The 60,467-nt window shown below is 39.8% G+C and overlaps 4 protein-coding genes across 5 annotated transcripts; 2 read left to right on the top strand and 2 right to left on the bottom strand.

The window, feature by feature from the left end:
* Nucleotides 1–1,321: 1,321 nt before the first annotated feature.
* LOC111339965 (ras guanyl-releasing protein 3) lies at nucleotides 1,322–15,648 on the bottom strand. 2 transcript variants are annotated; one of them, XM_022946710.2, is made up of 18 exons: nucleotides 15,442–15,648; nucleotides 14,973–15,144; nucleotides 12,765–12,861; nucleotides 11,779–11,850; nucleotides 11,159–11,281; nucleotides 10,603–10,753; nucleotides 9,697–9,870; nucleotides 7,966–8,082; nucleotides 7,724–7,821; nucleotides 6,915–7,092; nucleotides 6,290–6,370; nucleotides 5,887–6,018; nucleotides 5,044–5,159; nucleotides 4,172–4,310; nucleotides 3,524–3,560; nucleotides 3,302–3,382; nucleotides 2,698–2,864; nucleotides 1,322–2,372 (listed from the first exon to the last, which is right to left on the bottom strand). In XM_022946710.2, exons 2-18 carry the CDS (start codon nucleotides 15,103–15,105, stop codon nucleotides 2,202–2,204), a joined length of 2,067 nt encoding a protein of 688 aa, XP_022802445.1. In that variant the 5' UTR covers nucleotides 15,106–15,144; nucleotides 15,442–15,648; the 3' UTR covers nucleotides 1,322–2,201. The 2 variants fall into 2 exon arrangements, with proteins under 2 accessions (XP_022802445.1, XP_022802446.1); XM_022946711.2 differs by lacking the exon at nucleotides 15,442–15,648 and adding an exon at nucleotides 14,015–14,098 and having other exon boundaries at nucleotides 14,973–15,112.
* Nucleotides 15,649–22,575: 6,927 nt separating this feature from the next.
* LOC111339963 (uncharacterized) lies at nucleotides 22,576–24,541 on the top strand. The gene is made up of 4 exons (XM_022946708.2): nucleotides 22,576–23,170; nucleotides 23,596–23,749; nucleotides 23,850–23,903; nucleotides 24,476–24,541. Exons 1-4 carry the CDS (start codon nucleotides 22,740–22,742, stop codon nucleotides 24,539–24,541), a joined length of 705 nt encoding a protein of 234 aa, XP_022802443.2. The 5' UTR covers nucleotides 22,576–22,739.
* LOC111339959 (uncharacterized) lies at nucleotides 24,295–31,500 on the top strand. Its single transcript, XM_022946702.2, has 3 exons — nucleotides 24,295–25,382; nucleotides 30,623–30,709; nucleotides 30,992–31,500. Exons 1-3 carry the CDS (start codon nucleotides 25,194–25,196, stop codon nucleotides 31,052–31,054), a joined length of 339 nt encoding a protein of 112 aa, XP_022802437.1. The 5' UTR covers nucleotides 24,295–25,193; the 3' UTR covers nucleotides 31,055–31,500.
* Nucleotides 31,501–58,258: 26,758 nt separating this feature from the next.
* LOC148716447 (uncharacterized) lies at nucleotides 58,259–60,230 on the bottom strand. Its single transcript, XM_088745209.1, has one exon. The coding sequence runs from the start codon at nucleotides 60,228–60,230 to the stop codon at nucleotides 58,881–58,883; it is 1,350 nt and encodes a 449-aa protein (XP_088601335.1). The 3' UTR covers nucleotides 58,259–58,880.
* Between the last annotated feature and the right edge of the window lie 237 nt (nucleotides 60,231–60,467).

The following is a 60,467-nucleotide window of genomic DNA, read 5'->3' as shown; positions in this document are numbered from 1 at the left end:
ACAATATCGACTACAACCTTCCCAAACAAGTGAAAATGTGTGAAATGCAGACTTTCGTGTTCTCGATTTGACGTCACATTACCCGCCAGAGCCACTCCTCTTTAAACTCGGTTGTGGGGCAAGATGGCGCCGATTTTTCCGTATTTTGACTGGGCACAGAAAATTGAAGACTTGAGAAAATAAAAAAATATTTGTACAGAAATACTCCAAAAAATACGCTTATTTCGTTGAGCGAAAAAAAAAATTGGGGTTTAGGTGCACTTTAATTCTTAATAGAGCGAAATCTTTTTGCCATGTAATAAATTTTCTATTGACCAAGCTTTTTCGGTGAGGATAGCTGGATTTCAGCCTCGAGAGGAAGACTAAAGTGGAGACGAAGGCGAGGCCCGTAAAAATGCCAAAATAGAACTCTGCCAATATCGAGCTATCTTGACCTCACGCTTGGTCGATAATGCATACATATTTGCACTCTACTTTGTGAAGTTGCGTAATAATAAACACTTGGACTGAATATACCTATACTGAAAGAACCAACAAAGCCTGCATACAGTTCCCCTACATTCCCTTACTGTAAGCAAGTGAAAATATTCTATTGTTCTAAAAAAAAAAACTCCATTCTGATCGGCCACCCTACTTACGACCTCTACTGCGATAGATAGTGGCATGTGGCGAGACCTTTGAATGTATTATTACTCAATAAAATCGCGCGCCTTCCTTGGAGGGTTTTCAACGATACTAAAACAATTATCTTGCCCACTCCCATTTCTTTGGGTGACATTTCAACTCACACGCGATAGAAATTTAAGTAGTATGTGGTAAAAAGTTTAAATTTTCCATTTTTACTGCTCTCTGGGCAGAAAAAGATGGAGTGCATGGAGATTTGATTAAGCGGGAAAATAGCGATCGGAGAACTCTCATGTGTTAACAAGCGTCTAAACGTCTAAAGCTAAAGTAGACATGGGTTTTGGGTAATCACGGAGGCGTGCGCTCTGATTGGCCATGGATCACGTCACTCCTTGCCGTAGTCAACCTGGGCATGGTTAGAACTAAATCGGCGCCAAAATTTGCAAAAAGGTCACCTCGCCTGAAAAGAACCGAGTGAAGACTGAAATGATCCTGTCTACAATGTTTTAAGAGTGAACGCTCCTTTCCTATTAGACACCTTGTCCAGCGCCACAGAGCAGTTGACCAGCTGAAGCTGGCTCCTTCTATTAACTGTATAAACGCTACTAAAATTACATTAAAAGGGTCCTCATTAGTTTCCACCTAAAACAGGATAATTTCATCGTAGCTTTGACAGGTTGTTTTGTAATTAAATAACTCAATGCTAATATCGATTTTATTAAATCAACAAATAATTTAGTTTAAATTACAAACTAATATAACTTAATGTTTCCATGTCTAGAAATAATCTAATCGATCTTATACACCTTTTAAATATAATTGGAAACTAAAAAAGCCTAGACTCTCTGAAGATTTAATGGTTTATAAATGTCATTGTAATTTAAGATTTATTTGTATTCCGAAAAAATTACTTTTTAAAAAATAACAATTATAATAAACAACGGAAACAAGAGGCTATTTTCGGCTGTAAATTACTTTATATCTTCCTTTAAGTAGTTTTATGAGGAAGAGCTAAATGAAAGTGGGAAATGATCTGGACGAGAAATATTAGTGATAGTACGATACAATATGCACACAATCAAAACCTCTCGAGCATCGTCCGTACTGTTTCATTTCAGTAACCACTGAATAAATTCGTTGTTGCTTTGCGCAGGTAGTTTGTAAGATGGAGATGATAACCATTTTCAGTTTAAAGGTCACGTGTACGATAAGTCCTATTGATGCTAAACGCCCACAGGTAATGTTTAAAGTATGTTTAAGAGGATAATATGAAATATGTTTAAGAGGGCCCATATGTCACCTTTGAATTAAGTTTGGACTTACGAGTGTGCTAATAATTAACTTGGATGGTGCGACAAAGCCTTAGCCCCTCAGAGAACTTTGCTTACTTTATAGAAATCGTTGATATCCTTTGATTGAGACGGATTTTTCCTATCCACAGAAAACCGTCGTTTTGAAAAAATGTAAGTACTGTACAATGTAAGTACTGTACTGCACAACTTAAGTAAAGGAATTGTACCAAACAACGGATCGATGTGTCGGTAAATTGCTGTTGATATTTAGGTATAATTCCTGCGCTACACCTCTGTGTCCTTCTGCATCTGTAGAGCGTCCATTTGATCTAAAATAAATGTAACAGTATTTTGCCTCAGAGAGTTCAGATGATTTTGTAACAAGTTTAACTTGTGAGTAGTGGCCTCTAAGTCCTTTTGAAGTCGGTCATTCTCCGCTACGAGTGCTTCATTTTCCTGAAATATCAAAAGAAAAACGTTAATTCGACAAACTTTTCGCCACAAATAACACGCTATGAGAATAAGTCAGTGATGACGGGGTCTTGGGTAGATCAGCATATCTGTGGATGCTCAATAAAATAAACCTGTTTCGGAACAACAAAAGATCCCTGAACATATTTCGAGAAAAAAAAAACACAAGAGAGAAGAGAGAACCAACTCTGTAGAGTAAGCCCACTAACTTCTAAGTAACCATTCTGAATTCTCCCAAACTATCAAGTGTTTCGACGAGATCACAAACACAGAAAAAAAAAATTCCTCCACTGCTTAACAATCTACTAACCTGTTGGACATGAAGAAGCTTTTTGTACTGATCCACTGGGACATTAACAAACTCGCCGTTAACAGACTTCAGTGAATCTTCAGATAAATGTTTCTGAAGCTTCATTTTGTTTTTCCATTTAGTTATTCGCAAGGGTTCAGGCTTCTGTAGAGATTTACCATCGATTCCTGAAAAAGTTGGCAACAAAGCAATGTAAAAAAAAAAAAGAATAAAAAGCAGATTAAAAGACCACCTGAATACTTAGTACAAAATTAACAGAAGCCTTTCAAATTAAATTAATTATCTTTGGCGTCTAGGCAATTCAATTATTTTTCATTACAACCATAAACTATAAGCACAATCGGCCATTCACTTGAAGCAGTTCAAGTTTTAATCCACGATAATCACTCTCATAAAGGTCCGTTTGGGATCAAATAACTCACAAATCAACTAACAAATTGAGATTAATCGGATCTCAATCCAATGAAACACACCCCGTAACAGCGCACTCATAATTTCGTTGTCAAACAAAGCAAAAACCATTGGTCAGTGTACTAGTCATCATTTGGTAACGTTTCACATCCTAAAGATGTTTACTTAAAAATAAAGTTTAGTTGTGACCTACCATTCAATTGTGGCGAGGATTTTTGGCGACAACCTCTCACTATCTCTCCTTTACAATTTTTGTGGCAGTTGATGTGACAAACTGAAAAGAAACCAAAAGATTTTCAATTGCTTTGCGTTGGGGTTGCATCTGGCAGAATCTGTAAATCATTTTTTTTCGTAAAGTTTATTTTGTTTCACTTTCTAGACATCTTGCTAGGCAACATGCTGCATCGCCTCTTACCTTTGCATCTATATCCTTGCTTTATGACTCCCCACAGCTGGAAAATATTGAAGAAGACACAGTGTGAACCAGTGTTTAATTTAACACAAAGAAAAGAAAGAAAATGAACTTTAATAGCTAACACAATTACTGGTAACCTAGTAGTTTACATTGTGGGGTGTATTAAGAAGAAGTTTTAACTAATTGCTTAAAAATCCCCGCTGGCAGGAGGCGACCAGTGGGCTATTTACAGAGTGCAGCCAAGAAGTTGAACTAGGGGCAACCGAGAACAAATCCAGTGAGTGGCAGGGTGGAGGACTTGAACCCGGGACACCGGATTACAAGTACAGCGCCCTAACCACTCGGCCACGCCGCCTCCATTAAACATTAAACACAATGGACTATGCAACGAATTGTCCGAGGCTCAAACCTTGTAACAATACTCCCAGACGCTCCACGTAATCAGGACTGGGGTAGGGTTTGGAGGTTTGGGCCTTTTTCTCGTGAGCTTGCTTGCAAGGGTATACACTTGCAATGTTGGATGGTTGGATGAGGGGGGGAATCAATGACAAATGGACTTGAACGGACTTCTAACTTAGTAACAGTTTATATGGAAAAAATGAAGCAAAAATTTTGAGCTCCGTTATAATGCTGCACAAAATTCCTTACCATGCCAGCACAATGGTCACAAAAGGTTGGCGTGAAGTACGTCGTTTCTTGAAAGTTGTGTGAAAAGCCTTTGCTTAGTTCGTGACAGTTCGCTTTCATGAAGTAGTTCTTCATCTCGTCTCGACTAATAACACCATCACTAAAAAATAGAAGTTTGGAGAGTAATTTTTAAACATGATCCATTTGAAAATAACTATTAGGTATGATGAGTCTTAAAGCACCCGACAACAGACTAATTCGAATTTAGAAGGTCACGTACTACCTTTTAATTTGGGGCGAGCGGAGCAGGTGGTCGGCATTATATTCTTGTTTAACCCTCTGATTTGCACCAAGGGCGCTTATTTAAAATTCAGAAGAAAACGATAGCCGCTCTCCAAATTCTAACGTGACACGGCTACAGAAGAGTGATATTGTACTTTCCTTTTTGTCTCCATGAAAACGGGAGGTAGGAAAAGGACCTCATTCGAGATTGAGCTTTATTTGTCTAGTGAAGCTCACAAAGTTGAACTTTGCATGTTAGTGTACGGCTGGTTTTCACGTACACTACAAAAATAAAATCCTTAGCACCACGAGCCACACTCACAAACTGAGTTCAGAGTTACCATTGGTTCGTTTAGTCGATCTATCGTTCTAGTAGAAACACTGTTATTTGTGTACCATCATTCCTCGTTGTGGTTAAGGTTGCTTTATTCAGGTAACTATTTTTCGTGCGCAAGTGAAAGGTGCAGCCAAATTAGTAAAATAGTTTTACTGTAAGATATAAACCTTCATAATTAAGGAAAAAAATGGTAATCGTTCATGGTCTTAGTCTGCCTGTTCGTGTGTGCACACACTTGTATTTATATTACATGTTGGTTGTGTTAAATTCTTACCTGTTAATGTCCAGAACTCCGAATGAATCAATAAAAGGAAAATTGGTAGCTATGGCATCAAACTCTTCTACTGATATTGAACCATCTTTGTTCGTGTCATAAATTTTGAAGACAGCCTATAAATAACAAGTAAGAATGATGATGATATCCACCGACTATTCAATTCTCTCTAACAAATCGTCAGACCACTCCAAACTCATGGACATTTGAGATGGTCCAGGGCTACTGATATTGAACCACCTTTGTTCGTGTCGTAAATTTTGAAGACTGCCTATAAATAATTAAGAGTCAACAATGATGATGATATCCTCCGACTATTCTTTGACCCTACGTCAGACCACCCCAAACTTATTAGACATTTGAAGATAGTCCAAGGCTATGATCAAAGTGGACATTTAAAAGTGATATCCTCATAGAAGAATATATTCGGATCCTTAAAGGCATCTGGCAGGTACTTCTTATATTAGGAGGGAATAATATACAGGTGAGCATTAACGCTGCCGTTGCTAGAGAGAAAAATGAAAATTCTATGAAGGAAGCTCATTTGGGTTTCTTTTGTTTTGGGAGTTTCAGTAGACCAGGCTTACGTTTGTTTTATAAAGTGCACTTTACATGTAAACCTATGATATGTAATAACGCAACGTGTGGCAAAAATACAGCATATGTACATGTTTTTGAAAATTTAATTTTTAAGAATAATAGAAACCTTCAGTTTCGAGCAAAATTTAAGTCGGTAGATTTACCATGTTTTTAAGTTCTTAGCCTCTACAAACGGTGAATTCAGATTGTCTTATATGATTTACACGAAATGATTTGACTGTCGGAAAGTACAGTTGTACGTACCTCCACCATGGATGAGACATGCCTCTCATTTGTCTGAGGGTCAGGTGTTGTGTTCAACAATCCCGCTGCCCAATCAGCAAACATCACACCTTGTTCACCATTTGACTCTACACTGCCAAGACTGCCACAGCTCTTTAAGATAGACAAACCTCTTTGAATGAAATGTTCTCTGAAGGTTTTGATTATTACAGTTTGTCCTCCTGCTTTTCATTCTAGTATACTTACTACCTAGAATTCTCTCGTTAACAGTTGCAATGACGAGTTTGATCATCTAAGGTGAGTGAAACGTGTGTATCAATTTGTTCTTGAAGAAGATAGGTAACAGATGCTGGAAAAGAGAGAAACGGGAGAAACACGCCACACCACACCACCCCAACATAAATGTTGTCATAACTATACTTACAGAATGAGTATGGTTCTTTGGTTCCCTAGCAAGAGATAATTCATATAACTCTTCCTCAGTGACTCTGGGTTGCAATGACACCTAGAAACAAAGTGCAAAGTAATATAGTTTTTCCAGAAGAGCACAATATATAGGTACGACAACTTGTTGGACATTTGTTCTTGGATTTAAGACAATTTATCGTAAGACCTTAATGTCCAGAAAGCTGGCTTAAATGTTCCCCTGAACAGTCCATATTTGGCTCTCTTTAACTTATGAGGACGAGACATTGTGGGCAAATGGTACCTGTAAGTGCCCTGGATTCTTTATAGAAAGGTCCAGGTGGGGTTGTTAAGTCATAAGCCTCACTTCACTCAAGAATTTAAACGGTACTAAAGCATAGCCCTGTGATGGATAGCATCCAGTCAATACTCCTAGCCTCTTTCTGCTAAGGCAACTGAAACTGGAATAGGCTAAAGCAAGATTGGCCTCTTGGCTGGTACCATAACTCATCTTTTACATCTTTATTTCAATTTCCAACCCTGCTGACAAGTGATTGAGAACAGTTCCTTTCACTCGTGTCCAGCCACTAGGCACAGAGCAAATTATACACTATCAGTATTTTTATCATGAATGGCCAACATACCCGCAACATTTTAATCAGTTCTGAATTTGGTTGTACTGGTGGCACAGTGTTTTGAACCAGCAGCAAATGTGACATGATGTGCGATAAACGAACCATCTTTTGCAAATTAAGAAGGTGTCCATTGACACTGTCAGGTAAAACAACTTGCAGTGCAATGAGATCCTTCAACTGAATGCCTGCAGAAAGTGCAAAACATTGGTTCTGTCATTACAAAACAGTTTCTATATTTTTTTATCATGGAGCATTAAACTATGACTTGGGGTCTTTGGTATCATTACTTAATACTAACAACATTTCAGGCAAAAACTTTTTTCTTCCACTTCAAAAAGTACAAACTGAATGCAATAATAAAAGCCATGTTAGAAAAGTGTTAATATATCTAACATACAAGTACATAAGGTATGCACATTTCTTATCAACAGGTACTTTATCAGCAAGAAATGAAAAAGAACTGAACCACTGCTCAAACTCACCTCTGGATGATGTTGCATCAATGATGTGGATATGAGGATATAAGGATAAAAAAATAAAAGAAAAAAGTCTTTGTGTGAGCCACCTTACTATTAATACTAAAATACATATTATAATAGTTTTCAATAAAATATATCTTGTTAGTCTCATGGCTCAATTTTGCAATCATTTTAATGGTACATGACCCTATTTTCAATTTCATATATGTACACTAAGTTCAGTAATCTCAGTCAATCAATTCTATGTTCTAAGTTTTAGCTACATACTGAAAATGTTAACAGTGACCACCATCAACACACACACACACACAGCATACAAATTAGTGAACTAGCACTTACAAAATGGGGATGTGGAATCCAGTAGACATGTTTAAAGTTTTCCTATAGGATGCATAGTTTCCATCAGAAGACAATAACTCCATCAACATCTTAAGGTACTATAGAGAAGAAAGACAAAGATACTTTCTAAGAAAACACTAATACAGTCTTCAAAAATTCATGACCAGGTAAGAATTTAGTTATTTTACTTGACTGTTAAATTGTTTATTCAACACAGATTGAATGATTATTTTAAGGGGTACCTCTTTACAGTCTTGTGAGAGCAACTCTTGAGTTTGCCGTAAGCGATTCAATGCTGTGTTTGTTAATCCACCTGCCACTGCCATTAAGCCATTGAAATTCTGGAGCTCCTTTAAATGCTTCAAGTTTAGAGAAATAAAAGTTAACAGGCAAGAAATCACTTATTAATAATAAGTATTTCACCACACTATTAATAATAAGCAGGTTCATATTTTCATTAGGTACATGTACCTGACTGTACAATATCCTTGGAGGGAGGTGTGGAGATGTAATGGTTAAAGTGCACTGGACTCTGAGCAGGTTTGAGAACTGGCCGGGTCAATGAGTTGTGTTCTTTACTTTACTTTACTTTCACAAAGCCTCTCTCCACCCAGGAGTTTAAATGGGTATAATCCTCACATTTCCAGAGAAAACTGGTGAACTGCTGGGGGTAAGCCTGTAATGGACTAACTAGTATCCCACCCTGGGGGGGGGGGAGGGGTGGTGATACTCCTAGTTGCTTCATGCTCAAGAAACTGGTATATTAGCTTCCAGTTGGGTGGGCCACTTGGCATGTGAACAGACTTTACCTTGAGATACAATGAATATATGAAATTGATATATTTTGAACTGCGGTATTATGATGCACGATCCTCGCAGTAGATAGCACTATTTATGCAATAGTGAAAATCAGACCTGAAAAAAATCAGGCCTGTAAGGGACTCAAACCACTGACCTCTGCGATACTAGTGCAGTGCTCTACCAATTGAGCTAACAAGCCAACTGGGAGCAGGCTGTTAAGTTGATTCGTAATAAACCCGTGAAAGTGATAAATGAGATACAATGAATATATGAAGTTCATATATTTTGAACTGCGGTATTAGATACGTATGATGCACGATCCTTGCAGTAGATAGTGCTATTTATGCAATAGCGAAAATCTGACCTGAAAAAAATCAGGCCTGTACGGGACTCGAACCACTGACCTCTGCGATACTAGTGCTGCACTCTACCAATTGAGCTAACAAGCCGTATCTAATACCGCAGTTCAAAATATATGAACTTCATATATTCATTGTATCTCATTTATCACTTTCACGGGTTTATTACGAATCAACTTAACGGCCTGCTCCCAGTTGGCTTGTTAGCTCAATTGGTAAAGCACTGCACTAGTATTGCAGAGGTCAGTGGTTCGAGTCCTGTACAGGCCTGATTTTTTTCAGGTCTGATTTTTGCTATTGCATAAATAGCGCTATCTACTGCGAGGATCGTGCATCATACGTAGACTTTACCTTCTTTTAACAATATCCTTTTTTATCACTGTGTTGTACATTTTGGTCAGGTCATTTTAAGAAAAATTAGCATCAAATTAAAAAAAAAACTAACACCAAGATAAAGAATACATTATTTAGGGTTTTTTCTTGTTTGGATACATGTATCACTGAGAAAAAGAGAAAAATATGATGAATGATGATGAACTTCACTGTAAGAAGAAGGTAAGTAACTAATTTGTGGCTAAAAAACACTTGAGTGCATACTTCTATCTCCATATAATAATAATAATAATAATAATAATAATAATAATAAAAATAATAATAATAATAATAATAATAGGAGTAAAATTATAATAAACATTTCCAGAATGTTTTGTGTTCTTGATTTTCTGACTTTGACAGAAGTATTAGTGCAGTGCACACGTACCTTAACCATATAGTGACTTTGCATTGGCCAAACCATCTAAAAGTTTATCTCACCTTAGCTGTTTGTTGGAACTTTTCCATACATGTAGCCCTCTCCTGAGGTGTAACACAGTTCAAAACCATGGCCTGCACCCATCTTGATACACCATTGAATAGTGCCACATATCTCTCAAGGTAACTTGTATTTGTCAATTTTCCAGTGCAAACATAAGTCTTCCACTCTGAAAACTAATTACAAATAATTAAAATAACAATTAATTATTAAATGCAAATCACAACTGTTCTTCAAACAAAGCTTTAACAAAGCAAGTATAGTTTTAACTAAATATCTAAATATCAAACAGACTTTTAAAGCTACAGACTTAATGAGTCCTATGAAGGGTTCAAGAGGTACACTGTTTGTCCATTTAAGACTTCACCTAGACGTATATAACAACAACTGGCATAGTCCATGAATGAACACATTTAAAAAAAAAAAGAAAGTAAATGTCAATAGCCTTGTATTTGTCTCTTTTTGTCTGAAGTTGATGGGAAGTTGCATTTTTCTCTGGGTGTACGGATATCTTGGTTTATTTATTGTTTTTAATGAATCCATTTTTATCAAATTATCATCAAGCAAAGTATATAAGTTTTGTGGGGGAGGGTATTTTTGCTTGTGCGTGACTGGTCTAAATGCATCACTTGGCCAAATATTCCCCAGCTGAAACAAAGTAATATAATAAACATATTGGCCTCTAGTTGGTGCTAAAGTATGCTTGTATATTTGTCCCAACTTGAACATTATCAAAGCTCACACACTTTTCCTAATGCTCTGCTCTCCCACAACTGTTCATATCTTGGAACAAATAATGTCTGCGGACAAATATGTGTGCATATTATTGTGCCAAATGGAGGTTACTGTTAATATTATAGAAACAAAGAAATTTGCAACATCTAAATCTCAATATCAAAAATGCTTACTGGTATTCTGCGAAGCATTCTATATTCAAGATAAGTCAACTGCTCAGCAATAGTGTGGGCTGATAAGTCCTTGAATGCCAAAGAACTTTTTCGTTGATCCAATGGTGGATGTTCAGCACTCAAAGCACGATTTCTCAGCTCCTCCGCAGATCTATTAAATAAATGTAACAAATTTTAAATACATAACTCATGACTTTTACATTGATTTCTCGTCTGAAAAATGAAAAAGAGCAAAACTAAAAATACTGAAAGCAATGAACAAAACTTAGTAAATGAATTAATGGTCAAATAACACCTAACTTAGGTTTACCACAATTTGCATCAAAATGGCACCATCAAACTGTCTTCCAATTTGTTACAAAAGTTATATGTTATACAGAAAAATATTACATTACTGGTATGTGACAAATCAACAAGAGAAACTTAAAAAAACACCATAAATATTGTGACCTACCCCTGTAACACTGTTCATTTGTTAAAATGTGTCTATTTTATCAAAATGCCTACTTTTATTAACAGTAACTACACTCAGCTTTATAACACAATGAATATTTACATGTTGGACAGATGAATGATTTTCCTCTCCTCCTCACTTTCCAATTCTTCTATAAATTCTTTCACTAGCAAAGAAAGGTCTTCATCTTTTTTAAAGTCAGAGTCGTAATTTGATATCCAAAATCTATTTCAAGTAAATAAATATACAAGTATTTCGAAAATTGAATGTGATGCACCTGTACTAAAGTTACTGTTTGTGTCATGTTTAAGTTGGGCAAACAAACAAGTTTTCGCAAAAATTTATTGATCAAGGCTGACTTAACCCACACATACTTAATCTACCTATATTTTACAGGTCCAAGTCAGCTCTATAAAGTTACCACTCCTGACCTGTATCACAAAATAAAGGATGTATGTATATTAAAGAAATAATTTCTCACTGGTTTTTCCAATGCCCGATGCTCAAGACAAAATTTGACATTGTTTGGTCAGAACTCAACATTTTCAGAGGTAGGTTAAGAGAAGTTTCAAGGAGAAAGTTCAAGAAAATAAAAACCATAGCAGCCCTAGGTATGCAACCTCCTCAAATTACAACTAGACATCAAGTTCATAATCTCTCACACCTAAATGTACATGTGACTACACATCAAATATCTCTCGTGGAGAATGGTGTATATTTACCCAACAGCAGAGCAGATGCTTTTTTTAAATTTCCTGATGTGTTCACCATTCACAAGTGAATGATCTGAGTATCTGCATGTGACAGTGTAAATAAGAAAAATATACTTTTCAGTAATTAAAGTTACATGACATCTTCTGTGTACATCAGTGGCGGATCCAGGGGGAGGGTCCGGGGGGTCTGAACCCCCCCTATCAAACCTGATGCTTACAACTTTGAGACAGGATCGTATATCACTTTTAACTGGCTGATTTTTTTAATGAATCCAAATAAATGGTAAGTGGCCAAGGAATTATAATGTGCAACCGCGACTGGTGGGAGGGGGTGTGGGGGGGAAGTAATTTGCCTCAAATAGTCCAACAGTCCTTTCTGAACCAAAGTTTGGACCCCCCCAATCAAAAATTTCTGGATCTGCCTCTGGTACATGTAAATGAGATGGACATCCATTCAACTCCCCACATGTTACTCCCTGCTCCAGTTAATTCAAATCAATTTTCCCTAACTGATACTTTTCTAATTAGTTTTTTGCTTAAGTAAACAATTGTTTCATATTTTGGCAGGTGTTCATGCTGGTATGAAGTACATGGGAAGTTTAACAAGATTTACTTGAGGCATAACCAAGAGCAACTCCAGCTTCTTGAGTGCTCTCCAAACTTCCCAAGTATTTCATTCCTCAATGCCCACAGACTTTGCAGCAGTATTGTAGATTATCATTTGTAACTGTCAACAATGAAGTCAAATTTGAAAGACAGAATTTTATAGATATAACTCCACATAACAAATATAGCATAATAAACCCTTAGCGTCGAAACCATTACTGAGTAAAAACTTATAAAAAAACATTATGAAAAATAAAATCAGCATGTATATCAATTCGAAATCAAAAAATTTTCAAACCTATTACAGCCATCTGTAGAGAAGAAAAAACTACCAACTTCGTTATAACTATTAACGCTGAAAGAAAACAAAGAAAATGTAAAAACTATACCTTTGCATGAATTTTCTAAGTAGTTCCTCTGATGAAATAAACCATTTGTGTGTCATGAACACAGCATTTGAAAGGAAAGGCTCTGTTACATCTCCACCTAAAACACATCACAAAGATCTGTCATTGAAAAAGAAGTACTGGTACTTTTTGTCATCATCTCTTGCATGTAGGGAAGTTGAATAGTTCAAAACTGATTATCATGATACCTCCTGAAAACTACATGACAGATAGCTTCTGACTATACTGTAGCTTTTTACTTGGTTGCAAATCTTGTTAGAATTTGTTGAGCTTCAAGTGGCACATTGATTTTTTGTCATATACTTTCTGGCAACACAGGACAAAATTAATGAATACAGAATGTGGACCCCCACCCCCTGAAAAAATCCAGTTTGGTTTGAGACACATGCTCACACCAAACACTCTTTTTCTCACCTTTTTTTTTTTCACTCAACATGGAGGTCAGTTAAAAGAATTATACAATGTTTAATTACAGATACTTTATGCATCCACGAAAAAGTCCTCACATCAAATTAGAAATTTCAGTAATGCAAAAAGGCCAGCCTTTTCACCTTTCCATTAATTTTCAATTTCCAGAGGAAGTTAAAACACGTATAGCATCAAGAACAGAATGTAGTAAGAAACAATTGCTTGTCCAGACACAAAGAAGTTAGTTTTGGGTGGCTTGAGTAGTGACCTCAAAAACTTAATTAACCCATAACTCATTGATTATAGCAGCCAGTTGTCTGTTTGTTTTTCTGCAAGTATGACATTTATCTGATTACAGCTTACAGCTCCGCTTAAGTCCCCTTAGCATACACAAACCTGAACCACTACTTATCTCCTTTTTAGCAGAAGTAAGGGCAATGTTAGTTTCCCCTTGAGACCTCAAACAGTTTTTTCTGCCCCCTATATACATGTATCTCAAACCATCTATAGGCAAATCTTGTGACACAGCTGGCACAAACTATTTTCCTGTCACCAAAAAGATCATCACACCTTCTTAGAATGATTGCTTTCATCTCTGCACAATGGCCCCTCCTTCCATACATTCTACACATTCAAAAAAGTTGAACCCACAGTCACTTACATTTGATAGTAATGTCTCCTTGGAAATTCTCAATAATGCATGTTTACCAAATCTCTTTTTTTTCTTTTAATTGACCTTTTCACTCCTAAAATCTCATTAGTAATTCTCCCCACAGCCTATTAGTTCAGATAATTCAGTATTGGATCAAATAGCAATCAATCACCTAATTGTTGTTTTTCTTTATTCTCATCACTTGTCTGCTTGATATTCTGTTGATATTGTACAGGAAAATTCTGTCTAGGTCACTCTGTGGAATTAAACCAATTGGGTGTTCTGAGTTTTTCTCTTTGTAGATATCTCAAACCGCCCTTTCCTGTTTCCTTCGCATCCCAAACCAAATAAAGGCATCTGATGGTAGATGGGGCACAATTACTTCCTGTCACTTGCCTTTTTCATACCCCTTTTTTAAGCAGTATTTACTCCAACATATTCCTGAACTAATGAAATTATACTTCAAAGAAGTGATTTTGCCATGACAGGAAGGAAGACTTGTGATAAAACACCCATTAAGTCTTTAACAAGTTCCTTGACAATGATATCGTCTTTCTCTAGTAATTAACGTGGACTAACATCTTCCTGGATGAGGCTAGCTGTATAATCTGTCTCTTTTATTTACAGCTAATAAATTAATCTTCACCCCAAACACAACTTACATTCTTTTCAAAACAACAAAAATATATAATTAAACAAAACAATACAGAGCAAAAAGTTCCCATCCCGAGTTCAAAACAACCTTTAGGTACAACGACAATATCAAAACTCTATCAATAGCTGACTGCAACGCTTGAAAATACCTTATAAAATTAATAGAAAACCGTTCAGAGACATTGATGCACTGAAACTTCTTGAGAGCTTATAATTATTTGGTCTTAAATAACAAATTCCCGAGTATTTGTTGGGATAAATAAAAACTTTACGAAAAAAATAACAACTGTGTGCGTAATTATAAAATGACACACAGTAACACGCACGGTACAAGGACAAAAACAATAGATTACAAAGCCATGTGAAATACAGCATGAATGTCAACGGTTGTCTACGAGCCGGACTGCGACAACAAACATAAAATTTTCAGAAATAACGGGAAGGTTTCAAAACAACTTGCAGTAAAACTAACTTACTGAATTCCTCCGCACAGTAATCAACCAGTTTTTCCAAAGAAGACACTTGAACGCTTAGTTGATCCTGTTGGCTATTGTCTAATTCGTCACAACTGATAAGATCAGAGCTTTCCTCGTCATTCGTCGATTCCATATCTAACTGTTGTTTATTCACAACGTGGTTTCTGGAAGACTTAAAGGAAATTATTGCAATTATTATGTCATCGAATCGGATGCAGCCCAAAACAGCAAAAAAGATGCTAAGGAGTCGGACATCTAAGGATTTTTAAACCGGTGGAACACTGAACCGCAGGATATTAAATCTTAAACACTATAACTACCACATTTAACCTGTAAAATGTATTCTAACCAGTCACTAGGGCACAAACTCACCCTCCCCTTTCTTTTATAGAACCTCTTACCATTCGATTCGCCACCATTTAATATCAAAAATTTTATTTTCCTTCGATCTCACTCAAACGTCACTTACCTCTTTAAGAAACTAAAAATAGCTTCACATATACCAAGTTCATTCTGCAATCAACCCTTTTTTATCAGCACTGTCCATCGTCATAAATCCAACAACACACAGCCATTAAAGTTACGTTATAAAAATGCGTCACATTATATCTCACTAACGAATCCGTCTCTTCACTAAAAACACTCGTTACATGAACGACTACATCCGGTCACGTATTTAAAGAAAACTTCGTCCCCAGGGTCTTTCCGCACCCGTAAAAAAAACATTAGCCAGGTTGGCTGGTTGGAGGAAATGATAGACCCAACAAGCGAGATAGTTAACTTGGGTATCACAACCCATGATTATGATCCACAAAAACGTACACGATTCTTCCCAAGTGACATGCCTATCAAAGAAAGACTTCAAATAAAAGTCTGGTGATGGGGTTGGCACGAGGGATGCTCAAAAAAATAGGTACGCATGCGTACATGGTGCTATGAAGGCAGAGGTTGGTCTTGATATGATTGACACAAAGCCATATTTCCTGCGTTGTTTATAGATTGTATCAGAAATATCACTGAACCTGTTGTTCTACACCAGAGAAGGTAGACATCGATTACACACTGTCCTTAGTGCCGAATCGAACATGCACTTTTCAATCATTTGCTTCTCATTACATCATTAAGAGTTTTCATTTGCGATGCCTTATTCCCTATTCTTCCTTTTTTATTCCACATTCAAATTTTTCGCTTTTCAACTTCCCATTCTCCTTTCCGGTTTTCAGTTTTTCCGTTAACGAATCTCCATTTCCAATTCTCAATTCCCGATATTTCCGATTTCCCTTCTCGATTTTTTTCTGATTTTCCCTTCCCAATTCTGCCATTCTATTTTCCCGATTCTCCATTCGCTACTTCAGCTCCATTTCCAATGCGTCATTCCCTCTTCTCAATATCTTACTCTCTATTACTCTCTATTCCGATTCCGATCACCGTTTCATAATTTCCGAATCTCATTTCAGTCTTCCCTACTCGTTGAAATCAGAATTTTTTTTTATTTTTTCCAGTATTTTTTTTTTCAATTCTAGTCCGCCTATGATTAGTAGGTCTTTGTTTGTTATTATTATCCATCCATTTTGTGTTGAAGATTTTAGGTAGATCAAGGCAAAAATCATTGCTTCCTCTGCTGCCGTGTTTCCACAAAATTACTACTTTAATTCAGGCTTGAGTTAAGCTAACGATGAAGAGGTTCACTCGAGCTTTTCCTTGCATTGTAACTAAAAATAGTGCACGTACCGGAACGCTAAGACGTGTATATGGCGAGAAGAGTGGAGTAGAATTTTCCCAATTTTAACCTGCCACAAGTGTGGGTCATCCCCACGTGGTTTTCATACGCGAGGTATGCGAGCACCTCTGGGTCGAGAGACAACAGCTTCTCACACCTGGAGAGGAGAACTGTGTCTTAAGGAACACTGCTTGAAGCCCCAGCATGTTGCAACCAGCAAAGATTTGTTTAAATTCTTGGATTTTTTTAAACCTGGTAAGTACAAAAAATTAAATTCCAGTATTAGAATTTCAGAAAGTCGTGTTACAATAAAATGGGTTCATGGAAGGGGGCTGAATGCGCGGGCTGTCACTTGAGTTCTGTCAACACGAACCAATCGTTGAAAAATTGAAGCACAGCATGGAGCAATGAATAAAAAATCAGATACATTTTAAGCATTTTTTACTCATACTTTAATTACTTCAATGGTTTCCATGTAACTCTGTAATCAGTGCTCTAGGTATGGTCCCTACTTTACAGAGGCACAAACATTTAGTTAAGAAATAATCATAAGAACATAAAAAGCGCATCAAAACGCAAATGACGAATGCAGCCGAGATCTTGCCTTAACTGAACTAGTTACCTGATGAAACATAAGTTATTTTGGTTCGACAGGTATTCTAGGAAGGTGACCAATCTAGTTGCATCGTAGTGGTCTGTAAAACCGTTACTTAACTATCGAACTGCTGTCGTGTGTCAGGGAGCTGGGATGGAACTGGTGAGTGAGCCTATATCAATAAAACAAGATACCATATTATATGAAACGAAGTTTATTTAAAATTCTTAGGAGTGTCAATAGGTATGTATATTTACCTCAAAGTTTGCACCCACTTCTTCTTACTCTAAAAGATGAAAACTTGGCGAAAAAAACAAACGAGTTGGACTAACCATAATGGTGAGGTCAGGAGAAAACTCTGTTAGGTTTCGCTCATAGCATTTTTTTTGTCATTAATTAAGAAATGAAATGTTTCCAGCAGAGTAGAAGGAGCACACAGCCAATGGCTCAGAGCTGCGATCTCTAACTGATGCATAAGGGACCTTTGAATTCCGCACAGGAAGAGACTTTGGAGAGCAACATCAAAACTCACTTATTTGACAAGGATTGGACTGACTCCTAACCAACTAATTGATTGATTGACCGACGCTTTGATCGGCTGTCTGATTTACTTATGAATTTATTGATTGAATAATTGATTAAATGATTGATCGACTGACTCACTGAGTGCCTCGCTTACCCTTTCAATTTCTCATTCAAAAACTCGTTGACTCTCTGACTCATTGACTGACTCAGTCACTTGGTCGCTAACTCACTGACTTAATATAATGACTGACTGATTGACCGACCACTTAACAGACTTAGTGCTTAGTCGTGTGACTCACTGACTCACTCCCATCATCAGGCTGACTGGTTGTATCGCTGACGGATAAACAGACAGACTGCCTGCGGAGTGAGTGATTGATTAAGAACAAAGGACACGACACAAAAATGCAGCCGACAATTCTTTTTCTGCTTAAAAGGATATTTTAGTTGTGAGGTTTCACGACGGAAATCCAGCGCTCGACCGACAACAACAGAAAAATGTAAACTGAGAAAATTAAAAACTGCCACGGAAAGAAGAAGTTCGATATGAGTTTACAGAAGATCTTTCCAAGAAATGGATGTTTCGGAAGATAAAAAAACGATGGCCATTAGAATCATGATCGCATTTACGGCGCTTAATACATCAGAGACGGCTAAGGCCAGAATGCAAATGTTATAGTTTTTTTCTTAAAACTCTCTTATTAAAGACAACAACTAGAATAACCAATAGGTTGCCGAAAAATGCAACTGAGGAAATCAGAAAGTAAGCAATGCTTTGGATAAGTAAGAGTAAGGCCCTTTGCTCAACAGCTTCCTGGCTTAAGGTAGGAGCTGTAGTCATTTCTTGTCTTGTAAAATTATTTTAAGACAAATTCATCTTTATATGATGTCTATGATGTTTCAGTTGAACTTCAGAAAGCTTTGACTCTTCCCCTTTTTCCTTTAATATCGTTGTAAATGCCTGCGATCTCTAATGTATTTCTAAAAAAGTTGAGAGTAGAATAAAATTACATAAAATCTTGTTTATTTAGTCTAAAACACGATTGTAACACATCACGAGAAAAGCGCGGGACGACGCAGGCGCTCGTCAGTTCACTGAGACTGTCCGGTATTTTTTAAAGATCACACCGATTAAATAAAAAAGGATGAATTGAAACAACCTCATTCCCAGGGTCTCTCATCTTCCCGCTCTCTCCTCGCTCGCTCCAGGGGGCAGGAAGATGAGAGACCCTGGGAACGAGGTTGGAAAGGAAACAGAAACATGATTTCAGTTCATGATTGCTCAGAGAATGAAGTCACCATCAGCAATTTTTTTCTGTAATATAATACCAAAAACTAGTGTTCCATTTTAGAAATGCAAGGTTTATCAATTTCAAAAGTTTATACCGGAAGACATTTCAGAATAATTTCGTTCAACGAGAAAACATTCAGTTGCATGCTCAATTTCTGGTCGGTGATTATCGCTTTTAAAGTGATCCCTGACCGAAACTCTACCCCAAGTTATTAGGGAACATTAACTGTTTTTTTCTCTTCAGAACAACCAAATCTCTGAGGAATACTTTTGTAAGCAAAGTGTCTTCAACATTTACCTCGGTGGACCGGGATCGCTTTCATGGCAACCAGCGATGTGCGTTGCGCGCCAGTTCAAGTTCAAGATCGATGATACCGACTGACTTTTTTCAAATGCCACTTGATTTATAAACCCGTTCCATTATAGATGACTCTCAAAATCGAATATCTTCATAAATCGGCATATGACAAGAGCCTCTACGTTTTTGTGTAACCAATCAAAATTGAACTGATTACGAGGCTCTCGACGTTGAATTTGAAAAAAGAAAACGAAAAGAAAGTTTAAATACTGTGAGCAACGTTAAGTCGGAACATATGTTCGTTCACTGCGATTTTTTAGAGTCATATTTTTTTGTTTCGTTAACAGAATTATTAATCAATTACAACGATTCAAGTGAAAAATTTCCCCTCAACGTTTACAAACATACATGTATGATAGGTTTTTTGAAGTGAATTTCCCAGGGAATTTCGCAAGATCACTGGTTCGCTAGATAATTAACAAACTAGTAACAGACGAACTAAAGAAACAAACACTTGTGCATCCTGAACAGCAGCTCCATTGGGTGGATAATTGCCGAAAATCGGATCGCCTCGCAGAAAAATATTAAATAGTATTATGAAAAAATTAAAGATTTTTGTAAAATTAATTTAAGATTAAAGGTGCGTTTCTGTGTAAAAGTTTAATGTAATCCTAGCCCATTAGTAAAGATTTGTTGAAATGAAATTATTGAAAAGAGAGATTTCACGATTTAAAATTGATGTTGTCACCTGGCGGCTTATGGCACTTTTCGAAACGAAACAAAACGAAAGAAATGGTACTTCGCGAAATGATTCACTACAATAAGCCGGAACATCATGATTTCTGCTAAGGTTCCACGACCATAACAAAACTTTAACCTTATTAACTTTTCACTTCGTAATTAATCTACCCACAAAGGATCATTTTGAAGCAACCGACCTAATCTAGGACAATTAAATTTCCAACGAGTTCGGGAAATTGCATTTGCTAAAGGATCCGTCAGTTTGATTTCTTTTGAATCTATCGAGACATAATCTTGATCATGATGATCATTCCCAAGCGATCTCTCAACACAAAAAAGATTTCCGCTTCTATTCATTTGAAAAACTCGTTACGTATTTTGGTGAGTATTGTTTCATTTTACGTCACGTGATTTCAGTGCACGATGGCAGTTTGTTTCTTTATGAACCATACAGGAATAAATTTCTAAAAGGAAACGCATTTCAAACAGAAGTGAAAATGTGATACAAAGGGTTTGAATGAAGACTATTTTAAGAGGGTCTGGATGGGGTTAACTGACAACTAACAAATAGCCAAAATTTTAACTGACAACTGATCACGACAAATCGCTGAAAAACTAACTGACACCTGACATTTGTGGTGGGCTTTTACCGACTGACAAAAGCCCGGATCGCCCTAAATATCCTAAAAACTGGGTGTAAAATAAGGACATTTGATTTATTTTGTTGAATTAAAGTACGTTTTCCATTACATATCAGTTGGAAAACGCCAGCGTTTCATATTTCGTTAATAATTACCGCATGTGCCATCCACATCAAGGTCATGTATCACATATCAGTTGTACGATCTTTGATACCCAACTCTATGACGCGCCATTGCGGATAAAAATACTTGTGTGAATTTGTATACGACTTGTGCTATTTAAATACAACTTCGTGTTTCCCACTTACAGCTTTTTTGTCGCGTCTGCAACTTCGCTCTTCATTTGCTGAACTTGCATGAAAATATACTGAACTTGTTTGGCAAACACATCACTTCTCGTTATGTTCATACAACTTCTATCCAGGGTGCATTTTCATCCGGTTTACCCGGTAATTTATGTCTTTGCCTTGGAGCAGTTGATAAGACTTGTTTTCAAAATATAGGATTTAACATTTGCGCGCACAACTTGTTTTGCAGAATATTCCACAACTTCCTACCACATTTTCGTTGAACTTCTTATCGATTGGAAATCGATTGACTTTTACCCGCCCCAGAGTCCCTTGCGCGACGTTTAGTCTTTGCATGTGGAAAATATCGCGGACAACGCATCGGGGAGAATCACACAGGCAGTATTTGAAGATATTGTGCGGGTACTGAGAGCCTCGGATTCCTACGGTGGCTCTCACAGGCCATCCACCTACAAAAATTTTCATGACTTTATCGCGCGATAAGTTTTGCTAAGTCCATTCATTCAAAAAATTTGCAATCAACATTATCGCGCGATAGATAAACTTATCGCGCGATAGAACAACTTATCGCGTGATAGAACAACTTATTGCGCGATAGAACTACTTATCGCGCGATAGAACGACTTATTGCGCAATAGAGTGTTCTATCGCGCGATAGAACAACTTATCGCGCGATAGAACAACTTATCGCGTGATGAAACAACTTATCGCGCGATAAAACTACTTATCGCGCGATATAACAACTTATCGCGCGATAGAACAACTTATCGCGCGATAGAACAACTTATCGCGCGATAGAACTACTTATCGCGCGATATAACAACTTATCGCGCGATAGAACTACTTATCGCGCGATAGAACTCATCGCGCCATAGAACAACTTATCGCGCGATAGAACAACTTATCGCGCGATAGAACACTGTATCGCGCGATAGAACAACTTATCGTGCGATAGAACAACTTATCGCGCGTTAGAACAACTTATCGCGCGATAGATAATATTATCGCGCGATAATTTTCTTACTAGCTCCCATGGCCCCACGACCATTAGCACGTGGTCACATCCATAGCAAGATGGCGGACCAAGTTTCGAACGTGAGTAATTGTCCAAGAAATTGTCTGTCTCTTGCTCAAAAATCTTGAATAAAAGTCTATATTTCGTGGACAATTACTCACCTTCGAAACTTGGTCCGCCATCTTGCTATAGGTGTGACCACGTGCTAATGGTCGTGGGGCTATGGGAGCTAGTAATAAAATTGTCGCGCGATAATATTATCTATCGCGCGATAGAACACTCTATCGCGCGATAAGTTTTTATATCGCGCGATAAGCTGTTCTATCGCGCGATAAGTTGTTCTATCGCGCGATAAGTTGTTCTATCGCGCGATAAGTCGTTCTATAGCGCGAGAAGTCGTTCCATCGCGCGATAAGTCGTTCTATCGCGCGATAAGTTGTTCTATCGCGCGATAAGTTGTTCTATCGCGCGATAGAACACTCTATCGCGCGATGAGTTGTTCTATCGCGCGATAAGTAGTTCTATCGCGCGATAAGTTGTTCTATCGCGCGATAAGTTTATCTATCGCGTGATAATGTTGATTGCAAATTTTTGAATGAATGGACTTAGCAAAACTCAGCGCGCGATAAAGTCATGAAAATTTTTGTAGGTGGATGGCCGTTGAGAGCCACCGTAGGAACAGCCCAGGATTCTACTAACTCCACGAACAGGACAAACGCGACATCATCAATGTACACAACATCGTCAGTAACACAAGCAGTCGCCAGACTTTTTCCTGGGACATACACCAGAACCACCACAACCACTTCCCGGCCTATGAAATCCAGGAAACGTCAAAACGATTCATCTTCCCGCAAGGACTGCAGCTTTTTTCTCAAAGATATTTTGCTGCTACTTAGCCCTGGAATCAAGAAAGTTCCTCGTGGAAAACAGAGAGAAAACCTTCACCTTCAGAGCTATGCTGCATCTGCAGTGGAATTCTGTATTGATTGGTCAGAGAGAAAACTTCGAAGTGCCATTGAGACTGTTTTCAAAGATAAATTACACGACTTGCCTTCGCCAATGTGAGTATAGAATACACGACTTCAATACTATTAAGTCTGTAAATAAAGTCAATGAACGTTTATCAAAAGGGGAATTGCGTCAACGTGTAAATCTGAATTGAATTCGCCCAATTTGGGGCCAGATAGGCTTGCTTCAATCAGGTTACTAGTTTGATTGAAAATATGAATGAAAGAGAAAATTATGATTTATATTATTTACACGAAAGTTGTTTGATCTTACATTCACCTGGAAAAACTGGGTGTTATTTCAAAAATAATAGCTTTTGAAAGTTCGACTCAACAATTTCCATTTAGAGCTCATTTACGGTGTTCCTTCGTTTCTATAAATTGCCATTATAAAGAGCTCCCTTGTAGTACTCGGAGACAGACGTATTCCTCGGCTAACTATTTTTATCCATCAAACATTTTCTTTTACGCTTTTTGAGGTTTCACTTTGTACGGGGTATTGGTGACATTTTAGTGAGGCCATCCCTTCAAGTAAACCAGGACTGTTCTGCAAAAGTTGTTAAATTATTTGCAAAACAAGGCCCCATCTATGTTAGAGCTGTGGAAAACATTACGTCATGGGGATGGAAAGAGGTGAGTCTGATAATTTTTTCAATTTGATTGTTGCATTACTGTATGCAGGTATTGTAATCATCATTAATTGGATCTCATACTTTCCGCTTAAAATAAAAAGGATGAAGAAAGCACTGGAATAGATGATGAAAATCCTGATGTTTCAAATATACAGGTACATGTATTATAATCAGAGCATGTCACTGAAATATCATAATAATGATGTTTCTTAAAATTAAATTTGTCACAGTCATTGATCATTATGCAGTTTGCATTGATATTGTACCCTGCTTGTAATAAAACACAATAGAATATTAAATTATTCTCAAAATTGTATTCAAGCAAAGGTAATGCAAAGCAAGTGTAGAGAACATAGAGGTTGAAATGTGGTGGGAATTAATTTATTCCATATTTATTGTTATGTACTGTGTTTCCTGTACATTGTCTGGCTTTAACTAAATATAAATAATATGCTATCTCATAGTGTCACTGTTCAAGGTATAACACAAAGTAAGACTTCAATGACTGTTCCTTAATATACTTCACTTCACTTCACTTGTACAACTGTGTTATTTTTGGTATACATCACACAGTCTTAATACAGTCAGTGAATATTGTGAAAGGTTTTATTGACATTTTCCAACAAAGAATTTACTAGTAATACTTCTCTGAGTTGCAGCATTACTGTAGTTGTAAAACCAAGTGGGTTATCTTGCATTAAAGGTTTTTTTTCCTCCTTCCTTTCAGGCAGATTCAACAGAAAAACAGCCAAATCTGGTTGATGTCACTGATAGGTTGGTAAAACTGACATAAAAAAGATTGGCTTTGTTACAAAATCAGTACCAGTACTTAAATTTAAAAGATGTCTGATGAGTTATAACTTTTTTTCTTTCATCAATGGCAATGAAGTCAAGCCCAAAAGAATATTCAGTATTCAGAATGAAAATACTAATCCCTTGGCAGGCTTTTCCAATCCAGGACCATCATCTAACCCCACAGAGGGTGAAAAGCTGATCCAGTTGACAGAAATGTTTCCTTCCCACAGTCAACGTGAGTTGCTAGAGGCATTAGCAGTTCACAACACAGTTACTTTGATGGCCCTTGCACCATCTACAGTGACCACAAATGAGTCTTCTGACTCAGAAAGCCATCTCATGCAGCCCACCTTTCTTCCAAGAAAGTCTGAAGTACTCACCCTACGTGAAATACTCAACAAACTTCAGAGTAATTTTGGCCCAGACAAGGAAAAAGTTAAGGTTGATGAAGATGATGTACTCAATGATGCCCTTGCCTACTACAAGGAAGGAAATTTTGATGCCAAGAAGAGAGTATGTGTTATTTACAAGGGGCAACCAGCAGCGGATACAGGTGGAGTCACTTGGCAATTCTACACCCAGCTGCTTGAAGTGATTTCACAGCAGTTCTTTCTGGTGACACCTTTAAAATTCCTATCTACAATTCTAACATGGTGGTCTCAGGTATCATGAAACTTGTGAGTACCATTATAGTCCACAGCATCCTTCAAGGAGGGCCTGGATTGCTGGTATTCAGTCCTTCTGTTTACCATTACCTTGCAACTGGTATCCTAGATGATTCTGTGCAGAGAATTTCTGTAGATGACTGCAGTATTCCCACTAAGCACTTCATAGACAAGGTGGGTACATTGTTCACTCTAAAACTAGCTGTTGTAATGAGGATTTCAGGGGCGTATAGTTTGGGTTTTTCAAGGAAGGGGGGGTTGACACTATCCAGGCTTCTTATCAGATTTTCATTTGGATATCCACACTGCCTTTCTCTAAAAGTGCTATTTTTTTTCTTATGAACGTTGTTTATTGCTTGGGTTTGCATGTTTTCACCATCTCAATCATAAGGTTTTTAAAAGGGTTTGTGGGTATACCAGATCCCCCCCTCCTTGTGCAGCTACACCCCTGGATTGGGACACCTTGTTCCTTGTTCTCTCTGATGACCAGTGTTACTTAGTAGTAGTTTTATTTAGTACTCTAACCACAAATTGAATAGGCACAGAAAGCTGTGTCAAATACATGCTGTGCTCTTTGCCCCGTTTGATATCTTTCTTGTAGAGAGTACTGTTTTTGTTCAGTTAATGGTAACTGTCATGTATTACTTAAGCACTACACACCCCAAACAATATGGCGGTTCGGTAAGTAAAAGACTGTTTAATAATGCGTCATGCGTGCGCATGAGCAAACCATATATGGTAGCACACAACATACAACACACTGGAAAGCCATAACATTTCCTCCACACATAAAACGATCTGTCCCTAGTTTTTAAAACAAGCCCTAAAATACAATTTCAAGGAAAACATTAAATAAACCAACAGTGTCCGGTAACCACAGTTCGAAAGGTAAAAACGACCCTTAAACAAAGAAAACGAACAGAATAAAACAAAGTTCAGAGATCAAGCCTCTGTGGGGCCCTGCGAACTCTCTGAGGGTGTTGTCGCATTTTGACCATCGGACTAGCTGTAGCTGGTTTAGCATCAGGAGGGTCAGGTACCGTAGGTGTGGAAACAGGAACCATCTTTGGTTGATCTTTTTCGAAACATCCTGGAGCTGTGCCACCCTTAGTGGTTGGAGTACTTGATGTAATCGGGGTCAGTGGTGTGTTGGCCACTTCAGGTTGGCTGACTTCAACACTACAGTCGGCGTCGGTGCTTTCAACTGAGTGCCCAACTGCCGTTGGTCTCAACTGATCAATATGTCGGCGCCAGATCAGTCCCGGTGCCACCTGTACCTCATACATCAGCGGACCTGTCTTGTTAACGATCAGCCCTGGACGCCACTTCAGATCCCCTCGATAATCCCGTGACATAACTGAGTCACCAATCTCTAACTGGCGATACTGTTTACCCTTGTCAATCGCTGCCTTAATGCTCTGCTGGTGTTGTTGGTTAACCATCTTACGGTTTAAGTTAGGTTTCACCAAATCTAGGAGAGTACGCAATGGTCTTCCCAGGAGTAACTGTGCTGGGCTCTCACCGGTGGTGGAGTGTGGAGTGTTCCTGTAAGCTATGAGAAACTTCGCCAACTTCTCCCTCACTGGCTTGGGGCTTTGATGCATGGAACGCAAAGCCTGTTTGAAGGTTTGTACTGTCCTTTCCGCAAGACCATTCGTCGCTGGATGGTACGGTGCTGAAGTTATATGGCGGATGCCATTGGACTTGACGAATGTCTGGAATTCCTCAGAAACAAACTGTGTACCATTGTCACTGACTATCTGTTCCGGAATTCCAAATCTGGCGAACAAATCGCGTAGAATTTCGATAGTCGAACTTGAAGAAGTTGACTTGACTGGAATCACTTCTGGCCACTTGGTGTGTGCGTCGACAACCACTAAGAACATCGAGTTCTGAAATGGCCCTGCGTAGTCGATGTGTATACGTTGCCATGGTGTAGTGGCCCACTCCCACGGATGTAGTGGTGTTTTAGCAGGCATCTTCTGGTTTTGCTGACACCCGCTGCAGCCTTTCGCTAGCTCTTCCAGATGACCATTGATATTAGGCCACCATACGTAGCTCCTCGCGAGTGCTTTCATTTTGACCATGCCCAGATGCCCATCATGCAGTTCCTCTAACACTCTGCTTTGTAACTTATTGGGAACTACCACTCTCATTCCCCATAGGATGCAGCCTTGGTGAACTGTCAGTTCATTGCGTCGCTCGTAATAAGGCTTGTCTCCCTCCACACGAGTAGACCATCCTTTCACGATAGAATCATGTATCCTCGCTAGGACAACGTCACGACCTGTTTCTCTTGCCACTGCTTCACTGGTTATAGGTAATGGCACAAACTGAGAGGCGTGGAACACCTCTGCTGAATCCACCTCCAAGTCTTCAAGCTCTTTCTGCTGGAGAGGGAGCCGCGACAGTCCATCGGCATTGCAGTGTTTGGTTGTACTCTTATACTCGATGGTATAGTCGAACCCGGACAAGAACAATGCATAACGCTGAAGCCTTGCAGCAGTCATGGCTGGAACTCCCTTTCCTGGGTGGAAGATGGCAGTGAGGGGCTTGTGATCTGTAATGAGCGTAAATCGTCTCCCATAGAGGTAAACATGAAATCGTTTCACCCCCCACACAATGGACAATGCCTCCTTGTCTATCTGTGCATACCGACGTTCAGTCTTGGTCAACGATCGGGACGCAAAAGCTACCGGCCTTTCGCTACCATCGGACATGACGTGTGAAAGAACCGCGCCGATGCCAGTTGGTGAAGCATCACATGCAAGCCTAACAGGTAATGCTGGGTCATAGTGTGTTAGCACCTGCTCAGATGTAATCATACGCTTAGCCTCAGTGAAGGCTCGCTCACACCGTTCAGTCCACTGCCATTCGTTGTTTTGCTCTAACAACTGGTGAAGTGGGTGGAGAACTGTAGATGCATTGGGCAAGAAACGGTTGTAATAGTTTACGAGCCCTAAAAATGAGCGAAGCTGTGACACATTCTCAGGTCTTGGTGCACTGACCACTGCTTCAATCTTCTCTTGTGTCTTGTGTAGACCTTCCTTATCGATCTCATGCCCACAAAACTGAACTCTATCTCTGAAGAACTCGCACTTCTCCTTGTTAGCCTTCAGACCCGCATCTTGTAATCGCTTGAGTACACTCTCCAGGTTCTCCAAATGTTCTTCATCAGTTTTGCCTGTGACAATCATGTCATCAAGGATGCACTGGGTCCCAGGTATTCCCTGTAAAACCTGGTCTATGGCACGCTGCCAAATGGCTGGAGACGAAGAGATGCCAAAGACTAAGCGATTGTATCGAAAAAGGCCCTTGTGTGTATTAATCGTAAGGAGTTCCTTGGATCTTTCGGTTACTTCCATCTGGTGATAAGCTTGGCGAAGGTCAAGTTTGCTGAAATGTCTACCGCCAGCCAAATTTGCAAAAATATCCTCTATACGTGGCAGAGGGTACTGTTCTGCAAGAAGTACTGGGTTCACTGAGACCTTAAAATCGCCACAAACTCGTACCGATCCGTTTCGCTTGACTACTGGGACAATTGGGGTCGCCCATTCACTGTATTCTACTTTAGAGAGAATACCTTCCTTCTCTAAGCGTGTCAATTCTGCTTCTACTTTGGGGCGGAGTGCGTATGGCACTTGGCGTGGTTTATGAAAGCTGGACTGGCAGCCTTCCTCAACCTTCAAATCTGCCTTGTAGCCTTTAAGTGTGCCCAGATTTTCGGAGAATACAGACTCGTACTTCTGTAGTAACTGATCCACTTTGCGTGCCATACCCCCTTCTGAAGTCTTGCTAAGCTTAAGGGTTTTGATTTCACCCCAGTTCAGTTGAATTTTGGACAGCCAGTCACGCCCAAACAGTGCTGGTCCCTGCGTCTCAACAACTTGTAGGTTTAACTCTTTTTCCTGGCCCTTGAACTTAACATTACATCTCATCTCTCCCTTAGGTGTGATTTTCTGCCCAGTGTAGGTTTTAAGTGTCACAAGGCTCTTTGAAAGTTTCACATGATTAAAATGTTCCTTATATAGTTTGTATGGAAGTACAGACACCGCTGACCCTGTGTCTAGTTCCATCTTGACCACCTTTCCCTGTATTTCGGGGTTGACCCATATTACGTGATCCTTGTCACCCACATTATTAACCTCAAGGGATGCCAAATAATCATCGCTGTCCCCGTCATCACTGTCTACATAATTTACTGGGGGTTGGGAAGCTTGTGTCTCTTTTTTCTTTGATTTACAAGCCCTCACAATGTGACCAGTCTTGTTACAGTGGTGGCATTTTTCTTTCTTGAATGGACAACTTTTGTGATCATGAATTCCCAAACAGCGGTAGCAACTTTGATCACCCGTTCTCTTGGGGGAAAAAGAACCCTTTTTCTCTGAAAGCTTGGCTTCTCTCATGAATTTAAGCTTCTTGCCTGGCTTTGATTTGGCTAATAAATCGATTGATTCTGACGCTTTATTCCCCTGGAGAGCTTCAACATCCTTGTAAGATTGCTCAATAGCTAAGCACTTTGCAACAGCAATGTCAAATGTCAGTTCCTCAAGCTTAAGTTTCAAAAGCTCTGACATCATTCTCTTATCTCGAATACCCGAAACCAGTCTATCTCTAAGCCTTTCCAAACGCATGGCGTCGTTAAATTTGCAATCCGTAGCTAGATGTTTTAAAACAGCAACATATTGACTCACCGTTTCTCCTGTGTTACGTGCTCGGTTGTCAAACTCATACCTGGCTACTAAAGCAGACTTCTGTGGCTTCAATTGTTCGCGGAGACGCTCTACGATTGCGTTGTACGTGAGAGAATCTTCTCCTAACAAGGTCGGAGCCATCAAATCTTTCGCCAGTTGGTACGTTTCAGTAGGAAGATTGGTTAACAGAATGGCTTTCTTCTGTTTCGCGTCGGTCACTCCATTGGCCACGAAGAAGAATCCTAACTGTTCTGTATACGCCTCGAAGTCAGTTCCCACAGTGAACTTTTGAACTTTTCCGATGTTACGAACTGGATTTGGTGCCGTATTTGCATCGCTGGCCATCGTGGACGTTGTGTGGATTTAGTTTAGGGATGTCTTCACTTTTAGCAGCAAAAAGGTCCCTCAATATCCGGTCCTCGTCGCCAAAATTGTCATGTATTACTTAAGCACTACACACCCCAAACAATATGGCGGTTCGGTAAGTAAAAGACTGTTTAATAATGCGTCATGCGTGCGCATGAGCAAACCATATATGGTAGCACACAACATACAACACACTGGAAAGCCATAACAGTAACTTAAGTTTATATCAAAGTTATGAAATACTGTAGATTAAGATAGAGGTAAAAGAGTACAGAAGGTTTAGTGTACTGTGTTTAAAACCTCATACATTTTGATAAAAGGATAGAACTTGAATTACTGCTTGAACCTCCACAGGTTTTAAAGGCATCTGATGTTTCAACTTTGGATGCAGAGGAAATTGACAATTTTCTGTCAGAGTGTGGTTTAACTGTTGCATTGACTGTAAGTTTAGTCACTTCAAGTTATTAGGAACCTTAAGGTCGAGCAATTCACTGGGTTTAGCGGCCTTTACCACAAAGAAAAGTTTAACATGGAATCAATAGAGGTGTTTTATCAAAGACTCAAAAGGGCAAACTCTCAATCACATCATTTTGCTGTTAAAACTTATTTTCCAAGAACTCCAACAGTCAAAATACTTTGAGGTTATAACAAAACTAGGATAATAGTGACACGTCTGATAATTGTTTTAATATTAATAGTCTGTATCATTTATTTCTTTTTCAGGATTCAAACAAGACAATGGTCTTGCAGGGCATAATAGTGCATGATGTCCTGGGGTGCCCTTAAATACTTCTTGATCAACTGTGAGATGGCCTTGCAGTGTTGTCCTTTGGTGAAAAGATGAAACAATATCCTGACCTTTTCCAGGAATTATTTGTGCTCCAAGACAAGGAGTTGATTCCTAGTGATGTTATCAGGGTATTACAGTTTCCTAAAGCAGCAAGTAGCATGGAAGCCTCTATTGAGAGCTATTTAGTAGAATACTTGCAGAACGATCACTTGAAACACTGAATCAGTTTCTTGTCTTTTCAACTGGTGCACCCTGTTTACCACATTGCGGACTGGGTAAAATTGAAATAAAATGTGACAATGTCACATCAATTTTTGCTTCAACTTGCCTGAAAAGTATAACCTTTCCTCAAGTTTTTCCCGACAAAATGACCTTTTCAAGTTCCCTTGAAGCAGTAATATCCGCTACAACCAAGTCCTTCGACTGTGTGTTGGATCTTGACATGGTGGTTGGCAACAGCAGATTATGTGTCCTTTTTCAAGTTTCTGTTTTAATACTTGTACTGTATTTTCTGAATTACAACCTGGGACCATATTCAGGAAGCAATTCTTTGTTAGGGTTGACGTTAATTTTCTGTTATGAATGAAAGCAAAGGATATGATGCCACAGCAACAAAGGAGAGCTTTGTGAATCTCAGCATAAATGCAGGGCTTCAATGTAAAATGGTACATGCAAAATAACACCCATGGGCATAATATCTTCAGTTTATGTAATACCTTTTGCTTAATAAACAGCTGGTAAAGTTTGAGTTAATGACTGGGCTCTTTCGCATTTTACATTGGCCATACTACACCATTCCTGGAATCAGTAAAGTAATTGTCACTACAGGTAAATGGGGTTTCTTCCAAACAACTATGGGAATTAAATCCTTTTATGTAGTCACACATTGAATGACCATTTGCAGCTATCAGAAAACTTTGATCAAAACAATTTGTCAAAACAAATTGTATTTCAACTAATGCCTCAAAAACAGATACAAGTACTCTCTCTTTATTGTACCAGGTCCATACGTTCTTTGCCGTTGCCAACCACCAGACACCTTGAAAAAGTTCACTAAAACTATTTTCACTGGCTCCTATCTTCTTTGACTACCAGTATTTCCAGCGTAATGACTGAATTTTTTAACAGGTTGTTATTTTTATCTAGTTCATGTTTGTGCAGGCAATGTGCCAATGGTTTCAAAAGAAAAAGTGGTAGTACTTGCCTTAATAAACAAGCATACAATAAATTTTATACAATGAATATATGAAGTTCATATATTTTGAACTGCGGTATTAAATACGTATGATGCACGATACTTCGCAGTAGATAGCGCTATCTACTGCGAAGGATCGTGCATCATACGTAATAAATTTTATGTCGTATATATCTTCATCCCAAATCTTTTGGTCACAGCTTAAGTTCCATGTTTAAACTGTATTAAGGCACAATCACAAAAAATTCCAATAAACCTCATTCCACCACTATCTACCTTCCAGCCAGAACAATTTCTGATTTGTCCATTGACCACAATATCTTTCTAACCTTGCTGTAACGAGTTAACAAAATTTTCAATGAGAGCCAATGTTTGACAGTATAAGTTTACATCACTGCTTTGATCATGACTGAAAGGGTCCGCAAGCTGTACCAGCATTTCTTGTTGAGTTCTGCCCTTCGCCGAGAAAATCCTGCCGTGCTTGAAAATGAAAAACTTGACTCTCTACTCGGTAAATCAAATCCTGCACTTCCGTTGACAGGACCACGTTGCTTTGCAAAGCAAGCAATGACATATAGACTCTTAATAACACTACAAAGTCCTCCCCTCTCCTGGCAAGCAAACCACACATGTCTACATTGTCAGTTAAACGATGACGTTCCATTTCATCAAACAGAGAGGGGAGCGTGTATGGTTGGCGAAATGGTGAAAAATTCAGGAACGTGGTGTACATTCACATTCACCAACACATTGATTCACATTCACGATTTATATTTTCATTCACGAACAAAAACTGTCCACATTCAAGATCGCTAAATACATGCACATTAAAATTCATTCACATTCAGGTACACTCTATTCAACAATTTTATTTTCATTCAACGATGTCAGTTTCATTCCAAAGTTTTTACATTCCTTCAGCAACTTCTGCGCAGCATCATTTGCGCATTACGTTACACGATTAGCATGGCTCCCAGAGCCCACGATATTTCGATTGATGACGATGGCGGACGAACGGGCGGAGAGCGTTTCAACCTCTCTCTTCAACTGGGAACACAGGCAGCCCAAGCTCACTACTAAAAAAGCGGACATGACTCTTACCGTGTTGCGCAACGTTTTATATTTATGAAGGTTTGTTTGGGATGTTATCGGTTTGCCTTAAAAGAGAGAAAAAAAATGTCTTGTTTTGAAATAAAATGGGCTTACCTTATTGCTTTGTTGTTTTATTTGTTGATTCCGAGCGTCTCAGGCCATTTTGAAGCATTTTCGGCGAGTTAGCGCTATGTTGGTGTTCAACTGATAAAAGAAAGACAAGGCCGGAAACCTATTTTAGAAGTGTCCGTCGCCCGAAGCAAATAATTCCGCCAAAAAATTACCACCAGTCTCGATTTTGCCTTGGGTTCCACGTTTAAGTGCGATAGGTCTTTTGCATAAAGAGGCCTGTCCACCCTGATTTGATTTCCAGAAACGATACTTTTCTGGTAACAAGGTGTGAACCACAAATGTGACTTCTTCTAAAACATCTAAGAGTGTTGGTCTTGTAAGGCGCACAATTGGTTCAACTGCCTTACGATCTTTGTTTCGCACACAATCGAGGTTAAGGCATTTCCTAAGTTTTCTGCGAATATCGAGGCTTCCAGAATCACGCAGGGTGCGTATTAAGACGAGGTTACTTCTTGCACCCTCAAGGTCGATGAACCAGTTGGCCCAGTTGCACTTAAGACTGGTAAGGCAACAACAAGGGACAGTTCTGCAGGCAAGGTCTCATTCCTTGCACTAGAAGTCAGTGCTACCATGGTTTTCTTATTACATTCCTCACAATCACAGCCATAACAAGGAATCTGTTGCACTTTAAGGAAAGAAAAGAGGAAATGATTAGTGATGGCAAATGCGCCGTTCGGTCGCATTCCCGAGGGAATAGATACCTAATTTTACCAAGTGAAATCGTATACTCTCTTATTAAACTCTTTAAGGTTTTAAGTGAGCTATATTGATATGGGGAATGGACATATTTTATAGTCATGTTGCAGATTTTCGTATGCCCGAGGAAAACTTATTTGATTGACTTGTTTTCAGAACTGAAAAAGTTGGAAGGTTCAATAGCCCACAATGAAGAGCTATTTAAATGTGGAATCTGCTCTAAGGCTCTTCAAGATGCTGGTGCTAACCGTACAGTAAAGGGAAAGGTGTCGCATTTTAAAACGGGTAAGTTACATTATACTCTTCGAGAATATCGTTATGAGTATATGGTACCTTTCATACTTTTTTTTAAATGGACACAATTGTATTTGTTTTCAGCTCATGATGATCGATGTGCGAAAAGACAGCAATCATCTCTGAAAGGCTCCAAGAGCATAGACAGCTTTTTTAGTTTATCTTCGACTATTGAACAGCGTGATGATGCAGATGTCGTGATTGTTGCTGAGCAAATGAAAGACTTTGAAGGAGTCCATGACGTCATTTCAGACAAGTAAATAATGGACTGTATTTTACATGAATTATTGTCTCGTGGGAAAAGTAGTTATCGTGCTACTCGTGAGAAAATGTGATGTTCAAGAGTTTTGATGCCTGTTTGCATCAACCCATACGTTTACTTAATAAATTTACAACTGTTGTTTTCAACTAAAGTTTGAAAGTGTCAGTTTGATTGTGGAAGAAATTAGGGAATAGTTCTTTAACAGTATGTATCTCCTAGTATTCCCTTGACATGATCCATCCATTCAGTCGGATTTAAGCCCTAAACTGGCTCAATCATTTTTATTAGTGAACATTGTAAACTCCCGATAATCTGACTCCAGTTATGTCTTTCCTTAAAAAGTGAGGGGGTAGATGCAGAATTGGATGGTGAATATGGCTTGGACGCCAATTGTTCGAACTTCACATCGACCGACAGTCGAATATCGGACGAGGAAGGGAAATCACCATTACCTTCCACCCATCATGAAGAGTCTGAACACGTAATAGACGAGAAATCTGAGGAGTCATCGGACACAGACAATAGTGAAAAGGAGGATCCTGAGGAAATGATTGGCTTTAATCTGTAAGTTAAACGGTCTAAATTTTGGCTTATTTAGACATTTTCACCGGAATTTTCTCTCCTCGAACTTTGTCGTAAGAACTCGGTCGCCATATTTGAAAGTCCCAGCATGTCCTGTTATTTAAATATTGAGAATAAATCAATTATACTTGAGACAGGGGGTGGTCAAATGCTTCATTTTCACGTTTGATCGTTCCAAACGAAATACGATGTCCAACAAAGGCAGCTGGCTCAAAACTTATAAACTTCAAACTTACTTTCTCGTGATTAAAATCAAAATCTCTTGGATATTTGCAGGTGCCTGGAAAATGCACATCCCGTCGCAATAAGGCTAAACAATCTCCTTAAAGAAGGAAAGATGCCAAGTGATTGCCTGTACTACAAACTTATTGACAACACAACATCGTTTGCCTCAGTCAATCCACACTTGGCTTCAAACTTCACATGGGACAGAGGTGTATGTGAGTTTTATCATACCATTAGGTACTTAGGAGGTATTAGGACTCGAAACTTTGTCAGAGGCCCTGGTTTTGTCGGCACTGGAAGGGGCGGAGCAAAAGAGTTCCGTACATTTTCTGATTTTAACCTGTGCGGTCCATCAAGCAACTCTCCGAAGCGTTTCCACACCGGATATACAACAGACAGTGGTGTAATAAAGCCTCACCTGCTATCTCTGTACTCATTTGCCTTCCACTCCTTATCCACCCCTTACCTCAACCGATATAGTTAAAGTAATTCCAGTGTGTAAGGCCATAGATGGTACTGCATTGAAACCTGGCCTCGAGTTGGATCGACGACAAAAGAAGGTTATCGGACAAGTGAATCCTTTAGCGCCCAAAATTTTTGCCAAAAATACAATTCCAGAACCATAAGAGATAAAGGAAAAACTAATAACTAGCGCCGAAGTAATTTACGCCACGACCCTAGACAACGGTACTTCAATTCCCGTTGGAGTTTGATATCGACGGAAGTCTGTCTCTGGCGAGGAAATGTTACAGTCCATTCAGAACTCCGTGAAGAAAATACAAATATGTGAACCATGCTTAGAGTAAATGAATGCAACAAATCACACTGTGTCATATGCAGCATCCTCCTGTTTAAGTAGCTGTAATGACTGTTTAGCAACTAAGTCTGTGTGCACAAATTCCGTGGAAAAGGGCCACATCTCGCACATACCTTCTTTAAGAGCTTCTAACACCTGTCTCGCAGAGGGCTTAAAGTGCAACAGATTCCTTGTTATGGCTGTTGTAACTGATTGTGAGGAATGTAATAAGAAAGCCATGGTAGCACTGACTTCTAGTGCAAGGAATGAGACCTTGCCTGCAGAACTGTCCCTTGTTGTTGCCTTACCAGATGTGGTTCACCTTGGGAGGAGTCTTAAGTGCAACTGGGCCAACTGGTTCATCGACCTTGAGGGTGCAAGAAGTAACCTCGTCTTAATACGCACCCTGCGTGATTCTGGAAGCCTCGATATTCGCAGAAAACTTAGGAAATGCCTTAACCTCGATTGTGTGCGAAACAAAGATCGCATGGTAGTTGAACCAATTGTGCGCCTTACAAGACCAACACTCTTAGATGTCTTAGAAGAAGTCACGTTTGTGGTTCACACCCTGGTACCAGAAAAGTATCGTTTCTGGAAATCAAATCAGGGTGGACAGGCCTCTTTATGCAAAAGACCTATCGCCCTTAAACGTGGAACCCAAAGCAAAATTCCCGCTTTGGAGTAAGATTTTGATTCCTTTGAGGCTTGCGTAATAGCGGTTGCGATTACACCAACCTGTAGACGTTGAAGTGCTCGAAGGGACGTTCAAAGATGCTCGAGACTTGTGAATGGTGTTATTTTATCGCAGAACGTGCTTCATCTTTGATTCGCTTCATTGACCTTGAAGGCAAGGTAACTGTCAAGCCAGGAAGCTTAAAATATCGTGCTTATCTGTTGTCCCAGCTAGTTCATTTCAGTTTACCGCTTGATGGCACAGTACCCGTTCTACGAAAACGATTGTACACCCATCTGCAAGCTTTAGCTGCTGAATTAGGAAGCTCGAAGCTTGTCCAGGTTCGCCCTTCTTTAGAAAAGCCAAGTTCAATCAGAGAGTTCCCAGGAACTCTAATTGCTGAATTAGGAAACTCGAAGCTTGTCCAGGTTCGCCCTTCTTTAGAAAAGCCAAGTTCAATCAGGAGTTCCCAGAGAGGATTTATACAAGTGGCATTACACTACAATGGAGTTAGCATTGCTGGTACCGGAGTCAGACTCGTGACCTACTCGACTGGCATTTTGAATATCATATTTATGGAAGTTCTCAAACAAAGAGCTTACTTTGCAGCAGTCAGTCTAGACGGTGGCCTTTACGTTTGCGACCTTTCAAGCTTAGAAGTTGACCAACTTATAAAGAACAACTCGGAGTCTTGTAGAGAAATCCAAAGACTTTGTGAATTTGAAGACGGGATAGCGTTCACTGACTCGGGGGATCGAAAGGTAAAGTTCTTCAGTCCTTCTGAGAAAAACGTTAAAACCTTGATGGGCTCTGGTCAGGATGGAGCAATTGATGGAACGGATGAAACGTGTTCTTTTACGCAAGTTCATGGCATCTGTTCTATGGAGAATACTCTATTCATATCGGATGTGGCTACAGGTTGCATTAAACTAGCGTCGGGACTCAAAGGTACTGTGTCGTTCTTAAAAATCCTTGGAAGTCTCTTAGACAGTTTTGGTATCGGAGCCCAAAGCATAGAGAAAGCACATATTGTCTCTTCAAGATGCCGAAGAAAAAGTATCACATGTAAATGACAGCATCACAAAGACCGTTTCTGAGGTGAAACAACGGCACAGTATAAAGGAAACCACGGCAACCAACGGCCCTGAAGGAACTTTGTCTCATAAAACTCAAGTCTCACTTAAACTTCTCGAAGAAGAAATGCGTCGCCTGCACAACAGCATGGCTTCAATTAACAATGATTATCTCCAAGATATTGAATTGAGCACATTACTCACAACAGTTGTGGAGAATCTACATGCAGTTTCACATTTCAAGCATGAGACCTTCACTGCATTACAGTATTCCCAAGACTTTGGATTAATTACCAAGGAGTCGTTTAAGAGAGTAACGAATTGGCAGCCAAGTATTTTACTCATGAAAAATCCTTCTAACCTGTCCCTAATACCAGCACGGAGTTTGAAAATGTAAACCTCTACCTTCATTTGAGATCGACCCCAGAATTTAAAGTGCTGTGAAAGAATTTGTGGAGAAGTATCGTCCCTTGAAGCAAAGGACAGTTCGGGAGAAAACTACCAAGGACAGGGCAGAGGCTTTACCACCGGCCGTCTACACGAAGCAACAAGATTCCACCAAAGTGGACTTGTTGGCGGGACTAGGTAATGATTTTAACTCGGGAGATCAGTCAGTAGGATTCAGCAGTGACAAAGGAGCTGTTCAAGCTACTTCGGAAGGTGGGAATGTGACAGATATCACATTTGTTGACGACTGTATCGTTGAGGTGGAAGTTGCTGACCTGCGATCATATGCAGACGAATGTGACACGGACTCAGAAAACGACTTTTCTGACCAAGAGGATGGAGATGTTACCCCAATTACGGTTTCCAGATCTGGGCGGCCAGTTCGCGCCCATTTTCGCCTGGATTTCTAAGGTACGCTTTCTCTAATAACCTAGTTGAAAAGTAGACAATAGAACGTTCCTCTCCGATCATTACATCGGAGCCAATCGCAATTGAAGCTTTGCAAAACAAAACATAAATCCAATATATTGTGCTCGAGGACTTTTCACAAGTTTGTTTCCTTTCTGATGATCTTCTTTCCAACATTTTGATTCGTTAAGTGGTTGCAAAGGAATTTTGCGCACGGGAAAACAGAAGTTTGTGTTCAGAAGAGTCGTAACTGACTTAAACAATAACTGAAAGTAATTTGAAAGATCTTGTTTCATTCCAGAACTGAGAAAAAGCAGTTCTTATTGAATCATTTTTCGACTTAATCTTCAAGTTTACGTTATATGTGCGCTATATGTGCGCTATATGTGCGCTGTACATGTTTGTGTTCAGAAGAGTCGTAACTGACTTAAAACAATATGATTTGAATATATCAACAAAGTTGAAATGGTAAATTGGCCGCCGCTACGGTTATAAAAGCTGACGTTTCGAGCGTTAGCCCTTCGCTCCGACGTCAGCTTTTATAACCGTAACGGTGGCCAATTTACCATTTCAACTTTGTTGATATATTCAAATTATTTCGTTACCCCCACCGACACAGCGCCAAACAGTTTCTTTAGAAAATATCAGCCTTTATTGACTTAAACAATGACTAAAAGTCATTTGAAAGGTCTTATTTCATTCGAGAACTTAGAAAAGCAGTTCTTATTGTATCAGTTTTCAACTACATTTTCGAGTTTACGCTATATGTACTTTTCAGCCAAAATCATAGGGTCGGAAAGTAATAATTAACTTGCCAAGTTAATCATTGACAGTCATTTAACTGACAACTGACAAATGGCCGAAAATTTAACTGACAACTGATAAATGGCCGAACTTTTAACTGACAACTGACATTCGTACCCCCCCCCCCCCCATCCAGACCCTCTTTTAAACGATTTTCTACAATGATATTAACGAGCGGCAGCCGGCAAGACTATGTGCCATCTCGTAAGAATAGAAACTTTGAACGCAGTACTCTGACCTCTTGGGTGAAATTCTTTGGATTTTCAAACTTCTTTTGCAAATAGGTTTTACCTCTTATCAAACTTTCGAGGTTTGGAATCATCAGAGATTATCATTACTATTATTTTAGTGGAAGTGTTTACATCGTTCTTAAGTTTCACACTTGAATCCTTACCATCTCTAAGTACCATTTTGCAACTTCACAAAGTATCGTTTCCGCCCCGAAGTACCATTTCGCAAAGTACCATTTCGCAAACAAACATTTGGCAAACTACCATTTCGCAAACTACCATTTTGCAAAACACCATTTCGCAAGTACCATTTCGCAAAGTACCATTTCCCAACAAGCATTTTGCAAAGTACCATTTCGTGAAGAACCATTTCCCGAAGTACCATTTGCAAAGTAACATTTCCCAAACTACCATTTCTTTAAGTACCATTTTGCGAAAGTACCATTTCCCAAACCATTTCCGATCTCGAAAATCTTTACTTGGTCCTTTTTTGCTTTACATATATAATCCTTCACAAAAAGTAACTCACGAAGTTAAAACATGAGGTGTTTGATACAATCGATTCAATCAATGTTTGATTCAATTGATTCATCCAATATCGGAAACCTCTCCATGAACATTTTTTTCGTTGTAAAATAGTGACCGAAGTTTTTAGTTAACTACATTTGTACCGTAAATTGCATAACAAAGATCGAAGGAATTCAACGAGAAAAAGCCGCATTAAAGCCCTTTGGGTGTAGTTAAAGTCTGTCAACTGAATTTGGTTTTTCGGTGGAAGAAGGAACGTTAATGTAGCAAACAAACTCCCATAAGAAGTTACATTTGAATTTACTTTAAAAAAAATTATCCTTGCTATTAAATGACTGAGTAGAGGTATTCCTCGTACATTAATTATTTACGGAAGTGAATAATATTTTCCGTAAGATCACCGACTACTTTGGAAGAAAAAATTGTCGCGACAGTCATTGAAATCAAGTTTGCTCACCAAACCAGTACCGTTTTTTTTTTCAAAAGTGTACATATGCTTTTTTTTCTTACGCGCTCTGTAATTGACTGTTGTGAGATCGCGACATGCAGATATTTGTAAAAAAAAAATGTTTCAAAGTTTGTTTGGAAGGCCTTTTCAATCACCTTTATCATTGCATAAAATGAAAATATTTCGGTGAAGCCTCTCTCTTTAATTAATTTGCATTGTATTGGGAAAAACTGTACGGCCTCGGGCGGTACACAGAAGGCAAAGTTTTTCCCAATACGGACCTCCCGGCTGGTGAATGACATGTATTTTACCTGGCTCTGTAAGCTATCTTCTGTGTCTATTTACTATATTTGGAAAATTTTTATTTTTTCATACTTGTAAATTTTATTTTGTAAACTCTGGGAATTTCCCTTTTCAGTTTTAGTGCTTTGCTATCGCTGTTAAAGTACGGTTACGGTTACCCTTAGCGTTAACTGCAGTTCTTTCTTTTAACACAGACGCTTCTTCGCACGACCTTAGTATTATTCCCCATCAAGAGCGAGGAGCTTTTTGATTATTTACTTGTACTGAAAATTGTCCAGTTCAACGTGAGAGGGCAGCTTGAAGCCCCCTAATGTGTTTTGGAATTATAATTTTTCTAGTTTCAGCTTAAGGGATTTGAGGAGGAATATGTCTTAACGGTTATCAGCCTCTCATCTCCATTCTGCTAACGATATTTAAGACCTGTGAAAGTACATGGTTTCTCCTGACCAACGTCAGAGCTGATGACATCTTATCTCCTTGAAAGGTCTCAAAGATTTGAGCTTTATCTTCCTGGTTCAGAAGTAACCAACTCAATGTCAACTAAAGAAAACACAGGCATTCTCCGTCGGCCCATGGACAACATTGAGATACTGAGCATCGTATCGATCGCACGTGGCGTAGGCGAAAGGTAGAAACAACACGAAGCCATTTTGGTTTTTGGTTTTTCTTTTTTTTTTAGTTATATCGACATAGATAAATCTCAGTTATTAATGTAATTTTGATCACTAATTTCTTCTTTTGTTTTCGCCGCTGTTTTTACTGCACCGGGGGCAATACTCAAACTAAGAGGGCAGGAACGTTGTGGAGTGGTCTCGTAGCCTTAGCCTTCACACTGAGTTTCCTGACTTCCACTGGTTGTGTGATTATTGATTTTGTTTTGCCATAGAATGTGTGGTGCTTTATTATGAGTTGTTTCGGAGTTGTTTAGCTTAAACTGATTGATCCGTAGTCGTTGTGTTAGGGTAGTCCTTGTATGTGTTGTGCACAAGGGTGTCTAAGACGAAACATATAGCTTTACTTTTAAATAGTTTCAATGTTCGTTTCTCGAACAATAACTTCCGTCGGTGGTCCTGTTTTGGTATTTCTTTCGGCTTTGGTTGGCCCATAACCCTAACATGCTTGCCGATAGAATACTCAAGGGCATGCATTTCAGTAGAGGCAGAAGAAGTAGCAGTAGTGGCTGGCCGCTTAAGTTACGGATAAAGAAGAAAACCAGAAAAGGATAAAGACGAGTCTTCATGCCTTTCGTGTGCGCAAGTTCCATCATAAACAATGGTATGTATCCGATTTCTTTACGCTCAAAAAGGGTTGTCAGACAAGGAGACCCACTTTCACTATATCTTCTTATTTTAGCTGTTGAAATTTTGGCGATCGCAATAGGGGTACATCAGGACATCAGGGAAAGCTGATAGGTTCTCAAGTAAGAAAATTCTACAATATGCTGTTAATACCATGGAAACTCTCCATGATGTTGCTTCAGCTCGTTTTTTATCTGATCAAGTTGATAAATTCAGAAATTTAAGAGGTCTTTAAGTCAATCAGTCAAAATCTGAAGGAAAGTGGATTGGTTCTCATAAAGATATAGGCTAAAACTGCTTGGATTAAAATGGCCAGAAAACCCAATAGAGGATCTTGAAGTTTACTTCACCTCTGACACCAATCTACTTCATGAGATAAATTTTACATTTAAAATAAATGAAATGACATGTGGTCATACGAAGGATTATCCTCTTACGGTAAAGTTACTATCATCAAAACGCTTCTTACCTCTTTGTATTCATTTACTCCGTATTGCCAACTTCCAAAATGTTCTCAATTGAAATCAATCAATCATCGACGAGTTTCTTCGGAACGGAAATGTTAGAGGCACCACGCTGGCTGTCAGTCATAATTAAGCAATAACACACTCTTTCCAACAATTTACCGACGAATAAATCCACGCGAGATGTTCTGAGATCACGTGAACGGATAGTTAAGCAACAAACTTTTCAAGTGTCCGCCAAAAGCCTAGTGGTTTATTAGCTGTAAAACTGATAGAGAAAGTTTGGAAGAGAATGATAAGTTAAATCTTACTTTGTGATCAAGTCGCTGATTCTCTTGAAATCCGTCAAAAAAGTGCGATAAACCAATCAAAGTGCCGGAAACTGAATGAACAAGAGCCACAAGAGCGGAGTCTGTAGTTAAATGGATGCTGAATGAAAGCAATGACACTGAGCAGAAACTGGAAAGAAAACTAACAAGAAATAGCAACATGAAAGATAAAGGCACAAATTAAAAAGTGCTACTGAAGACTACTTAAATTAAGACAGAGAAACGCGATTTTGCGGCCAGAATTGGCCCACCACTGCGTTTTTTAGCATGCGAACCTAGGAAACAGTTTTAATTTTTCTGAAGGTTTTTCAGCGAAATGAAGGTCATTTGTAGAATTTTAAGTGGTGAAATTTTTCGTTTAAGAGAACTTAAAAATTCTTTAATAACGTTATTAGACCGCATAACGACAAAAGCGGCAACATCGCAAGACAACAGCATCGAGCTGTGTGCACTGATTATACAACATCCAGCTTTTTTGTTTGCATACTGGTTTCCTTCAACCAAATTAGTTTCTATTCCCTCAGCTTGAATTAAAGTGCTACTGCGACCAAAAATGCACCTTTTCTTTTCTCCTCAGAGGTTGAAAGTACTTACCCTAAGTAACAAATTTGCCAAATCTTAAGGCAAAACTCCATCGAGAAGTAATATTTTTTCCCTGTAGACTCGCGATCTAAACGGCCGCCATTCTTCAAACTACAGAACTCCGCGCGAAGAAGAAGAAACTGGGTCGAGAACGGAAGTGACGTCAACGACTCAACAAACGTGGCTAATTTGGTATGCCGAGAGAGAGTTGTTTGTCTGGTTCCGCAGGAAAGAAGGAATAAAATTCGAAAGAATTGTTCCCCAGCGTTCTTTTGCGTATTTCTTGTAACGGCATACCTTCGCGACGTTGGCGAAGGGAGTCGATGACGTCACAACTAAAACCACTGTAGTTATTTTCGCGGGCTCTCCGGTGTGTTATTCGAGCAATGGCGGAAGAATTTTTAATGTCTTCGCGGCGCTGTTTTTAAGGAATAACGTTGTCAAATTTGAGAAACTTACGCTTCTTCTTATAGTTTAGGGTCTAAATACGAAGTTAACACCAGAAAATTTGGAAAATAGAATGCAAAAATTTTGTCGCAGTAGCACTTTAAAGCTTTCTTGGAGTCATTAAAATTCACAGAAGGAGCTTAAAACACTGCTGAAATCGCAGACAGCAAACGGAATTTCCATAAATTATGACTGTACACACACTTTGCGACTAGTTTTTGTTCTCTTCAGTAAATAAGATTTTCAGTAATGATTTTCAGTAATGATTTTCAGTAATAATTTTCGAAATGTAATGATATTGGTAGAAAAATAAATCTTTGTAGTTATTTTTGGCGTTCAAAGTTTCCTCTTCGTTTCTTCCTAACCAAGAGCCCTCACCAAATTAAAATCTGGGAATTCGCTCAGTTTGGCGTCATTTGAGGATGAGAAGATGTTTCAGCTTCTTGTAGGTTTACAGGGAAATATACAATGCAAATATACAATGAAAAATGACCAATGAAAGCGCGCGTTGTGTTTAAGTCATGTTATAAATTAAAGGCAAATATATAAATCAATTTCAACCAATCAGAGCGCACATTGTGTCTTAGTTATGTCAAAGAAACAGTTACCTGAGTTTATCGCGTATCGAATGCCGTAGCACTAGCAAAATGGCTGCAGAGTCTTATTTACGACACATTAATCAAGTAAATTGCGTCAGCCTTTTTCGTTATTCTGATTCGTTGTCTAGATAACGGCTTCTAGAGTTGGAGTAGCAAAAAGAATGCCAGGCGTGTTGTGTAAATGAACGCCATGGGACAAATATTTAAAATATCAAAATTTCCCTATATACTTTCGTCTGTTGTTTTTCCTGAAATGTTTGGGCGAGATTTTACGAAAATCGGTCAAATCTAAATACCCTATAAATTCGCTCAAAGTGGATGCATTGAAAACTTAAACAACATCTTTAGACAACAGTAAAGAGCCGCATGGGTCATCTTAGACGCAGAACCACGCTCACGCTCATTGCCCTTGTTCAGCACGTTTGACTAGCTTCCCTTCTATCAAGACAATAATTCTCAAAAGAAAAGCTGGAAGGACACCCAAATATACCTGAAATCTATCCTTCAACTGGATTCTGATGTCCACTCCAGAAATGACGCTTTGGCAAAATACACCTACGCTGCCCCATATACAACAATTCCACAGAAAGGGGAGCAACCATTTTCGGTTAGATCAATCAAGGACTGGAATAATTTAAATAAAGAGTTCAAAATCTTTGAGAACACAAAAGATTTCAAAAAGAGATTTATAATCACTCATTCAGAAAACCAGAAAGAAAATAGCAACTTAGGCGCGCCACCTTAATGTCTCTATTTACTGAAACAATTTACTGATTTACTTTTATAGAGACACGTAATAGTATTTCATGTATGTAACTGCAGACAGTACTTTTTTTTTTTTTTTAAAAATATAAAAGCCTGGAGACCAGGCGGTTTTATTTCGTCAATGATATCTATTTACAATTCTAATTGATTAAAGTATTCGAATTAAATTATGAATTACTTAATAGGTAATTACAGGTCTCAATTAACTAATGATATTTTCTCTTACAGGCGGCACGAACAGCGCACGGGCTATAACAGCCCGGAGTAAGCGCCCACCTGTAAGAGGTAACAAAGTTCTATTTAAAAGTTTTCTATTTACAAAGAGATTTTTCCGACCATGTGGGGCGCAAACAGCGCGCGGGCCTGTAGCCCGGAGTAAGCACCCCTCATGGGCGAGATTTAACAAGTTTTATTATATACAAAGGTTCAGGGGGGAGCAAGAGAGGGGAAGAAGACGGGTTTACCAGCGTCGACCGAACAAAGTACGTTTTTAAAAGACCAAAAATTCCTTAAGGTATCAGTGTCGTTACTAAGAATTCTGAGTTAGACATCTTTCTTAATTAAGTCCATAATCGCGCTGGAGCTCAAAAGAGAACCTTCGAAGGTAGCTTTATTTCTGGCAAGCCAACACCAATATATGATGGTTGCCTTGAGAAAGTTAGATAAGGATATAGCGGTGGTAGATTGGTCTAGGGAAAAAGGGTAGTAGATAGATGTAGGGGAGATAGAGAAGGGGGAGTCGAGTAGAACACGGAAAAGGGAAGAGAAATGGTCCCAGACATTCACAACTCTGGGACATCCCAAGAAGCAGTGTTCAGTAGTTTCCGTTTTTCCGCAGTTCGCGCATTTGTCATTATTGATGTATCCCCAAGACTTTAGGAGATATCTTACGCGGATCATTCTATGGATCAATAGCCAAATTAGATCGTTCTTCTTGTTTTCAATTAGCTTTAGGCGAGACTTGCGCCACACCCAGGCCCAACGATTGATGGGGCGGTCCATAGCAGACGCCCAAAAACCGGAGCACCGGGGTGCAACGCAGACAGGGTCAAGCAACAAAAGATATAAATTCTTACTGGTGAGTAAATCAGGTAAGGCACCAGTTTTCTGATGCAAGGTACGGAAATTATCTAAACAAAGCCGGTAGTATTTGGAAGGAAAGAAGGAAGAGGGACCAGAATTAGTGGGAAAAGAAAAACGGGGATCTAGAATAGTTAGCTTATGTCCTAAAAAATATCGAGCTAGGTAATGCCATTTGGATGTGCCAAAGTCATCTCTTAAACTGGAAAAAACAGAAAGGCGCAGGCTAGCGCACTTAGCTTTAAAATTAACGACGTTGAGGCCCCCAGATGATGGAGGCGCACAACAGCGATCGCGACTTACATTTTCCATTTTTCCTTTCCAGATAAAAGGCCAAATGGTCGACTTAAAGCTATCGTGCACCCAACGGGGTGGGGGGATGACTTTAGCAACGTGCCGTAAACGGCTTGCGCCTAAAGTATTTACAATTAAGGTCCTAATGATAAAAGTCAGGTCTCTTTGTTTCCAAATATTTAGAACCGAACTTAGTTTGTCTAATTTGGCCCGCCAATTGTCGTCGTCGACATTGACGAGGCCGTTTGAGAAGTAAACACCAAGCACTCTCATTTTAGTGACCCATTTGAGGCCATAGGGAGATTCAATTCTAGTTCGCCATTTTCCTAACCACATTGCTTCAGATTTGGACGTGTTCAGTTTAGCGCCAGATCCTTGTTCAAATTTTGATACGACTCGGAGAAGTGAAGAAAGAGATCTTTCGGATTTTAAGATGCAAGTAGCATCGTCAGCATACTGGGATATTTTATATTGAATGCCCCCTGCTCCGGGGAGCAGGAAACCTTCAATATCTTTTCAATTACGGATTTGCGTTGATAATACTTCTGAAACTAGCACATAAAGGAGAGGAGATAATGGGCATCCCTGTCTCACCCCTCTTCTTAAGTGGACAGGGGGGGACAGGGAGCCATTAACAATGATTCTAGAGAAGGCCTTAGAATAAAATAGTTCGACCCACGCACAAAAGGAGGGGCCGAAACCAAATTTACGCAATACTTTCATCATGAACTCGTGGTCAACTCGGTCAAAAGCTTTTTCTTGATCTAAGGAAATGAGAATACCTGGTTCATTAGTTTTGTCAATCATGTCAAGGGCATCACGAAGTAAGGCAAATTTGAGAAGATAGTGCGGCCGACCACGCCGCACGTTTGGTCTGGATGCACGATGGAGTTCATGACTTTTTTCAATCGTTCAGTGATGATTTTAGATGCTAACTTGTAGTCAGTGTTTAACAAGAAAATTGGGCGCCAATTTTTTCCGAGGCGTCGATCATCTTTTTTGTGGATGAGTCGTAGGAGGCCCTCGTACTGGCTATCCGCGAGGGAGCCAGCAAGAAAGGCCTCGTTGAGAACAGAAAGGAGAGATTCGCTCAAATCGTTCCAAAAACACGAATAAAATTCTGTTGGGAGACCATCAGAACCGGGTGACTTGCCGGTCTGAAGGCCTTCCAATGCAGTAAGTAATTCTTTATTAGAAAAAGGGCCTTCACATAGATTGCGCTCATAATCAGTCAGTGAAAATTCGAGGTCGTCAATTATTTCAGTTTGAATTCGCATATCAAGAGGATCTTTGGTGAATAAATTCTTGTCGAAATTGGTTAAAATTCTTTCAAGATCATTTTGAGAATTTCTGAGAACACCGTTCTCGTCAAAAAAAGATTCAAAACTATTCATGTCAGCTCGTTTTTTCTCCAGACGGAAGAAATAGCGTGTTGGTTTCTCGCCTTCTTCGCACCATTGTGCTCGGGAGCGGACTTTAGCTCCTTCGGCTTCTTTCGAGATTAGAGAGGACAATTGGCTTTCCAAATCGCTAATTACACCTGGGTTATTTAAGCGATTAGAATGTAAAGCGTTTTTAGCCCGGGTTAATTGCTTAGTATTAGGATTCTTTTGGCATTTGCTGTTCTCTGTTTACGGATACAGTATGAAATACTTGTTTCGCGGATTTCAATTTTTAGAGCATCCCACCATTCGCGAAGGGAGGCGAATTCGGGGATTTTAAGCTTAAAGTTGTTAATCGATTTTGACATAATGTTTTTAAATTCTACATCTGAGAGTAAAGAGCTGTTGAACTTCCAAATTCCAGGACCGTGATTAGAAGGGTTAGTCGTTAGTTCAATTTTTACAAAGTCATGATCGGATAGTGCGTATACGCATGGAAGAATATTACATTTTGTTACTAGGGTTAAGCCTTTAGCGACGAGAAAGCGGTCAATTCTAGATGCCTGGGTATGGTCTTTGTTAGACCAGGTGAAAGTTACTTTGCGCGGGTTGTTTTTGCGCCAAATGTCTGTAAGTGAGAAGTCAGCACAAAGGGATCGGAGAAGTTTTTGATCAGATAATGGGATGGTGGAACAATTTAATTTATCTAGGACATTGTCTACACAATTAAAGTCTCCCCCGATCACTAGATCCCCTTGGGGGAGAAAGTAATTGTGCAGACAAGAGAAAAAACTTTTACGATCCGAAATAGCATTGGGAGAGTAAATGTTTACTAAATTTAGTTTAGAATTATAGTAGTCAATGAGTAAGCTCAATATTCTTCCTTCGGAATCGGTCAAAAAACGGATAATTTTGCCTGAGAAGTTTAGAGAAAAGAGGATGGCAACACCGGCAGACCTGCCAGTCCCGAAGGACCACAGACATTTGCCGCGCCAGAGTATTTCGAATTCCTCCGCTTGTTTTTTGCATGAGACATGTGTTTCTTGTAAAAGGATTATGTCACAGTTTGAATGATTTAATTCTTGAATAATTTTTCGACTTTTACTGGAGGACCCGAGTCCTCGCACATGTAGAGAAATTATTTTAAGCTTACTCATTGAATATAAATAAAAAATTAATATCTGTACCGCCTTCTCCTAGGTTTAGCTCTCTCCCATCCATCATCATCAGTTTCGGAGCCAGAGTAGTAACGGCGGGAAGATCTATCGCGATCATCGCGGCCGCGATAATAATCTCGATCGTTTCTATCTCTCTCTCTTCTGTCGTCTCTCCGGTCATCTCTTCGTTCTTCTCGATCGTCCCTCCCTCGCTCGTCTCTTCGTTCTCTTGGTCGTTCTCTTCTACCTTCGTCGCGTTGTTGTTCTCGTTGTTTCTGTTGATCTTGTTGTTTCTGTTGTTCTTGTTGTTTCTGCTTTTCTTGTAATTTCTGTTGTTCTTCTTGTTGTCACTGTTGTTCTCTCTGTTGTTGTAGTTTTTTCTGCCTTTCTTCTCTTTCCTTGGCGCGCTGGGCTCGCTCTTGTTTCTTTTCCTCTTCAGTTTTAGGTAGCGTTGGCTCACTATCGACGTTCGCGCTGAAGAGTAGGAAGGGGCATTGAGGCATGGAATGGTTGTCCGCTAAACAAACGGAACATCTTGGCGAGTCTTCACATTCTTGAGCTCGATGCCCAGGGCATTCACAATTAAAACAACGGACTGCAGAGCAGTCTTTGGCCATGTGGTCAGTAGCTCCACAATTCCGGCAAGCTTTTGGCTGATTTGGGTAGCATATTTTAATAGGTTCACCAGCTATGTTGATGTTGGCAGGGATAGTTCGATGTAGCGCCATTCGAGCCGTTCTTACTCCATTCTCGATATGTTGTGCAATTTTGTCGCGCCGAAATGAAAGGACACGACCGTAGTGGCTGAGTCGGCCAATCACGGCAGTGTCGGGTAGTTCAGCGGGGGCTTCATGGATCTTGACGAGGACCAAACGATTTTCGCAGTCGCCCAAGAACACTTTGAGACCGGCAATCACGACAAAAGGTGTTTCAAGAGCGGCTTCTTTAGCTGCACGGCTCTTGAAAGTCACGATCCAAGATCTATTAGACGCCTTTCTCTGGATTCCGGTGATAGCGTCAATATCGATTTCTGCCGCGTCAAAAGCTTCGAGAATTATTTGCGATGTGACGATTGTATCAACGCTAAAATAAATGGAGCGATCCTTCGTGATTTTACTTTGACTAGGAGCATTCAAAAAAGGCACGGCCATAAATTTCACACCCTTATTTTCCAGATTTTTCAGTACCTCAGGGATTTTGATTTCCACGTCTGCGTCCCAGGACTGTGAACCTTCTACCGCGCTTGCGTCTACGACGTCTCCTGGATTCGCTGTCGAGTTATCGGTAGTAAACTGGCTGATATTTTCACTTTCCTGGCTGTCCATGTTGACCAATTGCTGCAAAAGCAAGAAAAATAAACTTTTCATAAGCCTTTTAACCTTACCCAATAGTTTCCACAGATACTTGCTCAGCTCTGTGTCATTTCGCCGTCTCTCGTGGTTGAACGACATTTGGTGGTTGCGCCATCTAGTCTTAAAATCTGTCGCTGTGAGGCCAACGTACGTTTTAGTTTTTTCTTTGGTATCGACTGTGGCTTGGTAGACGACCTCGCTTTGCAAACATTTCCCTCTTAAAGGGCATTTGTTTTAGTTCCTGCAGTTGCACAATCTTTGGGGGCGGCTATCTTCGGACATTTTTGCGTTCGTGATTGTGGCTTTGTTATGCCCGTCTATGATCTGTTTCATATTTGGTGTATATGAGTAGCTCAGTTTAATGGTGTTTCTATTGAAAATTTTCCTCAGTTTGTGGGTGACTGGAAAGCACTTGTCAATAAGGTTAATGAACGCTCTGCCAATGTTGGTCTGCACGTTTCTGTTAAATGGTGGGTTAAACCAAATTATGTCTCTTCGCCTTTTGGTTTGGTATTGCGGTCGGTGCGGTTCCGGTTCAGTGAAGTGCAGCTTGTATGTGTAGCCACTCTTGCGTAACGCGTCTTGGTAGGGAGGTGCGGCTTTGTTAAACATGTCTTCGTCAGAAGAGATTTCAGAAAGTCTTTTATTAACTGCTTCGGGGATGTTTCGTAGTATGCAAGGTGGGTGGTTAGACTTGCTGTGTACGTATAGATGGGTAGTTGCTGGTTTGGAATAGGGTCCGAATCTGCCGGTTATCAGGTCAAGCGTTACATCGAGAAAGTTGATGATTTTCTTGTTTGCCTCGATGGTAATTTTAAGGTTGTTTTGGGCAAATATCGTGCAAATCTGTTTCTTAATTCTCTCCACTTTTTGGGGTGTTTGGTTTATAACTGCAAGGCCGTCGTCACGGTAAAGTCCGATGTTAATTTCTGGTATAGTCGCAAGCTGTGATAGGAGGTAGCAGCCGACTAGTTCACATGTCTCCGCTCCATCATAACTTCCCATGGTGACGTCGAAAAGGCCGTTGGAATTTTTCTTCTGCCAAGAGGTCCCATTGCTAAATAGTAGTGATTCTTTAGCAAGCAGGACGATTTGGCGATCATCTGAGGAGATGGTCGTGTAGTTAGACGCGAAGTCGAGGGAACGTCCGAGTAGATCTTTCGTTATTGAGGGGTAGAACTCTACAACATCGAAGCTGATGAAAGCAGATTCGCATTTATTTGGTAAGTTTTTGAACCACTGCAGCACAGAGGATGTGTTCTTCCATTGATTAACGCCTGTTGCATTTACAAGTTTCTGGTTAATATTTTCGAGAATTTTCTCGCTTATTTTTCCAATTTCCTGTTTTGATGGGTTGATCAAACGACAAGTGGGTCGGTTTAAGAAATTGTCTTTATGGTCTTTAAGTGTTACGAACGTATCTCTCTGGGCGGTAACTTCGACCCGGTCGTCAATACCTAGTTTCTTCGTGATTGCTTTGGCTGCAGCGTCAGTTTTTTTGAGTTGCTTGCTGTCAGCTTTCTTGTATGTTTTGGTGATGTTGTCGTTCAGGAGTTGATTATACTTCGTGGCCTCTAGCTTGTAAAAATTGGTAGATTTGTCCGCTTTAACGAATAAGCGATTTTCGTTTTTAATCAACTTGATGTCTTCATTCAGCTCTTTCTGAAACTGGCATTTCGTATTCTTGAATTGGACGCTTTGGATTAATCGTTGCATGCCGTCCTCAAAGTCGCGCAGCTCTTCGATGACCGGCGATCTTGTCTTATCCACATGAAGCCTCTTTAAACAAGCGAAGTGAAATAATATCCAATTGTAGACATCGGCGAAAATATATTCTCAGGTATTCTTAACGCTATTATCGGCGCGCGCACGGTTTTCAAGATTTGAATTTTTTAAACAATACCATGTGATCACGTTGCTGAGTTAGAGTTAACCGTCACGATGCCTCAGTGAGTATGGGGTTTAACTGATGAGTGGATCAACTTTTGTTGGTCTACGAAACAGGCTGTATTAAAATCCATATGTGCGTCACTTGAGTAGTCCATTTGCTACTGTAATCGCTCCTTCATTGTCGAGCACTGTCATGGATCCTACGTTGCCTATTTCGCTTATATATATATATATATATATAGGAAGTCTGCAAGTCGATTTTCGCGTGGAACAGTGCTCAATACGTTGAAGCAGAGCAGAATAAATATTATGAGAGGAAAAAAGGACGTAACTACATTTCCCGACAAGCCTGTTTCGTGAATCGCTTCACTCTTCAGACACAGAAACAAAGCGTTGCTACGCAACAACTGAACTTTAAAGTTTTTAAGTTTACCGCGCATTATGCAAATTTTCCTAGTATATAAACGATAGTCACATGAATATTCTTTCATTAAACCCCTGAAGAGTGAAGCGATTCACGAAACAGGCTTGTCGGGAAATGTAGTTACGTCCTTTTTTTCCTCTCATAATATTTATATATATTTTGGAGTCGTTTTGGAGTCAAAAACAGGCAGCGAAGCAACATCCTCTGGTACAACCCTCCATTCAGCAAGAACGTCAGCACCAATATCGGACACAAATTCCTCAGCCTAATCGACAAACATTTCACTAAGGATCACAGCCTCCGCAAAATATTTAACCGCAACACCATCAAAATCAGTTACAGCTGTATGAACAACACCAAACAGGTCATCGACAACCACAACAAGCGCATCTTACACTCGTCCCACTCACCTTACACGAAAGACAACAAAGACGGCACGGAAACCAACAAAACATGCAACTGCCGACAAAAGAACAATTGCCCGCTCAATGGTAACTGCCTTCAATCCTCAGTCGTTTATCAAGCCACCGTCACACGGAACGACAACAACACCGCTGAAACATACATCGGACTCACAGAAACCGACTTCAAAACAAGACACAGAAATCACACCGCATCATTCCGCCACGCCAAGCACAAAAACTCCACCGAACTTAGCAAACACATCTGGACACTCAAGAACGACAACATTGACTATTCTATCTCATGGCGCATCTTATCATCTAACTCTCCCTACAACAGCTCCAATAAAAGATGCAACCTCTGCCTAAAAGAAAAATTCCTGATAATTTACCGACCCGACCTCTCATCACTAAACAAGCGTAACGAACTCGTATCTTCATGCCGACACAGAAACAAAGCGTTGCTACGCAACAACTGAACTTTAAAGTTTTTAAGTTTACCGCGCATTATGCAAATTTTCCTAGTATATAAACGATAGTCACATGAATATTCTTTCATTAAACCCCTGAGGAGTGAAGCGATTCACGAAACAGGCTTGTCGGGAAATGTAGTTACGTCCTTTTTTTCCTCTCATAATATTTATTCTGCTCTGCTTCAACGTATTGAGCACTGTTCCACGCGAAAATCGACTTGCAGACTTCCTATATATATATATATATATGACGAGACCCACATAGGTCGAAACAGTGTGCGCCCTGTCTGCAGTTAGATAGCTCTCGCTTGGCTTTGCCTTTTGGCTACCTTGGGATTGAGCACTTCACACTGGGGTTGCCATGCACTTAGCCTTCGGGTGAAGCTCATCACCTAGTTGTGATTTGAGCACTCTCGCATGGCAACATGCCTGCACTTGGTCCTACAAGTGTAGCGCCCAGGCAATGGTTTATTCCAGAGCTTGGCCTAGTGTCTGCACTGCACTTACGAGACCCACATAGGTCGAAACAGTGTGCGCCCTGTCTGCAGTTATATATATATATATAACTAACTGCAGACAGTACTGTTTCGGCCTTCTGGGCCTCATCAGTGCAGTGCTAATGCTAGGATGGGGGAGAACCGAGACGGTCACCCCAAACGACCCAACCTTTGTGGTATCGTCTAAGCCATGCCAGAGTGCTCAAACTAGAGTAAACCAGCGAGCATGCGCAATTGCAACGGCAATGACTCATCCTAGATAGAGTGCTCAATTTGGACATGAAAGCAAAGCTTTGTATGCCAAAGAGCTATATCTAACTGCAGACAGTACTTTTTTTTTTTTTTTTTTTTTTAAAAATATAAAAGCCTGGAGACCAGGCAGTTTTATTTCGTCAATGATATCTATTTACAATTCTAATTGATTAAAGTATTCGAATTAAATTATGAGTTACTTAGGTAATTACAGGTCTCAATTAACTAATGATATTTTCTCTTACAGGCGGCACGAACAGCGCACGGGCTATAACAGCCCGGAGTAACCGCCCACCTGTAAGAGGTAACAAAGTTCTATTTAAAAGTTTTCTATTTACTATTTACAAAGAGATATTTCAGACCATGTGGGGCGCAAACAGCGCGCGGGCCTGTAGCCCGGAGTAAGCACCCCTCATGGGCGAGATTTAACAAGTTTTATTATATACAAAGGTTCAGGGGGGAGCAAGAGAGGGGAAGAAGATGGGTTTACCAGCGTCGATCGAACAAAGTACGTTTTTAAAAGACCAAAAATTCCTTAAGGTATCAGTGTCGTTACTAAGAATTCTGAGTTGGACATCTTTCTTAATTAAGTCCATAATCGCGTTGGAGCTCAAAAGAGAACCTTCGAAGGTAGCTTTATTTCTGGCAAGACAACACCAATATATGATGGTTGCCTTGAGAAAGTTAGATAAGGATATAGCGGTGGTAGATTTGTCTAGGGAAAAAGGGTAGTAGATAGATGTAGGGGAGATAGAGAAGGGGGAGTCGAGTAGAACACGGAAAAAAGGGGAGAAATGGTCCCAGACTTTCACAACTCTGGGAAATCCCAAGAAGCAGTGTTCAGTAGTTTCCGTTTTTCCGCAGATCGCGCATTTGTCATTATTGATGTATCCCCAAGACTTAAGGAGATATCTTAAGCGGATCATTCTATGGATCAATAGCCAAATTAAATCGTTCTTCTTGTTTTCAATTAGCTTTAGGCGAGACTTGCGCCACACCCAGGCCCAACGATTGATGGGGCGGTCCATAGCAGACGCCCAAAAACCGGAGCACCGGGGTGCAACACAGACGGGGTCAAGCAACAAAAGATATAAATTCTTACCGGTGAGTAAATCAGGTAAGGCACCAGTTTTCTGATGCAAGGTACGGAAATTATCTAGACAAAGGCGGTAGTAATTGGAAGGAAGGAAGGAAGAGGGACCAGAATTGGTGGGAAAAGAAAAACGGGGATCTAGAATAGTTAGCTTATGTCCTAAAAAATATCGAGCTAGGTAATGCCATTTGGATGTGCCAAAGTCATCTCTTAAACTGGAAAAAACAGAAAGGCGCAGGCTAGCGCACTTAGCTTTAAAATTAACGACGTTGAGGCCCCCAGAGGATGGGGGCGCACAACAGCGATCGCGACTTACATTTTCCATTTTTCCTTTCCAGATAAAAGGCCAAATGATCGACTTAAAGCTATCGTGCACCCAACGGGGTGGGGGGATGACTTTAGCAACGTGCCATAAACGGCTTGCGCCTAAAGTGTTTACAATTAAGGTTCTACCGATAAAAGACAGGTCTCTTTGTTTCCAAAGATTTAGAACCGAACTTAGTTTGTCTAATTTGGCCCGCCAATTGTCGTCGTCGACATTGACGAGGCCGTTTGAGAAGTAAACACCAAGCACTCTCATTTTAGTGACCCATTTGAGGCCATAGGGAGATTCAATTCTAGTTCGCCATTTTCCTAACCACATTGCTTCAGATTTGGACGTGTTCAGTTTAGCGCCAGATCCTTGTTCAAATTTTGATACGACTCGGAGAAGTGAAGAAAGAGATCTTTCGGATTTTAAGATGCAAGTAGCATCGTCAGCGTACTGGGATATTTTATATTGAAGGCCCCCTGCTCCGGGGAGCAGGAAACCTTCAATATCTTTACAATTACGGATTTGCGTTGATAATACTTCTGAAACTAGCACATAAAGGAGAGGAGATAATGGGCATCCCTGTCTCACCCCTCTTCTTAAGTGGACAGGGGGGACAGGGAGCCATTAACAATGATTCTAGAGAAGGCTTTAGAATAAAATAGTTCGACCCACCCACAAAAGGAGGGGCCGAAACCAAATTTACGCAATACTCTCATCATGAATTCGTGGTCAACTCGGTCAAAAGCTTTTTCTTGATCTAAGGAAATGAGAATACCTGGTTCATTAGTTTTGTCAATCATGTCAAGGGCATCACGAAGTAAGGCCAAATTTGAGAAGATAGTGCGGCCGACCACGCCGCACGTTTGGTCTGAATGCACGATGGAGTTCATGACTTTTTTCAATCGTTCAGTGATGATTTTAGATGCTAACTTGTAGTCAGTGTTTAACAAGGAAATTGGGCGCCAATTTTTTGCGAGGCGTCGATCATCTTTTTTGTGGATGAGTCGTAGGAGGCCCTCGTACTGGCTATCCGCGAGGGAGCCAGCAAGAAAGGCCTCGTTCAAAACAGAAAGGAGAGATTCGCTCAAATCGTTCCAAAAACACGAGTAAAATTCTGTTGGGAGACCATCAGAACCGGGTGACTTGCCGGTCTGAAGGCCTTCCAATGCAGTAAGTAATTCTTTATTAAAAAAGGGCCTTCACATAGATTGCGCTCATAATCAGTCAGTGAAAATTCGAGGTCGTCAATTATTTCAGTTTGAATTCGCATATCAAGAGGATCTTTGGTGAATAAATTCTTGTAGAAATTGGTTAAAATTCTTTCAAGATCATTTTGAGAATTTCTGAGAACACCGTTCTCGTCAAAAAAAGATTCAAAACTATTCATGTCAGCTCGTTTTTTCTCCAGACGGAAGAAATAGCGTGTTGGTTTCTCGCCTTCTTCGAACCATTGTGCTCGGGAGCGGACTTTAGCTCCTTCGGCTTCTTTCGAGATTAGAGAGGACAATTGGCTTTCCAAATCGCTAATTACACCTGGGTTATTTAAGCGATTAGAATGTAAAGCGTTTTTAGCATGGGTTAATTGCTTAGTAATTAGGATTCTTTTGGCATTTGCTATTACGGATACAGTATGAAATACTTGTTTTGCGGATTTCAATTTTTAGAGCATCCCACCATTCGCGAAGGGAGGCGAATTCGGGAATTTTAAGCTTAAAGTTATTAATCGATTTTGACATAATGTTTTTAAATTCTACATCTGAGAGTAAAGAGCTGTTGAACTTCCAAATTCCAGGACCGTGATTAGAAGGGTTAGTCGTTAGTTCAATTTTTACAAAGTCATGATCGGATAGGTCGTATACGCATGGAAGAATATTACATTTCGTCACTAGGGTTAAGCCTTTAGCGACGAGAAAGCGGTCAATTCTAGATGCCTGGGTATGGTCTTTGTTAGACCAGGTGAAAGTTACTTTGCGCGGGTTGTTTTTGCGCAAAATGTCTGTAAGTGAGAAGTCAGTACAAAGGGATCGGAGAAGTTTTTGATCAGACAATAGGATGGCGGAACAATTTAATTTATCTAGGACATTGTCTACACAATTAAAGTCTCCCCCGATCACTAGATCCCCTTGGGGTAGAAAGTAATTGTGCAGACAAGAGAAAAAACTTTTACGATCCGAAATAGTATTGGGAGAGTAAATGTTTACTAAATTTAGTTTAGAATTATAGTAGTCAATGAGTAAGCTCAATATTCTTCCTTCGGAATCGGTCAAAAAACGGATAATTTTGCCTGGGAAGTTTAGAGAAAAGAGGATGGCAACACCGGCAGACCTGCCAGTCCCGAAGGACCACAGACATTTGCCGCGCCAGAGTATTTCGAATTCCTCCGCTTGTTTTTTGCATGAGACATGTGTTTCTTGTAAAAGGATTATGTCACAGTTTGAATAATTTAATTCTTGAATAATTTTTCGACTTTTACTGGAGGACCCGAGTCCTCGCACATTTAGAGAAATTATTTTAAGCTTACTCATTGAATATAAATAAAAAATTAATGTCTGTACCGCCTTCTCCTAGGTTTAACTCTCTCCCATCCATCATCATCAGTTTCGGAGCCAGAGTAGTCACGGCGGGAAGATCTATCGCGGTCATCGCGGCCGCGATAATAATCTCGATCGTTTCTATCTCTCTCTCTTCTGTCGTCTCTCCGGTCATCTCTTCGTTCTTCTCGATCGTCCCTCCCTCGCTCGTCTCTTCGTTCTCTTGGTCGTTCTCTTCTACCTTCGTCGCGTTGTTGTTCTCGTTGTTTCTCTTGATCTTGTTGTTTCTGTTGTTCTTGCTGTTTCTGCTTTTCTAGTAATTTCTGTTGTTCTTCTTGTTGTCGCTGTTGTTCTCTCTGTTGTTGTAGTTTTTTCTGCCTTTCTTCTCTTTCCTTGGCGCGCTGGGCTCGCTCTTGTTTCTTTACCTCTTCAGTTTTAGGTGGCGTTGGCTCACTATCGACGTTCGCGCTGAAGAGCAGGAATGGGCATTGAGGCATGGAATGGTTGTCCGCTAAACAAACGGAACATCTTGGCGAGTCTTTACATTCTTGAGCTCGATGCCCAGGGCATTCACAATTAAACCAACGGACTGCAGAGCAGTCTTTGGCCATGTGGTCAGTAGCTCCACAATTCCGGCAAGCTTTTGGCTGATTTGGGTAGCATATTTTAATAGGTTCACCAGCTATGTTGATGTTGGCAGGGATAGTTCGATGTAGCGCCATTCGAGCCGTTCTTACTCCATTCTCGATATGTTGTGCAATTTTGTCGCGCCGAAATGAAAGGACACGACCGTAGTGGCTGAGTCGGCCAATCACGGCAGTGTCGGGTAGTTCAGCGGGGGCTTCATGGATCTTGACGAGGACCAAACGATTTTCGCAGTCGCCCAAGAACACTTTGAGACCGGCAATCACGACAAAAGGTGTTTCAAGAGCGGCTTCTTTAGCTGCACGGCTCTTAAAAGTTACGATCCAAGATCTATTGGACGCCTTTCTCTGGATTCCGGTGATAGCGTCAATATCGATTTCTGCCGCGTCAAAAGCTTCGAGAATTATTTGCGATGTGACGATTGTATCAACGCTAAAATAGATAGAGCGATCCTTCGTGATTTTACTTTGACTAGGAGCATTCAAAAAAGGCACGGCCTTAAATTTCACACCCTTATTTTCCAGATTTTTCAGTACCTCAGGGATTTCGATTTCCACGTCTGCGTCCCAGGACTGTGAACCTTCTACCACGCTTGCGTCTACGACGTCTCCAGGATTCGCTGTCGAGTTATCGGTAGTAAACTGGCTGATATTTTCACTTTCCTGGCTGTCCATGTTGACCAATTGCTGCAAAAGCAAGGAAAATAAACTTTTCATAAGCCCTTTAACCTTACCCAAGAGGCCGAGAAGCTTATAACTGTCTCGGCCTTCTGGGCCTCATCAGTGCAGTGCTAATGCTAGGATGGGGGAGAACCGAGACGGTCACCCCAAACGACCCAACCTTTGTGGTATCGTCTAAGCCATGCTAGAGTGCTCAAACTAGAGTAAACTAGCGAGCATGCGCAATTGCAACGGCAATGACTCATCCTAGATAGAGTGCTCAATTTGGACATG

The sequence above is a fragment of the Stylophora pistillata genome, chromosome 14 (genome assembly GCF_964205215.1).
Source record: "Stylophora pistillata chromosome 14, jaStyPist1.2, whole genome shotgun sequence".
NCBI lineage: Eukaryota > Metazoa > Cnidaria > Anthozoa > Scleractinia > Pocilloporidae > Stylophora > Stylophora pistillata.
Note: the sequence above shows the minus strand (reverse complement) of the source record. Positions and strands in the feature narration are given on the sequence as shown.

Excerpts from the sequence above, each read along its gene's own strand:
- LOC111339965 (XM_022946710.2), bottom strand. The coding sequence starts at position 15,105 with ATGGAATCGACGAATGACGAGGAAAGCTCTGATCTTATCAGTTGTGAC. Across the intron at positions 9,871-10,602 it reads GAATGCTTCGCAGAATACCA|TTTTCAGAGTGGAAGACTTA; the intron begins GTAAGCATTTTT and ends ATTTGTAATTAG. Across the intron at positions 5,160-5,886 it reads ATGTCTCATCCATGGTGGAG|GCTGTCTTCAAAATTTATGA; the intron begins GTACGTACAACT and ends TGTTATTTATAG.
- LOC111339963 (XM_022946708.2), top strand. The coding sequence starts at position 22,740 with ATGAAAATTTTTGTAGGTGGATGGCCGTTGAGAGCCACCGTAGGAACA. Across the intron at positions 23,750-23,849 it reads CGTCATGGGGATGGAAAGAG|GATGAAGAAAGCACTGGAAT; the intron begins GTGAGTCTGATA and ends TAAAATAAAAAG. Across the intron at positions 23,904-24,475 it reads CTGATGTTTCAAATATACAG|GCAGATTCAACAGAAAAACA; the intron begins GTACATGTATTA and ends CCTTCCTTTCAG.
- LOC111339959 (XM_022946702.2), top strand. The coding sequence starts at position 25,194 with ATGGTGGTCTCAGGTATCATGAAACTTGTGAGTACCATTATAGTCCAC. Across the intron at positions 25,383-30,622 it reads CTAAGCACTTCATAGACAAG|GTTTTAAAGGCATCTGATGT; the intron begins GTGGGTACATTG and ends GAACCTCCACAG. Across the intron at positions 30,710-30,991 it reads GTTTAACTGTTGCATTGACT|GATTCAAACAAGACAATGGT; the intron begins GTAAGTTTAGTC and ends TTTCTTTTTCAG.
- LOC148716447 (XM_088745209.1), bottom strand. The coding sequence starts at position 60,230 with ATGAAAAGTTTATTTTCCTTGCTTTTGCAGCAATTGGTCAACATGGAC.